This window comes from Enhydra lutris, unplaced genomic scaffold (genome assembly GCF_002288905.1).
Source record: "Enhydra lutris kenyoni isolate GAN:26980312 unplaced genomic scaffold, ASM228890v2 scaffoldscaffold5, whole genome shotgun sequence".
NCBI lineage: Eukaryota > Metazoa > Chordata > Mammalia > Carnivora > Mustelidae > Enhydra > Enhydra lutris.
In genome coordinates this window covers 15380364-15452452 of record NW_019154089.1, presented here as the reverse complement: position 1 = coordinate 15452452, position 72089 = coordinate 15380364, and positions in this window count along the sequence as shown.

The following is a 72089-nucleotide window of genomic DNA, read 5'->3' as shown; positions in this document are numbered from 1 at the left end:
TGGGTGCATAGCTCTGTGAAGACATTTGTGTAGTATCTTTATTATAGTCCTTATCATTGCCCAGTATTTTCTGGCCTGTTGAGGCATATGTATCTGTGTGTCAGTCATCCATTTCCTTCCAGTCTGTGAACTCCATAAAAGCCCAGAACTGCTGTTGGTGGTGGCATGCTCAGTACAAAGCACATAAGTCAGTACATACTCAAGTGCTCAATAAGCACTTGATCAGTTTGATTCATTGATGGATTAGTTGGAAGTTTAAAAGGGTAAGACCAAAGTCATTGGCCAAGATATAAATTGGCAGCCAACTCAAAGGACTGTAGGAGTCAGACGCTTTGATATGCAAACAATGCAACAGCAAAACAATGAAAACCATGGTGCCATTGGGAAAACTGTAGAGTGTGTGCCTAAAGGATTCAAATTTAACTTCAAAGGGTGGCCCTGGCCAACCGAAGCAAGTCTATGAGCAGATTGAGCCCAGAGGCGAACAGTTGACAATCTGTATTCAAGACTTGACCTTGACAATTCATTGAGGGCATGCCTTTCCATCTTAGATAAGACTTTCTCTTCCAAGAGCATGAAAAACATCTAGTTTTTAGTTTAAGAGTTGGAAATGTGAAAGGAACCTTGGAGAAAATCCATGTGTGAATGAGAAGGCTGACCTTTGGGGAGGGTGCTTGTCTTGATAGTCACAGAGAAAGGTGGTGGGACCACCGGGACTTCCGTGCCTGCATAAATGTGCAAAAGCATTTATTGCAATGTTGTTTATACACACATACACATACACACACATACACAAACCCCAAAGTATGGTATTGCTTAAATAAATTGGGAGTAAAAGAATTAGATGCAATAATAGTAAGCAGCAAATTTAAAAATCCCGTTTTTGGAGAATCTCTGATAACAGGTAGAGGTGCACATGATGCTAGAGGACATATAAATTATGATCCCAATTTATAAAACTTACCTGTGTCCCAGCTGAAGCTGAACCCCTGGGATGTGCACATGTCTCTGTGTTAAATGAATCTATTAGCAAGTGTCTAATTGCATGAGTTTATCTCAGTGGAGAAAAAGAGACACCAGAAGGAGATTTGGGGAAGAAATAGGAAGGAGCCGAGGGGAGAACAGCACACTCCCTGAGCCCCGGCCCCTTCCCCCATCCCCAGGCCTGTCCTGGGGTTCCTGGGGCGAAAGGGGGGCTCTTGTGACTGCTGAAGGAGCTCTGTGCCAGGACCCTGTGACCTGGGGATTACCGACAGTGGCAGGCCCAAAGGACAAGCTGGCATGTGGATGGAGGAGATGGGCCTTTCTCTCTTCGGCGATTCTGATGACCAAGTCCAATGTGTGTGTGGGTTTTTTCAAACACAGCCAGCAATTCTGTGACACCAGCTTCGTGTCCTGGAGTTCGACTCAGTTCTGACACTCCACCTGAAGATAACATCCAATCCCACAATGTAGGGACTCTGCCCTGTAAGGTTTCCCCCACCCTACTCCCCACACCTTCAGGTGCCGGTCACAAGTCCAACTTGTCACCTGGGCTTCTGAACAACAGGGCTATGGGTGGTGGGTTCTAACAAGCCCAACTTTCTTGGGTTGGATTAATCTGTTGAGTGGCACACAGAACTCAGGAAAAAGAGTTTACTTGCTAAATGATCAGTTTGTTATGAAAGGGGTACCCACCACTCTTCCCATATCCCAAGTGTTCACCAACCCAGAAACTCTCCAAACCTGTCCTTTCGGGCTGTATGGAGGCCTTCTGACTTAGGCATGATGGATCAAATTGGTCATTGGTGATACATCCAACCTCTTGCCCCTCTCCCCTCCCCTGATGCCAGGGAGGTGGGACTGAGAGTTCCAACTGTCTAATTCCTCTGGCAACCAGTCCTCTCACGTAGGTGGGGTCCTTGAGCCGTCTCCTTAATGTAACACAAAACACCTTTATTTCTCTCACCACCTATAAATTTCCAAGGGTTTTCAGAGCTCTTAGCCAGAAATGACAAAAATCAAACATACATTTCTTATTATAAAGTATCATACACTTCCCTGCACGGCACTGTGGCCCCAGTCTACTGAGGGTTCCTGGCTCTCAGGATGGCCTCAGGTCCCTCAGGGGCATCAGAAGACAGGCTTTTGGTCCAGATGTCACCACTGTCTCAGAGGACACTGACATGGACAGCAGTGAACTGTCCTGGAGGCGTTTCCTAAATAGGGCACAGAGTAATGGGCACAGAAGAGTAGAACAGGAGGGCCCTATGGTGAGCCTATCTGAACTTCCCCCTGGCTGCCTAAGATGCATCAGAGACATCAGCAGATGGGGGCAAAGATAGCTGTAGGTAAGAGGATGTGACCTCATTTGAGTACCTAGGTTGCTGTGGAAACTTGGGGATATATTTGCATTTCTATCACTGATTATAAACATGTCAGAATATGTACAATTTCTTTGGGTTGATGGAATGGTGGAAGATTTTCATTTTCTGTGGGTAGTTTGCATTTTATGATTTTTTTCTAAATGAATAGGTATCTCTTTATAAAATTATTATAAATAAGAAAATCCAAATTATAGTCCTTTAAATATACACAATCAATGAGATCAGGCATTTTCAGCAATGACTTAGGAAACTGACGTCCTAAATTGTGATGGAGAAGTCTGCAAGAGGGCTCAGGTGCATTGAAGTTGGCCAAGTGACATCCCCAGAGCTTTGTCTGATGCAGATGAATTCAACATTTAGCAGTTGAAAACTCCTAAATGTTGTGATATGAACTGGAAGCTCCCACTCCTGCCTGATTATCGCACATCATTTTATGGTTATTATTGCTTTCAATCCTTGAAATAGCTATGTAGGGTATTATTAGCCATACTTTGGAAATGGGGAAACTGAGTCTCAGAGACCCGGAAGGGCTCTTATGATTAGAGTAGCATATCTAATCAACAGCGGGGGGAACTTTCAAACCTGGGTTTTTCTATCATGTCCCTCTTGATTTTTTAAGACAATTTTTGTTGTTCTCCAAACTCTGTCTTCTGAAGTCTGGGATCGTCACTGGCCTCAAGAAGACCTTTTAACTTTGCGAAATTAGATCCAGAATTTTGCATGCATGCACCTTTTCTAAAAAGATGATTCCTAGTTCCCCCACCCCTCCAAAGTTAGGAATTGCTAATCTGTGTTGTCCATAGAGCGCCTGCATCAGACAAAGCACTGGAGATGGGAAATGCTTCTCCAGTAGCAACTCCATGACAATCTAATGGCAAACAAACCAGTGGCACATGGATTGGATTTCCCTTAAATTATGCATGAACCATATAATGCCAACAGTTTAGCATTCGCTTGGGGTTTTCTCAAACCCAAAGCGTTTGAAAAGGGATGTTGGTATTTTTGATGAACCCCAAACAGGGCTTGTTTGGGGGGTTATCTGTTGGGCAAGTGTGTTTGCAGTATGAACCTGGCATGGTGTGCCTTGGGGGCACTGGTTCATGTGGGGTTGAGTGTTGCTGGAGTGGGGGTGTGGTGGGTGCCCAGTGGTGGTGGTGGTGTAGACTAGGGTGAAGGAGGGAATAATCCACATAGCCCTCTGCCATGATATATTCCAAGCTGTTTATTACCAAAAAAGGTTTGCCACTGAAACCATCAGAGCCCAAAGGACACCAGGAGGGGGTGCACCACCGCCTCTCCACCACAGTCGCTGGGCCATGGAACCATATCGGCAAGGAGCGGGGTATCGGTACTTGGATCTGAGAGTGGGGATCATGAAGACATTCTTCTGCAGAAACTCAATAGGAAACAAAGAAACAATAGTATTAATAATCCTTTAGGTTCTCCATGGTCTTTGAGGGAGTGACCTGGTGATTGCATTGATAATGTTCCAAGAAACAATCAGGCACGGGTGAAGAGTCACTGACCTTAACTACCTATCCTGTACCAGGGGCTCCCCTCAGGTAGCCGACATAAGGTGGTGCCCCTCAGGTCTCCCTTCAAGGCAGGACTTGCTGCCCGGGTGTGGGGATCTGATCTGCAGACTGTCTCCTGCTGTCATCTCCTTCAGTGTCTGCTACAGAGAGCATCGTCACCCGAGGCCACCCCCTTCCCTCTGCTTGCAAATGGGGACTGAGCCAGGCAGGGGTGTAAAGATGTGGGGGACACTGTAATGGGCAACCTCATCTCAAACCCTCTGATCTGTTGGCTGAGGTTCTGTTGGACCTGCACTGCTGGGTGCCTGTTGCCGGAGCCCTGGATGGCTGCTCCTCGTCTTTCCACTGGCCTTGTCCTCAGTAACCATCCTGAGCTCCAACACTCCTCACTCAGCCTTTGCTTCTGGAGAACTGGATCTACACCATTCACAGTTCATAACCTCCATGACCATCTTATGAGGTAGGAATTATTATTTGACTTTCTCCCAATATCCTCCAGTCTTGGCTTCAGTGGTGGCATTGCCAACTCTCCAGGCCTCCTGGACTCCTCTCAGTCATTGTCAAAGGACGACAACTGTGGCTCTTGGAATCTATTATTACTTTGCTTCATTTCTGTTCCCACCATTGAAGCTCCTGTTCCCTCTTGTGAACCAGACTGCCTTATCCCTGGTGTCCCAGTCCCTAATCTCTCCTCCTCCATCACCCTGCGTGCCGATCACCCTAAAATACAAGTCTCACCATGTCATTTCTATATTTGGAATGCTTTCCTGTCTCATCTTCAGCCTGGCACCATGGTTTTCCATGTCCTGGCCCTGTTCTCTTCTCTGCCTTCCTCTATCCTCTCTACCAAATACACCAGGATCTCATGTCCCAGTGTCTTTGCACAACATGTTCTCTCCAAATTTACCTCAGACCTCACTTCGCTGGGACATGTCCCTCGTACCCCCACATATACCTGAACCCCTGTTCATGGGTCCAGGTATATGTGTCCCCAGCCCCAAAGTGATCCCTCCTTTGGAACACTGGTCCCACTGTGATAGGGGTCTGTGAACAGGTGGACCTCCCCATCTGGAAGGCGTGAGCCCCTGAGAGTGGGGACAATGTCTTCCACAACATTATATCATTGTACATTGTATTCTGTTACCTAGTTGGGGCTAAAAAAAACTTTCATGAGTGAATGAACGAATAAATGAACGAATGAATGGAGTCTGACCCTTTGGTTGGCTCTATGATGAGGAAACACTCCTAAATATTTCGTCCCCACCAACCCCAACCCTGAGATCTTATCTAAAAGTCTGCCTCTGTCGCAGTGTCAGTCTTCCAGCGTGACTTGATCCTCAGGGACCCGCGGGGAAATCATTAGCAGAAGCCCGAAGTGTTCTTTAGAGAATGAGTTATTTGGTCATCACAAGCACTGGCTGGTGACCCGCAGAGAGTTTGTCTGCAGACACCTTTGTGGGCAGCCATTCGATTTCCTGAGCACGAGGAGGCCTTTATTTCAGATTCCAAACTTTATTGCAACTTCTGAGTGACTGCCTGACCCCATGTGTAACCTTGCGGCTCTTACAATGATTCATCTCTTCAGGAAACCACATCTCCCCTGGGTTGGCCGGGTGATATTGAGGCAGGCATGCCGGCTAGGAGTGGGACCTGAGAGAGGAGAAAACCCCTTCACCGTTTGCTGTCTCCTGAGTGGCCTGAGAGAAAAAGATTGGCCTCAGCAGCTACAGAGCAGAGCAAAATGGTGCCGAGCTGGGCCCTGGCCCCAGCCCAGCAGGCAGCCCAACGCAACAGCTAAGCTCATGGCGGCAGCCCCCATGGCCCCCTTCCGGTCCTCCAGTGGTTCCAAGCCATTTTGGTTCAGATCTTTCCATCTTTTGAACCCAACACTTCACTTCCTCAGCTCTCCCAGAGTAACAGAAGACAGACAGTGTGTGGTGTCCTTTAAAAATTACAAATTCTGAGGTAAAGTACACAGTCGTTTTTAAAACTTGGTATTGAAGGACAACACACATAGCAATAGTTACACAAGTCAGAAGTGTGCGGCTTATGGAATTGTCTGGAAGGCACCTCTGAGGCTGAATTCCCACCTTCACTACCCAAACTTGCCAAGTCACGTACCCTCCCTGAGCTTCGTTTTCCTTAATTCTCACAAGGAGCTAAAAACCAGTCTCTCAGAGAGTCAGGCTTTCATGACAAACAAATCTGAAATCCTACCCACTCCCTCCTCCCCCAGCCCGTGATCACGCTATCCCGTCACCCTGGGGATGCTTTATCGTGCTTCATAGAACATGTCACCGTCTGACGTGTTACTTGTCATTTGCTTAGATTTGCCTATTTCTTCTCTCCCAGTTAGCATGTCAGTGGAGGGAATTAATTTTGCTCACTCACGAGGCCCACAGTTCCAAGAGTGCCTGTGTGTTGGACGTCCTAAATGAATTTTCACAGGGCGAATGTAGGGAAAGGGGTTTTGAGGACTGCTAAAGTGCTGCTTGAAGATCTAGGAAATGCCATTAGGGCGGCTACTACAAAAGAAAAATTAAAACAGGCATAACAGATCCTGGAGTGTTGGTGTAGAAATCGGAACCCCAGTGCCTTTGCTGGTGGGAATGTAAAGTGATGCGGTTCCTCAAAAAAATTAAACAGAGACCTGCCCTATGACCCAGCAATTCTGCTTTGGGACACATATCCTAAAGAATAGAAAGTGTGTCCTTGATCAAGCACGGGTACACCCATGATCATAACGACATTATTTGGAAACTACCCACGCGTCCACTGATGGATTAGTGGAGAAATAAAATGTGGTCTGTACACATATACTCAGCGGTCAAAACAAGGGCATTCTGCCACCTGCTACCACATGGATGAACCTTGAGGACATTGTGCTGAGTGAAATAAACTAAACATAAAAGAACAAATCGTGTATGGGTCCACTGATAACGAGTAGCTACAGTGGTTTCATTCATCCTGACAGATGGTAGAGTGGTGGTTACTGGGACTGAGGGGACGGGGGTGGGGAGATAGTCTTTGATGGGGCCAGAGCTTCCATTGCAGCTGAAAAGGTTCTAGAGATGGACAGAGGTCGTGGTTGCCTGACAGTGAGAATGAACTCAGTGCTACTCAATACTTACAAATAGTTAAAATAGTAAATTTCATGGTATGCTTATTTTGCCACAGTGAAGAATAAAGATCTTTTAAATGTGAGAAATGTGGGGGAGTAACCCATTAGGGACCCCAGCAATTTTGCATCCCCACCCCAGGTCCAACCAATTTCAGAAAATCTTCCCTAAATCTCTTAATATCAAGACTGCACAGTCTTCCGCTTGGCTTTACCCTGTCTTGCATTCATGTCACGTCAGTGAATCTGGGCTTTCTAGTGAGAACTTTAGGGGGAAAGGAAAAGGGAAGAGAACCGCAGATGTGCTGAGTACCCACCTTATGCCAGGTGTGGGCCTGGTAGATTCAACCCATCTTCTCGTTTTATCCTTGCAGCAGCTCTGGTGTGACAGAGGAGGAATCGAAACCCCAGAGGGACATTAAGCAGCCTGCTGGGGATCACATTCCTTATTCATTCCTGCAATCGTGACTGGGCCCCCTATCATGAACTTGACACTTTCCTCGGTGCTGAGGTTCTGGCAATGAATGAAACCTGTCTCTTGACCTTAAGGAGCTTCTTGTCTATCATGTCTTCTATCATGGTTTGTGACTTTGGCACACAAAAACACAAGAAAATTCAGTTAATGAAAAGGGAAGAGAACTGCTGAAGGTAGGCAACTACACAGGTAACCATGGTAACATGTGAGGAGAGGTAGGATGGGGAGGACCATGACGTTAGCAGGCAGCAGACAGGACAGGCTGGGAACTTAAAGGTCTGGACTGCGAGCATGGGAACCAGCTGTCCAGAGAGAAGGCTGGGGAGCCAAGGTGGAGGTAGGGGTGGGACAGACCACATAGGAGCTTACAGGCCAGACTGAGGAGCTTGCATCCTTAGATTCTAAAGGCAATAGGGCCACTGGACAGTTTTAATCCAGAGAATGAGTGGGAAATCTTGCTTTGGCTGTAGCAGGAAAATGTACTAAAAGAGGAGAGAATGTGGGAAGGGGTTTAAATAGGAGTTACTATGGATTGAATTGCATCCCCCCATTTCATATGGAGAAGTCCTAATTCCCAATGTGATGGTGCTGGAGGTAGGACCTTTGGGAAGTCATTAGGTCATGAGGGTGGGGTCCTTATGATGGGGTGAGTGCCCTTTCGAGAAGAGACAGAAGTCCTTGTTCTCTCTCTCTCTCTCTCTCTCTCTCTCTCTGTACAGAGTAAGGACACAAGGAGAAGATGGCCATCTGCAAGACAGGAGGAGGGCCTGCCCCAGGAACCTGACTGGCTGGCACCTTGATCTTGGACTTCCAGCCTCCAGAACTGTGAGAAATAAGTTTAAACTGCGTGGTCTGTGGTATTTTGTTATAGCAGCTTGAGCTGACCAAGATGGGAGCCAAATAGAATCCACATTTATTACCAACATCCTTCATCTGTTTGTGCCATAGTGTAACACTTCCTAGAATTTAGGCTTACTTCCCCACCTTTTCATATCACCAATAACACCCAGCAGGGCCAAGCATTCAGTAAGTGCTTCGTGAATCCTATGGACCAGTCCAGGGGTTCCCTGGGGGGGACTTGAGGGCACAGAGCACAGGCTCTGTGAGCATGTATAAATCATGGCGCTATGTGTGTACCACAAAGTACGAGAGAAAGGCCATCGTCATCTGTCTTTGGGAAAGAATTTCTGTTGGTATGTTTTCCAGTAAGTTTGGCGGCGGCCGGCACAGAATTATCATGTTACAGCTGTAGTTAGGGAGCTGAGGGGAGCAGAGCTGGAAAGGGAGGGTCAAAGCTGCTGTGACTTGACTTGGCAGCTTAGACACCGGGGGTCTGATTAGCATTTTTGCAAAATTCTAACAGATCCTCACATGCCCACCTCACTTCCTGTTCAGGTTTACACGTTCATTTCCCCTAAAGCACTCCATAAAGAATTTGAGCTAGAAGGCCTCCATTTAGAATCTAGTTGTTATCAGCATTAAGATCTGCATTTCAGAAGACCATGAACTGTTTTCTGTTTTGTAGTTCCGAGCTGTAAGAGGGGACTCCAGTGTTGGATTTTGTAATAGTCGCACCATGATTATGTGTACTCCTCCCACCTATAGATTGGTCAAATCGTTCCATCAAAGTCACTGAGAAGTCCTGATGGAGATCACCACCTTGCTGCAAAATGGGAAACTGAGGCTCGTAGAGGAGATGGACAGGCCCGAGTTCCTGGGAGAGTCAACTGTTGACTGGGTATGGGCCCGTGCGATGTGCTAGGGCACCAGGGACACGAATGATAAGTAAAATACTATCTTCTTATTCACTAAGAATCTGATATACTCCCGCTTCTTGTTAGACAAGGCCTGATTTGGATTTAGGTTTTTAACCCTTTGTGTCTTAGGGTAAGAAACCCCCATTAATTGACCACTTATTCTGTGCCAGAGATTATCCTGGGCTTTTTGTAAACATTAGTTTGTTCAAATCTTGCCAAACTAAGAGATAAATATTATCATAGCTGTATTCTATAGATGAGAAATTTGAGGCTCAGAGAGGCACAGTATCTTCCCCCAGGTGGCACAGCCGGCAAAGTGCAAAGCTGGGATTCGAAGCCATATCCACCTGTGTTCAAAGCCCTTGTTCTTCATCCTGATCCTTTGTCTCTGTCCAGAAAATCTTTCCATCCTTCGACTAACCTTCTATAGTGGCTATTTCTTGGCCTTTGGTGGGAGCCCATAAACTCTTCAAGCGTGAGTCCATTCCTGGGGTTCCCAGATCCCAAGAAAGTTCTGCAGGAGGAGTTGGGAACTTCACTTCCTTGACTTCCCTTCCATAAGGGCCCCTAAGAGGAAGTATTGAACTGGAGTATCTGGACAGAGACCATTACACAGCCTGGCACCCATCGGTTAGGACCACCTACCAGGCACTGCACTAAGAGGCTTACAAAAACCAAACCTTAAATCCTCATACCACCACCATGACATCGGTTCTAATGTTCTCCCTGTATTAAAATTGAAAAAAGGCGGTGCAGAAAGGTAAGTTACTTCTCCAAGGTTGCAAACCAGCAGAGACAGGACTGAAGGAACATAGTTCCATCTAAGTCTGGAATCCAGGCTCCTGACAGTTACTTTATTTTATTTATTATTTATTATTATGATTTTATTTTAAAAAAAAGTTTTATTTTATTTTTTTTAAAGATTTTATTTATTTATTTATTTATTTGACACAGAGAGAGAGAGATCACAAGTAGGCAGAGAGGCAGGCAGAGAGAGAGGAGGAAGCAGACTCCCTGCTGAGCAGAGAGCCCCATATGGAGCTTAATCTTAGGACCCTGAGATCATGACCAGAGCAGGAAGGCAGAGGCTTAAACCACTGAGCCACCCAGGCGCCCCTATTTATTATTTTTTAAAGAAGCTCTACGCCCAATGTGGGGCTCGAACTCACAACACTGACATGAAGAGTCGCGTGCTCCAGCGACTGAGCCGGCAAGGCGCCCCTCCTTACAATTACTTTATATGCTCAAGAAATGCCTACCAACTGAAAAGGTGGAAATACTTTTTAAAATTCGTCCTTATGTCTGCTTTCCCACTTGGCCACACTGAGCCAGCCTGTGGCAAGCAGCAGCAGGCCAGGTGCGGGGTACGTATATTGGATGAGCAAGGCAGCTCCTCTGTGGGCTCCCAGGAAGAGGAGGCCATTCTTGGGGCCGACGGGCAGCCTCTGAGGATGCTCGTGCTCCAGGAAGAATGACGCCTGCGGTTAATTCCAGAGACTGTCCAGTTTGCCTCCCTGCTTTGGTTCTTTGATTCGCAATGGTTTAGCTCATTCCTTTGTGCCCTTCCCTTGGGGTTATGTCACCAGGTGAACAAAGGCTCTTTTCAAGGACCCTGAAGAAACCAGATTATGTTATGGGCCCTGCAAATTAAAGGCCTGGAGAGGAGGCCTCTTATTTGGGGATAATCACCATTGGCTCTCTGTTTGACGACTCACTTCAAGATAATTAGGGCTTCACTTTCCGTACTTGAAACAACCTTTTCTGTTTTCTCTTGTCCTCGACCTGCCGGCCCCCGAGCTGACTCTCAGGGACTCCGAGGTGAGGCATGGGACGTCGGAAAATAAATGCTGGGGTCCCTGCCCTTTAGTGAAACCTATCAAGGCAAATGCTATGGACACAGACTTTAAAATTGGACACAAGGGGTCTAGGTAAGCTAGACGTTCAGACCTTCGCTGATTCAAATCTCTGATGGACACGTATGTGAACACATATGCGTTCAGCATCTTTAACACACATCGCTCTAGGGAAAGCAAATTAGGGCCCTGTCTCGTGGAGCTTATGTTGTAGTCGTGAAGACAGAGAAAGGACAGAAGGAGTTTGACTCACATAGAAATAAAAGTCATTTTAATAATAAAAACCATTTTAGCAATAAAAATATGTTCAGAGAGTAAAATCCTAAGAGTTGATCGTTATTATTCCCGTACAATAGTAAGAGTGATAATAGCAAAATCACCACCATAATAAAAGTAATAATCAGATTTTCTTTAAGGAAGCATTAAATGACGATGCCAAATCTTATTCCGTATTAAATTAGAATGTGCTGTGTAGAATCCTGCTGAAAGGAAGTGGCCAATATCCAGGACCTACTACTATATTTGTTAGATATTCGTTCTTCAGTGGCATATGATATGGCTGCAGGAAATGGGAATGGGGTTTTTGTTAACTGAATTTTCTTGTGTTTTTGTGTGCCAAAGTCATAATTAATAATACAGGGATGATTCATTATTTTTCTAGGCCTTCGGGTCATTGTACCATGTATCAATGATTATTCAATTCAAGTCAAATTAGTATTTATTTCTATGAATTTGGGGCTCAAGTGAGAAGCAGGTGAAAAAATTCATTTCTATGGATGAGGAGAATGAGGACATTGGAATGACATATACTCGCTCCAGATGATTTGCAGAGTGAGTTTTTTTTTCTCTTATAATAAATCTTCATCTTGTCTAGACTTCTATTTAATATAATGTTTAGTTCTGTGTCCTTTTAATGAGATCTAATTTGAGTGAATGAATATGTAGTTGCTCAATGTGGAAAAAATCTTTAGAAATTCAATTAGGAATTGAGAAGTTCATAATCATCATGGAGATTTTAATATTCTTCTCAGAAATAGAAAGATCAGGAAAGAAAGAAGAGCCCTATAGAAGGCTGGGCCAACACAGACACACACAACCCTCATCAGATGAATGTACCTAGAATTTTTCAGCCAACAAACAGAGCATGTCTGTATTTCATGCTCACATGGAGTATTTACAAAATATTGAGCAGATATTACGCCTAAAGTACTTCAACAAATACTAAAGAGTCAGTGTCATAGGGATAACCCTCTAACCACAATGCAATAAAACCCAGAAACAAGAGCAAAGAGATACATGTCGACAACACACATTTAGAAACATCAACAACAGACACTTGCAAATAATTTGTTGAAGGAGAAAGTATAATGAACATTACTAACTACCTGTAATGGATAATGAAAATATTATTGTGGAAATAAGTGGACTATAATTAAAGTGGAATTTGGAGGGGAATTACAGCCTCAAAGACACATAGAAGAAAATAGAAAGAGGGGTGCCTGGGTGGCTCAGTCTGTTAAGCACCTGCCTTTGGCTCAGGTCATGATCCCAGGATTCTGGGATCAAGTCCCACGTTGGGCTCCTTTCTCAGACAGGAGCCTACTTCTCCCTCTCCCTCTGCTACTCCCCCTAATAATACTTGCTCCTCTCTCTCTGACAAACAAACAAATAAAATCTTGGGGGAAAAAACGAGAGAAAATAAAAAGAAAAGTTTTTGAGAGAATCTTTCCATTCAAAAGTTAGTAAAACAAAGGCCATTGCTTTATGCCTGGAACAGACTTGGAATATATGTAATTTTAAAATGACTCACTGGTAGGCAGTCCCACATATAATAAGTTTACACAAGGAAAGGAGGGATGAGTCTGAAGGGAAAGTAGAATAGCTCTATGAGAAATCAGACTGTACTAATGTTTAAAACAATGACGACAACGACGACGACGACGACGATGACGATGACAAAACCAAAACAGTTCTCATAGCAGATGGGTGTATCTGTCAGCTATTGCTGTATCACAAATGACTTCAAAATTTAGTAACTGAAAAATAATTACTATCTTTCAGTGTCTGAGGCTCAGGAATCCAGGAATGCCTTAGGGGACTGTTTTGGCTCGGAGTCTGTCATGGGTTGCATGAAGCCATCAGCTAGGGCCATGGCCATTTGAAGACTTAGCTAGAGCTACGGAATCTGGTCCCAAGCTCATGCACACAATTTATTGCAGACAGTTATGTCCTTCAGTGGGGGCTCCTCACTGGCTGTTAGATTCCTTGCCACGTGGGCCTCTCCAAAGATGTGCTTACCACACAGTCCCTTGCTTCCCCCAGAGAAGGTAATTTCAGAGACAGAATGCCAGTCCCCAGATTGGAAGCCATAGCCTTTCGGACCTCAACTCTGAAGTCACAGGCCCTCGCCATTTGCTGTTGGTCACACAGACCAACCCTGGTATGAGGGGAGGTGGAGCTGTGCCAGGCGTGAACACCAGGAGTGGGGATCGTCAGGGGCCATCTTGGAGGCTACCTACCCCAGAGAGAGTCTCAAAACAATGGAATTTCTGCTTGGCTGCTAATCCTCACCATGGTGGAGAATAGGTGAGAAAAATCAATTCCAACTGGACAAAAGCATTAGACTTACCTTGGGGATTCAAATGATCTTGAAATTCAAGGAGGGATGGTGGTCTCTGGGTTGGATTTCTTGGCATTTTGATCAGGACTTAGGTGAATTCTCTTATGTTTTGCTTTCATTATGAACCTTTAAAAATATCTATTTCCCCCCCAAATAATTTTAGCTTACCGAGCCCCTTAACACATTTTGCCAATCCACTTTCCCCATCATTTTAAAGTTGATGTCCCCTTGGAAAGAAATTTGATTTAAATGTTTTTGATTCCTTCGCATGAAAGTGTAGAAACTCAAGTTAGCAAGAACTTTTTGAATGGCCAACAAATCCTCCAATTTCATGTGGAAGTCACAAGGCTTATTTTTCCTCAAAAATATGAAATCATGCTTTTCCAAAGAGTCAATAAAATATTGACCCAATGAGGGTTAAGCTTAATCTCCCACAAATCAAAACATCTTGCTAACTTCAAGCCAAACAATTTTTTGTTGTTGGTTTAAAATATCGAATTGACCCTCCCACCCTCTCCTCCATGTAACTGAACTGTAAAATCTTCTTCTGTCTTGTGGGCATGTAGGCATGGAAAAAAGTAAAGCATTGAATTAAGATAATTCAATTTCTTTAAATGCGTCTCAGAGATATGAGCTCTTGGTCTCCAGTTTCTTCTCACTTCAGTCCAAGCTACCCTGATACCCGTGTTACTTGACTCAGACAGAGGGCCAATCTCATTAACTCTACCTCTCCCACTGGCTTTTTCTTGTAACTTATCACTGCCTTGTGCTTGTCTTCAGGTAGATCCTGTCATGCCATTCAGGACCCTACCTCCAGTGTCAACCTGTTTTCCTAACATCCTCTTTCTCCATCTCACCCGGGCTAATTTAACTACAGTCCTACAAGATCACTTGCCACTTCCTGAATTTGTCCTGTGCTTTCAGACCCAAAGTCTGTGTATAGGCTGTTCCCTCTGCTTACAATGCTTTTCCCTCCCTCACTCCCTGGAAAAATCCCATTCCCTCTTTTTTTTTTTTTAAGATTTTATTTATTTATTTGACAGATAGAGATCTCAAGTAGGCAGAGAGGCAGGCAGAGAGAGAGGAGGAAGCAGGCTCCCTGTTGAGCAGAGAGCCCAATGTGGGGCTCGATCCCAGAACCCTGGGATCATGACTGGAGCCAAAGGCAGAGGCTTTGACCCACTGAGCCACCCAGGTGCCCCAATCCCATTCCCTCTTCAAAGCACACTTCAAAAGCCATCTTTTTTTTTTCCTCCTCCTGGGGAGTGTTCTCTGACATACCTCCTCCCTTAAGACACAGCAACTCCTCTAATTCAATGAGAAATTGTTAAAATCTTCTGGTCTCAAGGGGAAGTACTTCCACTCCTCCATATTCTACAAAATCTTGTGTATACCTTCATTATAACACTTTCCTAATTGCACTGCAAACTGTCTAGACTATTAACTGAGGTAGTGCTCACTGCGTAACAGGGATAGCCCATTCTCAGTGGTTTAACACAATAGAAACTTATTTCTCATTCCTATTCATTCCAGTTGACAGCCAGGGCTGGGAGGGTGATTTGCTCCATGCAGTCACTCATGCAAGGACCCAGCAGATAGAAGCCCTGCCTTCTGCAACCGTTGGCTTCCAGGTTATAGACAGCTAGTCAGCAGACAGAGAAAGAGCTGTGGTAGAGCAGTATGTACATGTTATGGAGAAGGCTTTGAAGTGGCACAAATCTCTTCCATTCACATTCCATGGGCAGAACTTGTTCATGTAGCCTTACCCAGCTGGAAGAGAGAATGAGAGCTACAGTCCGCTGTGCATCCAGAAGGCAAACACAGCAGGTGTTGTGAACAGATAACCATTCTCCTTGGTCATTGTCCCCAGTTAATTCTGAACATCTAGAAAGCAGGGGTTGGGTCTTCCCTATTGTTGCAACTTTAGCATCTGGCACAGTGCTTGGCATGCATTTAGATACTTAATAGGTATTTGTCAAATATGCACATTAATGGATGCAACTGTCATTGCTGAAATTACCAAAAAATTTCCTTTCTCCTCCACTCTACCTCTGTGGAGAGAGAAATAGTCTTAGGCTCTATCTGTGCAGGTCAAACAAAATGGAGAATTGAATCAATTTCCTAGATCATCTGGTAGAAAAGTCCTTCTGCCTTTTCCAAGGAAGCTTAGGCACAGAAGCTTCAGTTACCCCATTGCTTGTGGACAGGGAATGCCATGTTGCTTTGCCAAAGACAAAGGCTGAAAAAAAAATTTTGCTCATTAAGGAAAAGGCATGTTTGTCATTAAGACTCTGCCCAAACAAATGAAAAAAGACTGGAGATTGAAGCTATGATTTGAATTATCATATTGATTATTTAAGGGAAAGGTGGGCAAATCTCTTGGATTTTCTGATGGCAGCTACTTCTGGAGCTTGGTTTTCTTACATAAAAGTAGGAATGGGAGGTAAAATGGGCAGGAGGTGAGAATAAAATGAGATTGCTTCACTCAATAGCTACTGATTTAAATGCTAATCTCATCTAAAAAATACCTTCACAGCAACATCTAAATTGGTGTTTGACCAGTTGGTGTTTGACTGTGACATACTCAAGTGGACACATAAAGTTAACCATCATCGATCCCCTATCTTTATGCCCAAACACTCAGCTCAGTGACTCCTCTGTCCGGACACTTTCCCACTTGCCAACTGGGCTTGGAGTCTCCTTTGATTTCCCCCAACAAAGCACATGCCATCAAGTATTTTTGTTGTCTATTTATTCATCTGCTCCTTCCACTAGACTGTGAGCTCCTCAACAGCAAGAATTTCCAATAAATGCCAATTAAAAAGAAAGCAAAATAAGAATGTCCTGGAAATACATGCAGCACCAGGTATAAAACTTTGGGATTAAAAAGAAAAAAGAAAGTCCTCCCAAAGTCAGAAGATGAAACTAATTGTATTTTCAAAAGAACCCATCACACAGCCTCTTCTTCCAATGAACCATTGTCACACTTGACAATGAAGGGTAGAGTCTATATTCCCTCCCCTTGAACCTACGTAGGCTTTTGTGACTCTCTCAAAATATGGGATATGAATGACATGGCTTTCAAGGCTAGGCATAAAAATGTGGTGCATGTCTGCCTTGATCTCCTGTGATGCTCTGTCTTGGAAACCAGCTGCCTTCATGCAAGGAACTTAGGTGGCCACATGAGCCAGCACCAACCAACCAGAAGAGTGACTAATGAAGTCTTCAGGTGATCCTAGCTCCCAGTATCCAAGTCACTGTTGTCTTTGTGTTGCCCCTATACGCTGCCCCCAACCTCGACATCAGGAGGAGCAGAAAAGAACAGAACCCACTGAGCACTACCCCAAATGCAGATTATGAGCACATAAATGACCCTTGCTGTCACATATTATTACATTTGGGGTAGTATGTTACCCAACAATAGATAAGTGGAACAGAAGGGTCAAAGGGCAAAACTGTAAGGAAGGCAGGAATACGGGAGGGGGAGGGGGAGATTCAACAGATAGATGGCTGGTCTTGGAAAAGAAATCTCCAGATCCAGGTAGGCTGGACCTCACCTTTCTTGGTAGCCTGGTTCATTGGATTGCTGCATTCACTGAAACTTTTGTGTCTTTCTTTTATGCCATTAAATTCTGTTTATTTGCTTTGTAAAAATATGTTTTCATGCTACCTTGAATAGAATCTTGTTTTAATCTAATGGTCCATTAGATTTTAAATAACTACATGGGTGATTATTTCTTTTACCAGAATAGCCAAATCTTTCCTTGAGGCTCAACAAACAATAGACAGATAGACACATAAGACAGACCGACAGACAGACTTACGTAGAGGTAGAAAGATCGACACTTCTAAAGGTATTTCACAATATTTGGGGGGGATAAAGTTTAAAGTTGAGGACAGCTTGATGAGCAACACTTTCTATATGGCAAGCACTACAGGGAGGGCTTACGTCCTCCCCAACATCTTTGCAACTGTACACAACTAAAGCTCCTTTTACAGATGAGAAAACTGAGGGTCCCATCACCTAGGGGTTAAGCTGGGTGACCGCAGGCAGTGGGATTCCAGAACCATCCTCTTTAACCGCTGTCCTCTCTACCTCCATCAGAGGTGCTGTCTGAACACAACTAGGGGCAGACAAGATGTTCAACCAATGCCCCCATCCCTTTCTTTTATAATAACAGCAATCCAGCTCTGACGCACCACGCCGCAGCAAGCCTGCATGTGTTTTTCTTCCTTTTTCTACCCACAGCAGAGTTTACACACAGTAGGTACAGTAAGAGTGTGTCAATCAAGGGTTCTAGTGGCAGGCCCCTGTGAATTCGAGGACTCCAAGCAAACGTGGAGGCGGGGAGGCCAGTAGGTAGGGAGCCCAGAGCATCCGAGAAGGACTTTCTTCATTGATGGTTTTTTGAGAGACGGCACATCTTAGACGCATTACAAAATAGCATGAAAACAAATGGCACCTTCACCAGTCCTCACTTGGGGGAGGAGGGGATATGAGGGAAGACCCTTCCCCTTTAAACAGAAAGAGGAATGGCTGAATGAACGTGAGTGGTGGGTCTGAGAAGGGTGCCCCTTCCAGCAGGCCCAAAGGCATTTTCCGTCAAGCTCTGGGACAGACAAGGGCCGGCGCTAATGTCAATCCTCCGCCGGCCCCCGGCCCCCTGGTAAAGGCGATATGAGACGGAGGCCTTCAGAGGGCCACGCTGAAGCGTATTGCGTGTTCCGGCAACTGTTACAAAGCCGGCCAAAGCCACGTCAGGTCCAATTAGCGTCAACGAGGAACATCTGTATTTCGGCACCCGCGTTGCTGAATGCAAACATTTCGTAATTACAGCCTCTCGCACACACGGTGTGTTATGAGATGTGGTGTCCCAGTGTGAGTCACAGGCACATTTTTCGGAGTCGTCAGCAGTCTTGGTCCGGCTGCGATGCCGCTTACTGACTGCCCGTAAGAGCGTTTCTCTAAAATATTGAATTAAGCACAGTCCGTTTTTTTCCCCTTATCTGTGAAATCTTGTGGTCAGGGCTTGACTGTTTTTATAAAATGAAATATATAAAATGTATAAAATGCAAAAAAGTTGAGGTTAGAGTGCTGTGTTCTCTCTCTCTCTCTCTCTCTCTCTCTCTCTCATTTTTCTTTCTTTCTTTTATTTTTATTTTTTTCCTTTTCTTTTTTTGAGAAAGGAAGGCATCTGGTTTTTTTCCCCCCGCTTTTCCCTTCGGTGTTTGAAGCTGAAATGTAAAGGTTCAGTTGTCAAGTGCAGTCTGAAAGGCTCCAATTCCAACTGGTTTTTCACCTCATCGAGAAGCAAGTCTGGTTATAAGGACCCAACTGCTCTGGGATATTTTTTGCATGCACGGTTTTTCCCCCGGGGTGGGGGAGGGGGCGACTGACATCGGCTTTGCTGTCATGGGAAATCCAATAGCTTTGGGTTCAGAGTTGACGGTATTTTAGAATTCTTATGGCACAATTCAGTGAGGCCTCACAGAAATAGAAGCAGTGGACTGGGGCCACGAGGGCTTTATGACTCTGTTGATAAACTGGCAATGGTCTGGGCAGACATTTTGTCCATAAGGCACCATGCCCAAGGAATTTGAAGCTCTCCACGCTGCCACTTTGTGGTGACACCTTGACCTATTTTGGGTCCTTGTCTCCTGACCCCATTTCCTGCTACAGGCCTAATTTAGTTAGCAAGGACCCCAGTGGCTGCTCCCCCAGACTAATCCCCCCCACCACGTGTAATTTCCCTCGATCTTTAAGAATCCACCCTGAGCACAGCTAAGAGCTCCTTTCCCGTGTCTACCCTTGTCTATCCTTGTCTACCCTTGCAGGGAACAGGACAGGGCTGACATCAGAACAGAGTAGCTGGCTGCTGGGACAGCTAAACTTGGAGGCCAGCCAGGAATTAATTACTTTATTTATTTATTTATTTATTTATTGTTTTTATTGTGCCAAGGACGTTGCAGATGGCAGATCTTGTCAACTCCTATTTTAACCAAGTAAATTAATATATAGAACAATTTCATTGAACCAGTCCTCCCATGTCTTTTAGCTGGTTGTATGTGACAGAAAGCCAAGTCAAATGAATTAAACAAAATGGGATTTTGTGGGCTCATAGAATCCAAGGAGTGATTGGAAGATCAAGTTTCAGTAAGGACAGGGGCAGCTGGTCTTGGGACATAGAGCCTGCCAGGAAAGACTCCCTTTCTCACTCCTTCCCATCCCTGCTTCTCTCTGTGGGTCAGCCTCCTTCTCACTTCCTATAAAATTGGCTTTCCTATTTTTTTGGAACTTCCAGGCCAACCAAGATAGTGTAGACCAATTGTTTCCTGCTCCCTCCTGCTAAATATGACTCTACACCTGGGAAATGGCCCAAAAGACAACACTAATGACAAATTCTTTCTCAGCTGGGCCATGGTGCCTGAATATTCGGTCAGCCATTATTCTAGATGTTTCTGTGAAGTTGTTTTTTGGATGAGATTTCCTTTTAAATCGGTGGACTTTGAGTAAAGCAGATTGCTCACCATTATGTGTGGGCCTCATGCAATCAGTTAAAGACCTTAACAGAACAAAGATTGACCTCTCCTGCTCGAGAAAGATTTCTGCCAGCAGATGGCCTTTGACAAGCAACTGCGTCTCTTCCCTGAGTCTTCAGCCTGCCTGGCTACTGCATCAGTCTTTGGACTTGCTAAACTTCAACAATCACAAGAGCCGATCCCTTAACGAAATCAAACTCTCTCTCTCATGGATACATATTCTGGAGGGGCCAAAACTCAGAGGCAGGCATGTCTGGTCAAGAATTAAACAACGGTCCTTTCCACTAAATGTCTTTCTCCCCTTCTCCCCGGGATGAAACCCAAACCACATCTACAGTGGGTCAGATCTCTACGAGTGTCTCTGCTGAACGTGGGTCCCCAGGGGAGCCCTGGAAGCCAAATTTCAGGAAGGAATGTTGGACCCCATGAGAGGATTCTCATTGAGGTGGAGGGGTCTGGTGTGAGAAACAAGACTACACACAGGGCCTGGGGGGCAGAAGTTCTTCATTTCCTTGGCTGGCAAGTGGTAACCAGTAACTGACCTGGTCCCACACAGGGACCCGGGGTGAGTGTGGGAATAAGAAGGGTCATCATAAACTCCGCGGCACTTGAGACTCCAAGAAGTGACCGTGCAGAGGATCACAGACCCTGTGAGGGTCTGAAGAATCAGTGGCTGGAGGGGGTGATGAGAATCACCACCCCAGCAGGGCAGAGGCCTGTGCAGACTGGCAGAGAGCAGATGAAGCCGCCCTTTTCATAGCAGTGGTCCGTGGAAAAGAGAAGTGGCATGAATCTGCCAGGGTAAGCATTTCCCTTTGGAGACCTGTATCAGGCACTTGCTGAAAATGAAGGGGGCTCCTTTCCCAGGCTTTGCCTACTTTCGGTTCTTAGGATGTAAGTATTGAGGTAGAAGTTTCAAAACATGGAGAGACTCAGGAAATGGTCAGCTAGTCACTTTAATATCCTTTTTTTAGGTTCAACTTGGCCTTGCATAACACGCAGCTATTTTCCCCACAAGTTTTAGGTGGGGCGACCAAATCTTTTGTCCTCCAAGCCTATAATTCAGAGAGCAGAGAAGGCAATATTAATTATTACACTGGGACAGCAGGTGTAAAATGAGACTGTGCTGGGCAAATGGGATATTTGGGCAGTCTAATTTTATTCCTCTGCTTTTGCGATTTCTCCTTTTTTATATTTCTGGACTAATTGAGCCCCATCTTTTGCGGTGGAGGGGGAGAGTTGAACAGGAAGGACTGGGAGTGAAGACACCGCATCTTTGGGTCTTTACTGCATTTTAGGCAGGTTTAGCAAACACTGTCTCTCTACACGGTAGCAGCTGTGATGGCACTGATGAGCCTGATGAGTTGTGACATCCCAGCCTGGAAGACCGCTCTGTTTCCCTTTCTGTCAAATCCAATCCAAGAGTCCTAGGTTTTACCTTCTAGCCCAGGGTTCTTAAAATGTAGTGTTGGAGTCATCTGGGGAGCTTACCGCAAGCCTGTTTCCAGGCACCTCCCACAGACAGAGTCTGGTGGTGGGCCTGGGGAATCCCTGAGCACATTAGCAAGGAAATGACATATCTTTCCAAGTCATATTTTATCGATTGATTGATTGATTGGACTTATTTATTTATTTGAGAGAAAGAGAGCGAGCAAGTAGGGGGAGGAACAGAGGGAGAGAGAGAATCTCAAGGAGACTCCCTGCTGAGCTCGGTGCCCCACGTGGAACTCTATCCCAGGACCCATGTGATCATAACCTGTGCCGAAATCACAAGTCGGATACTTAACCGACTGAGCCACCCAGGCACCCCACTGAGACGTATTTTAGATCTATTCCACTGTAAGTCATTCAAGGGCAGGGGCTGATGATGTCTTCCCCACCTCTGACCCCCAAGACCCCTGGCACGTGGCAGGTCCTCAGTAGACGTTTGTTTGGTGACTGCATGGTCATCTGGTCAACCAGTATGGGCTATTGGCTGGGGACAGTGAGACTGGCGACAGAATTGAGGAGCCTATAGTCCAGTGAGGACGTGGTCCAAACTGGGACTACAGCAGAGGGGCGAGGACAGAAGATTCTGTTGTCTGACTCCCAAGAGAAAAAATAGAGTCAGTGGTCAGTGCTGCACAAGGTCAATGGCCTTACTCATAGCCAATGGATTTCAACCAGAGCTTCCCAGTGCCAGTGCCCTGAAGGTGGGGAACCTACATCCAGACTCTACATTTAAATCAGAGGTACCTGATGTCTCTGGAGCTGGTCTAGGGCTCCCACCTCAGGCAAATGATAGGGATATTGAGTGAAAAGCTGGGCCTGGTGCTGGGACGCAGGAAGATACAAGAGGGGAGACATAAGAAGAGGTAGGAGGAGAGTGTAACCATGGGAGACAGGCTCCAAAAGATAGTTCATCTTTAGGGGTTGTACCTGTAATGCAAAGAACGTACATTTTAGAATTAAAATCAGCTCAGAAACCCAGCTACCAGCTCTGTCGGTCTGTGGCCATTCACAAAATGTCGAAATAATGTTCTCAAAGACATTTTAGTTAAAGGTAAATGATACATATAACATTGCCTGATGTACAGTAGGTGACAAATTAGTTTCTTGTTTTGATTTTGAAGTATTTCAAGCATATATTACAGTATAGGCAATAGATCATAAACTCCCATTAACCACCACCTAGCATTGTCAAGGCCAATGATTTACCTTATTTGCTTCCAATGTTCTTTTAGAGAAAACCATTTCAGTCATGATTGACCCTCCCTGCGTACCCCTCCTAATTGGATCCCCACCTTGGTCAAAGGTGGTCATGCTGCTTATCATTTCTGGATTACTTCTAAATTATTACTATTATGAGAATTGTCAAGATGAACATTATCCCCCAAACCTCTTGGGAAGCATGTGCTGCAAATGAGAGGTTTTATTGCTCCACATCGACCATGGATTTCGCCAGACTTGATAATCTGTGCCGGTCTGATGGGTGTCACTTGTTGTTGTAAGGAAAGAGAAATTAGTAACAAGATCTGTACCTATGGATTTTCCCAGACTCTTCTAATTCAAATATAACAGCTTACTGTCTCTATAAGTAACAGCCACACTGGTTTGAAATCAAGAGCTATGGCTATAGTAAATGGAGAGCTGGCAAACCCATGGGTAGCCCAGGCCAGAGCGGACATGGAGGGAATGGCATCATCTCTTCCAAACTTGACCCTGTTTTTCAATACACTCTTAAGAATCCCTATCATGCTGATTCTTGCAGCCTGGGTGTTTGTTTTTCCTGAGACTGATCACTGGGGAAAAAGATAAATTTTTTTAAAAATTCAAAGACATTACGCAATTTACAAATAGGGGCTTGAGAGAGATGATTAAGACATCATGGTTTGTCCTTGAAGACCCCCAGGCCTGGAGGAGGGGATGCAGGCAGGGTGAGGGGTTCAGGGTTCAGGGGAGAGCAGAGGAGGGGAGATTAGTGAGGTGCTGCTTCAGCTGGTGATGAACCTCTCAGAGCAGGGCACAGTGTCTTGTGTAAAACTCTAGTCTGGGATGAGGCAGGGGCCACCCAGGTGACAGGATGGACGTGGAGAATGTGGAACCAGGTGGGCAGACCCCACTGAAAGGTGACTGTCCCAGATCAGGGACGGGTAGGAAGTGGGGCCAGAATCTACATTTGGTGGTCGTGGTCCTAGCATGGGAATTAAGGTTTAAACTTTCCCTCTTTGAAGATGTGAACTCATTCCATTTTTAAAGTGCACGCAAACAAAGAATCATGGAACACTACATCAAAAACTAATAGAGTACTGTATGGTGACAAACAGAACATAATAAAAAATAAATAAATACATAAAAATAAAAAATAAAGTAAACCCATCTATATGCTGCCTCGGTCCGCCAGAATTCCCTAACGACTGCGGTCTGCTGAATGTGTCCCTGGGCCAGGACACTGCTAAATTCCTCCTATATTATCTCACTGCCCCTCTGGACCTTATTCTGAAGAATGGACCTGTGTTGCCCCTGTTTACAGGCAAAGGACAGGGAGCTGGACTGAGTCACAGAGCTGCCAAGCGGCAGGGCAGACGAAGGCCAGTTCTGTTTGTCTCTACGGTCTGGGCAACTTGGGTTTTCCCTATAACTGCCTGAATGAGAGAAGAGAGGTCTTCTCATACGTGTCACATAAACTGGATCTTGTTGAAGGGCTGGGAGTTCGCCAAATGGAGAGAGGTGGGGTCAAGGGGAGTATTTGAGGCAGAAAGGGCACATTTGGGGGCTCGGAAGTTCTGTACATCTCGAGGCAATACAAGCACAGGGTAGAGATGGTGCTGAGTCAGTGTCTGAGGAATTAGAATGAGTGGCGGCAGTGGCACCGCCTTTGAGATGGTCCCTAAACGGAGCGCGGTGCAGTGGGGCAGGGAGAAGCACCCCGCGAGGGTCCTGTTGGGGGCGCACATGAGATGCTCCCCGGGGATCCCTGACACAACTCAAGGGTGTGGAGGGAAGAGGGCTGCCAGCTGCAGGCACAAACCAGCTATATTTGAGTTAGCGTGACCGCATTTGTACACATAGTTTGATGGGGGAACTTGGGGAACTATTTTGCCTTTATATCGCCAATCATAAATATATCAAAATACAGAGCCTGTCACATGGCCAGTGCTCAGAAACTATCCTTGCAAGAAAGACATGACTGTTGATGAGATGCAGGCCAGGAGTTCCAGAAATGGGGACTGCAAGAGAGTTCCCATTTGGAGCAGCTCTTTGCTGGGTGTTGTCTCACTTCCTGAAGCTTCTGTCTTGCGTTTCAAGGATGACTAGTTCTGTCATGGAAAGTTTGGAATCGGTTTAATCAGGACTTCCAATGTCAGGATTGACTGATTTTCACCGTATGTGAAGATTATCATTGCCTAGCGCTGTCATGTGCTGGATTTCTGGGCTCAGGGGATTGTACCCTCTGATGTAAATATCAGCATCGAACTCCGAGAACACAGGCTGTATCGCTCCCACAGCTTCTCGGCCTCTGGCGGGATGTGCTGCTATAAACAGAGAAGGAAGGCCCCTCCTGAGTCTGGAGATCCAACCATCATCAAGAAGAAGAAAAAAGTCCCAGGAGGTCCCCTGCAAGTCCACAGTTTATTGCTTATGTCATGAAGAAGGCAGAATCAAAGCCCTTTTCTTCCAGACCTGTCACAACCTCCCAGCTTCAGGAGGGCCAGGCTCCAGAGGAGCAATGGCTTGGAGACATCCCAGCCATGAGCTCAGACAGGAAACCAACTTCTCATGGAATCAGTCCAACGTGAGCTCGGCCTACTTGGCATTGCAGCCCCCGTGCTTTATCAGTGAAAGCCTCACCACAGGTACAAAACGTTCCAGGCTCAGGGACTTTGAAAACTTGTGACTGATTTTTGCTCTGCTCAGAGACCATTAAGTTACACATTATTCCTTCCTTTTGTGCAAGTTCTCCTCAGCCTGATCCCTGTGGAGATCTGGGGTGATCCAGGTGCAGAGTAAACAACAGGTGTTAAAACAAAAATGTGTTGAATGATAGCAAGGGAGACGGTGGTTGAGAGAAGAAGGATGATGACCTAGGAATTCCCCACGTGGGTGTGCACCCAAAAGGCTTGAAAGCAGGGACTCAGACAGATATTTGCACACCTGTATGCATAGCAGCATTATTCACAATAGTCAAAAGGCAGAAGCAGCCCAAGAGTCCATCCAAGAATGAATGGATCAGTGAAATGTACTATATACACAATGGAATATTATGCAGTCATTAAAAGGAAGGAAACTCTGATTCATGCTGCAACACAGAAGAACCTTGAGGACGGGATGCTGAGTGAAATTAGCCAGAAACAAAAGGACACATACTAGATGATTCTACTTCCGTGTGGTTCCTAGAGTAGCCAAGTTCCGAGACAGCAAGTAGAATGGAAATTACCAGGCACTAGGGAAGTGGATGAAGAAGGAGTTAGCATTTCATGATTATGGAGATTCGGTGTGGGAGGATGAGAAAGTTCTGGAGGTGGACAGTGGGGATGGTCGCACAGCAGTGTGAATGCATTGAACATCACTGAACTGGACACTTAAAAATGCAAACATGGTAAATTTTATGTTATGTATATTTTGTCAGGATAAAAAAGAGAGAGAGAAGGGTAGTTGAGGAATGAAGGCGAGCCTATAACACAACAGGATTCATGCCCTGCTGCCCCATGCTGTCACCTGCGTATTTGAATCATCTTGATGCCAAGGCTATACCCAAGACCAATTACATCAGCATCTGGGATTTCTCAATCACCTGGATGACTCCAAAGGGTAGCCAGGTTGAGAACCACTGTTCCAGAACCTTGCTACCCAAAGTATAGTCAGCTGAGAAGCACTGGCATGAAATTCCCACTGACTGAGTCCCTTAGCTCTTTAACTCATTTGAAGCAGACAGCAGGCTTACCAGGAGGGTAAATGTACATCCTGGGTCCCCACCCCAAGATGGTCTCATTTACAGCTGCCTCAGTAGCAATATTGAGTCCCTTTTCACCCTCAAAGATGTCCCAAATTAAATGATCAATTATCTGAGTACCTGCCTAGAAGGTAGACACTATCACCCTGCACACTAGGTAGGATGAAGATAAACCTGAAGAGATTTGGAAACTTAGCCACGGTCACCCGGCTATTAAGAAGTAAAAATGGGACTTGATCTGGGTTTCTCAATTACTGAAGCCCGGGTTCTCTTCCCTGTGACCATCTACTTACCCAGGAGTTAGATCTGAAAATCTATTCTCAGAGGCATCAGAATTATATCTTTTTCTTAGAGAATTTAAATGTGGAATATCTCTCTTGTTTCTTTTAAAGATAGGGAAATGGGGGAGATTGGGAATAAAATGCTCATTTGTGTTGTGTTTATTGAGTACCTATTATGTGCCGGGTGCTTCTCTAAGCATACTGTAGTGCTCATGCTCATCAAGTATGAAACCAACGCCGAGCAGAGTCACTCATCCACTATGAGCAGGGCTGTGGGGAAAACAGGGCACTCTGACTGAGAAAAATGGGTAAAGGTGAGGGCAGTGGTCAGGGAAAATTCTTGGGGGAGGTGACATTTAACACAGGACCTGAAGGAAAAGAAAGAGGCCAGTTAGGCAATCTCTCCTTATCAGCAGCTTGTTTTGCCTTAACAGTAGAATTCATTTTCTGGTTGCTAAGCCCATTTCTTTGAAAATGTGGCTCATGTTTCATAGATAATCCTTGTAGGAAGCCCAACTCTGAATGTATATGGAGATTCAGTTCGAGAAGTCCAGGCCGGAGAGATTAGAAACAAGTGTCCCCTGCTTGGGTCTTGAGCTCGGCTGGCAACTGCTGTACCTGAAGGAGAGAATTTCTATGTCAAATGAGAGGCATTACTTTTTAAATTTTGTACTGAAGTATAAACTACATGCATAAAAATGTTTCTTAATGAATTGTTACAAAGTGGACACTCATGTACCACCATCCAGACCAAGAAAGAGAATGTTACTAGCACCCTAGACACCCCCACACCCATCCACATCACAAACACCTCCCTTTTCCCTCAGATAACCTCTGACTTCTGACACCATACATTTGTCATGCAACTGGCATATTTTTAAATCTTTGTATCTTACACCTGACTGCCATGTAGTAAAGCTGGCTACTTATGTTTTCACTGACGACACACAAATCACTTCTTCCCCCAAATACCACAAACCAGGCCATCATCTTCCTTCTTTTATTTTGACCGATCTGATTGAAGAAAATAACCTCTCATAAATCTTTTGGTTTGCATTCATCTAATGATGAATGAGATGTAATAGTGCATAGTATGTTTATGGGTCCTTTGAATTTCTTTTGAGAATCGCCTGTTCATGTTCTTTGCCCAACTTTCCTTGGGAGTGTCTTAATCATTTCAAAGTATCCTGTCTGTAGCAAGCATACTAATCCTTTGTTGACTTACACATGGCAAATATTCTTCCCAGTGTGTCATGTGCTTTTTAAATAACTTTATATGATGCTTTGGCTGTTCTTCTGCTCCCATCTACTCTTACTCCTCTGGTCAACTCATCAGGTCTCACGGGTTTCAATACTGTTTATAATAGCTATGGATGGAATTGTGTCCCTCCCCCAAAAAACTTACATGTTGAAGCCCTAACCCCCAATGTGACCATATTGGGAGATAGGGGGCTCTAGGAGGTAATTAAGATTAAATAAGGTCATGAAGTTAGGGCCCTATTCCAATAGGACTGTGACCCTATAAGAAGAGGAAGATCTCTCCCCTCCCCCCACCTCTCTCTCTGCCACTTGAGGACACAGCAAGAAAGTGGTCCTCTACTAACCAGGACGACAGTCTCACCAGAAACAAATCATGCTGATACTCTGATCTCAGACTTCCAGCCTCCAGAACAAAAAAATATCTGTAAAGCCACACAGTCTGTGATATTTTATTATGGCTGAGCTACTAGACACTGAGCCTACCCCAATCCCTGTTTCCAGGCCAGAGCCTTCTCATGAACTTTACACTCTTCCATCTAGCTGCCTTTGGACTCCTACACTGTGTCTAAGGCACACTCCAAATTCAACCTGTCCAAAACAGGATCCTGATCTTCACCCTACACACTTGCCCCACTTACAGCCTTATCCATTTTCCTAGGGGCTCCAGATGCTCAGGCCAACATAGCCAGAAGGTATCCTTGGCATGATCTCCCCCCACTCACTCCCCATCCAATCTCTCAGGAAATCCCACTGACTCTGCCTTTACACTGTATCTGGACTCTAACCGTGTTCACTGGGTTCACCTAACACACGCTGCCCTCATGGCTTGTCTGAATGACTGAAGTAGCTTCCTGACTGATGTCCTTGCCTCTGTTCTTGGCCTCCTACAGTCTCTTCTCAACATAACAGCTCAGTGATCTAGTTCAAACACAGCAGATCCTGTCCCTTCTCTACTCAAACCACTCCAATGCCTCCTGTCCCTCTTGGAGTAGTCAATGACTTTGCCATGCTCTCTCCTGCCCCCATTGACTTCCTGGCCTCATCTCCAAGTGCTCTGTCCTTAGCTAGCTCATCTCCAGCCACAAGTTCCCATTTGCTACTCCTTGAATGGTCCAGATAAGTTCCTACCTTTGGGCCATCGTACCGCCACTCCTGCCCAGAACATTCTTCTCAGGGACAGGCACACTGCCTTCCCTACCTCTTTCCAGATTGTCACTGTTGTTGCCTTCTCAATGAAACCTACACTGATCAGATTATTTGTAACTGCAACCCACCCTCTGCACCCCCAGTCTCCTAAAAGAAAATAAAGAAAAAGTGCTGTATGCATATTTACCTTATCACTTTCTAGAAACTCTATAGTTCATCACCTTCAAAAAACTGTAAAGTTTACTTATGTATTAATTTATTATTCTCTCTTATCTGTCTCCCACACTGGTAGGGCCATGATCTCTCTTGGTTTTATTCACCACTGTTCCCCAAATGCCTTTAATAGCACTTGGACATTAGAGACATTCTTTACTGATTGAATACATAAATAAATAACTTTAAACTTAGAAGCTAAATCCTTCTTCAGTGGCCATGCCCCGAAGGCCCTCTCAACTCATAAGTACAGGAGCTCCGGGAGGTAGCAGCATTCCCTGATCCCCCATATATCCTTCCAGATTGTGGCTGTATTTTCCACACTTAGAATTTTAATCTATTTGGAATTTATCTATTGTATAGTATGAGGTAGGGAAATGGTTTTTTTTAAATCCACAATTTGTCTGTTTTCCAATATCTTTTCTTTTTTTAAGATATTAGATTAATTGTTTTATCCTTGATTTGTATTATACTTAATTAGGTTTCTGGGCCTTTTATTACATTTCACTGATCTGATTATTTACTGCTACACTCATTAATGAATTATTTTAATTATAAAATTATAAATCATAAAATTATAAAACTTTCTCTTTTGGCTTTTCAAATAACTGGTTCTCAGATTTCCAGTTCTACTGAGTATTTTTTCCTTTTGTATCTAATTGATTTGTGCTTTTGTTTTGAGCAATGCCTACTTTTTTAAGGTTTACTTTATTATTTTCTTTTTAAGTTTTTGTTTTGTTTTATTTGGTTTTGGTTTAGGTTTTTGTTTTGTTTTGGTTTGGTTTGTTTTTTTGGTTTTTTGTTGTTGTTGTTGTTGTTGTTGTTGTTTTTTGGTGGGATGTTCCACTCATTTATTTTCATTCATTCAAGAATCCAAGGCTATGTCTTTTCTCCAAGTACAAGTTTGACCACATCTCTTCAGGTTTGATAAATTTCCATTGTTTTGTCTAAATAGCCCATAATTACAGTTTAGATTTTCTCCATTTTTCAGGAGTTGTTTAGATTAATGTTTTTAATTTCCCATAAATATGCTTCCATTGTTATTTTAGGATTATTACTTTTGTTTCAAATCTGTATTATTGTGGTCAAAGGATAGTTCTATAAATTTTCTAATTTGAAAGAGGGCTTTTTTTTTGAGATTTTTCTTTAGAGAGTGATTGTTCTCCCAAAGAAACTTGAGAAGAATGCATAATCTTTGTAAGTACTAAGTTTAATATATATCCATTAAATTGAACTAAATAATCATTTTGTCCATTTTTTTCCCCGTTTTCTTTTGCTGCTTCTTGACTTTCAAAGAGAAGAAAGATTGCTTAATGATCTCTTCTCCCCTGGTGTTCAAATGGATTTCTCCTTGCCTTTCTGACCTTTTCTCTTTATGTATTTTGAGTCTATGTTTTTGGCAATATTGTTGATGACACGTGAATACATGTCAGTATATTTTTGTTTCTGAGCTTCCAGCCGTGCATTTTGGCAAAATGTTCATGTTCTTATTGACCAGAAAGGTTTTTTTCTATGCAAAACATAACTCCCTGCTATGTGAGTTAGAAATGTCCCAACTTTTTGTTAAAACAAAAAACAAAAAACAAAAACGCTATTGATGTGTTTAATTGATAGGTACTTTTAATCTTTCTTTGATCCAATATGCTTTTGCTTGTGTTTTTAAAATAGTGTAGTGAGGGGATTTTAGGTGAGGGGCAAATGTCCTGGTGTCCTCTCATTGCTCAACCTTGAACTTCTCTGCGTGCTCCATTAAGTGTCTCTTAACCCAGTCCCTATTTTCATGCTCATGTCCCCTGTTACCGCCCTCTTGTGATACTTCAGGATGTTCCAAGGCCAGCTCTTTCCTTAGGAAAGAGGGAACTCCTTTTATCTCGAAGAGCCAAAGACCTAAAAATAAAAGTAATTAAGGACCTCATTTGACACCCTTGATCAGTGTGTAGCTAAAGTGGTGTACACTTTTCTTCTCTCCCTGTTCTGAAGGTTTTTGTCCTGGGTCTTAAAATTTACCCTCTTCTCTACACACAATACCTCCGTGTGTATAGAAGATTTTAATGAAGGTTTTGAGAATACAGAACAGTAATTTCATCTAAGCATTTACCATGTCTTAAAAGTGAATACCTCTGTTCTTAAAAATTTCACCTCCATTTCTGACTCCCCCCCTTTTATTTTATTCCTCTCTTCACTTCCAAATTTCCGTTTATGTCTAATGCAAAGCAGTCTGGATGTGTGTGTGTCTGTGTGTGTGCGCGTGCACGTGTGTGTGCGCGTGCACGTGTGCGTGCGCCCTGTCTTTTGCATATAATTAAACGTATTGTTCTTAAAAGCAGGTTACTTCTTAGGAAAAATTCTGATGTCAACTGTTAATATTTTTTTTTTCATCCCACAACAATTATAAAAGTAAAACTATAAGGGTGTCTGTGATCATGTTAAAAAGAAAAAAAAACCCTATTCCCTGTAATAAAAGGTTGAAAAAAATGCAATGTTAGAAATGGATGTGTTGGGGCTGTATTGCCTTGGGCACATCATTTGATCTCTTTGGATCTCTGTCTTGTAACCTGACAGGCGCCACCCTGTGTCACTGGAGGCTGGGAGGAATCTAAGAAAAGTACAAGCCATGTGACCTTGTCAAGTGATTGAACCAATACCTACCTCACCAGTTAGGCAGCTAATCAGTGGTTGATTTGAAAATCCACATGCTGGCATCACCTGAAACAGAGACAAAATTGCCTCCAACTTTTACGTCAGAATTGTGTCCACAAGGAGCTCTCAGGTCTTACTGACCCTTTATTTCCTTCCACATTCATTGAGTACCTACCCTCTGTCACTCTGTAAATGGGTTGCCCATTTAAGGTTGTCTCCCCAGCATCCAGTTTCCTTCTTTCTTTCTAGAACCCCAGTTATGTCCAGGTATCTGCACAACCCCAGACAGCCGCGTCAGTCAGGGAATGCTGACTGCACCTCTGTCATCTGGGTTGGGGCTGACAGATCCAAGAATGATTCTACTTCACTTCCTGGCGACTGGAGAAAGAAAGGTTATGAGACAAGCTACGAGGCACAGTCTGGTAAGGCACTGCTGGGAAAGGTTCTTGATTCTGAAGAGAAAGCCCTTTGAAGGAAGCAGTCCTTTGTCTTCCTGTGAATGTTGTCACATCTGGATATGAGACTTAGTGCTGTAGCCATTCCACTCTCGGTCTGAGGTTGAAGACGATGATGAGGATGGCGGAACAGAGAAACAGGAAGAACGGGGGACTTGGTGATAGCATCACGCCACTGAATCAGTCAGCCCTGAGGCTTGTCCTTTGTTTGCCAGGGCTTCTCTTTTTGAAAAATATGGGTTAAGGAAGCTTAGGGACGAGATCATTGTTACTTGCCTCTGACGTCATTCTAACTGAAAAGCCTGGATACTTTCTTTAATTATGTCATAACCCTTTCCTCCAGGGGTTCACAGTCTAGTTTGTGGGTACTAGATTTGATGCATTTCCACTAAATTGAACTGATAATCATTTCATCCATTTTCTGCATCCATTTCCTGTGATAGAAGCAGATGTCTAAAAGGATTATTACAAAAAAAAAAAAAAAAAAGGAGCTATTCCTGGGAAAGGGATGGATGTACAGAGTCCTAAAAGAACAGAGGAGCAATTACTTTTCCCAGGGGGTCATTGCAGGCTACAGAGTTAATGCTGGGATGAGTTCTGAAGGCTGAATAAGAATTTACAAGAAGAAGAATGGTTTAAAAAAAAAATTGGAAAATCGCTCCTGATAGAAAACTCGCATGTACAAAGGCATGAGATGCTTCAGTCTGTCAATCACAGACAGTTGCTGTTTTTCATGGAGTAGCGTTCTCTCACTGAGAGAAGAGAGGTTCTCTCACTCACTTAGTCATTCACTGGACACGTATCTTGGAGCACCCGCCACGCACCAGGCATCGTTGAAGGTGTTGGTGTTAGCGCGTTGAGCAAAACTGACAGAAACCCGCCCGTGGAGATGACAGACACTCCTATCTTCCCTCTTTCAGTCCAGTCCAGCACGACCATTTGTGATTTGGCATGGGGGGAGGGGCAGTCGTCCCTTGCTGCACAGGCTGACCCTCCATAAAATGATCAAGGGGCCAGTGTTGGTCTGAAGCATCTCCACGTTCCTGCTTCCAACCCTTTCCTTTCCTTCGCTGACGGTGCCCCTTTCCCAGGGCCCACCTTGCCCCTTCACACTCATTCTTACTGGTGACTCATTGGTTCTACTCGGTCCATTCGTTGGGATTTTCATTTTCCCCAAGTTCAAGTTATAAGCTCCATTCATGAAGTTCTATTTGTCTGTTGTCAGGAGTCAGCCAGTAAATCGGGGTCACATTCTTTGGAAAACTGGGGACATTGTTAATAAGGGGGGGCAAAGCCACATTCACTAAGCTAAAGTCTTCAATGACCTCATGAGGTCAACAGATCACAGCAAAATAAGCTCAGAGAACTTGACTGTGAGTCTTTGGCCCACGTGTAGACTGAACCTTAATCTTCACAAGAAACTCCTGTGGTCAGGGGGCCTGGAGCAAAGGACTCTGAGGACAGGTTGCCTATCAAATCCTCTCTCACTTATGATCCAGAGCAAACCTCAAAACCCCTCTGAGTTTCAAATCCTTCGTCTTTAATGTGGAATTCATAACACCCCTTTGCATTTCTGTATGTGTTGATACACAGATTAAAATAATTTGTGTGCCCGAGACAATGAATGCTGAATTAATGGTCATTGCAATTTATTTATTATAATAGTAGTCATGGTTGTACCCTGTATGTGGAAACTCCTAATTTGGAACCGAGAGGATCTGGAGTAAATCCACGAATTGGTTAAGCATGCTACAACACACGTCCTCCAGTTAGCCGAGTCTTCTTTCATCTTAAAACGTCCTTTGCCAACAGGAAAAACAGAAAGAAGAAGAAAAAAGTTTTTCATTATTGGAAGAGAAGGCACCCTCCACCAAACAAAACCGAACTACCCATTCATTAAGTCCATTTTGTTATTAAAGGCCAATAGGATTAAAGCGCTAATTACAGCGTCCTAGGCTTGGCATTATCCATTGTTACCCGGACTGAGTCACGCCAGGTCCCCGGCTTTTTAAGAACCAGCATGGTACAGCATTTGGTTCACCTGGGTAAGTTTTAATTTCCCTGGCGTAATTAAGCACGGTTATTAGCATTCGCAAACTTATACCAGACAAGCAATTCGGGTTTAAGATAGAAACAGGCCGATAGGCTGCTCTTCCGGATCTCCTCTGACTGCTCGCCACCCCCTACCCCCGTCCCCCACCCCGGGTCTGGGCTCTGCCCAGCCTCCCCAGTCAGGCGGAATGTATACAGCATATATTAAGCAAAGTTTGGACACTTAATGAGGTAATTGCAGGCTAAATATATTCCTGGAGAATCAGAGATATAAAGTTTCCCACCATTCTTTTTCCCCTGGTAGCCTTTTTCCTTTTTTTTTTTTAAGGTCTTATTAATTTGCAAACCGGCTAATTATGACTCCTCCGGGCTAAATAACTGTGCAGTTGGCCCTATAATAGATGAGTAGTTGGAGCTGAGAGAGCAGGTCCTGTTTTTTCTTTGCCTATTACACACATTGTTTTAGGTAATTAACATCCACTTTGTAGTGGCAGCTCTGACGCCTCCCTGTCTGAACAGTGTCTTGGCTGACAGCCTTTGAAACAGCCCTGGTGAACTTCTTGCAAAATCATATGATATTATTATATAATTCTCCCCGATGAAAGCTCAAAGAGAATTTGCACACATCGCTACGTGTGAGCTTTGGGATCTAGAGGCGCTCACAACGAAGCGCCTTTTGGAGGAAGGGTTTTTCTTCCAGCCAGGGACACCACCGAAGTGGGAGCGAAGGAAAGAATGAGCCTGAATTCGGCCACTGGGGCCGCCAGATACAGAATCAGTCAAGCTGATATCCCTGGGCTTCCGTGAGCCTTCAAGGAGTTTTTAACTATCCCTGGCGAATAGTACATTCACCTTCTACCAAGTTAACAAGTTCTTCTCTAAAGTTAATGAAAATTAACAAAGAGGCTTTCAAAAGAATCCTTGGTTGTGGTTTTTTGTTTTTTGTTTTTTGTTTTTTTTCTTTTTGTCTCCAAGCACCCTGTGGAATCATAATTTAGAGTTCTGGAGGACGTGGGTCAAAGGAAGACCTCAGAGATCACCAAGTGCCTTTGAACAAGGCATGTTCCTGGTCTTACATGTGTGCTTCTTCCCCTCTCCCCGGCTCGCTGTTTCCTCGTATTCTGGCTGTTTTCTTCGGCTCTGCTGGAGGCACGCAGAGTATTCATTTTCACAGTCTTTTCCAAAATCAGTCAACAGTCGGGGTGGGATGGAAAGTGTTCCTAAAATATTTTACAGTTCTTTGCTTTCAGGAGCTGCTGAACCCCAGAAGAAACAGCGAGGGGGCAGTTCTCAACCCTTTATCACCTACTTCGCTCTGTTTTGTTTGTTTAAAACAACTACAACAGCAAGAACAACAAAAAAATACGGCCAGCATTGTGTAACTGGTAGGGCGCCACAGCCAGTATTTCCCTGTACTTGTGACATCTAGAAGCCTTCACCAATGAACAAATCCATTTGTTATCTTTCCTCCAAAGTTGGAGAAAGTGGAGGAAACTGATGAGTCCAGAGCGACCCTGGATGGCTCCATTATTTTCTCTCTTTTTTTTTTTTAAGCTTTATGTGGAAATGATTCTTCAACCCCCCCCACCCCCACCCCAAGCAGCATCTTCCCAGAAATCAATCTCATAGCTCAGGGTGAAGTTGGGCTGCCCTGCTGGTCTGTGGGCTGGAGCTCGCTGGCTCCTCAGGGAGATATATCACTGTGAAGAAGTGTGGGGAGTAGACAAGTGCTGTCTCTCTGTCTCGGTTTGGAAAGACCAAAGGACCCAGGGTTGAAAACACAGCAGATCAAAGGCCCTGCAGGTCTGAACAGGGGCTGGGGGAAGGGAGGCCAAGGCAAGGAGGATTCCAGGGGAGGTGGAAGCTGGTTTCAAAGGGATACACTGAATATTTGCCACACACTGGCCACATCCACACCACTATCTCATTTAATCCCTGCAGCGGAATCCCATGAGGAGAATATTAATAACATTCAGAGAAACTTAGACCCAGAGCACTTTTGGTGACTTACTTGAAGTTATACAACAGATGGGTGGCAGATACCGGGTTCAAACCCACATCTGTCGACTCTAGGCCCCGTGCTTTCTCCACAGACCTCGCAGGACCACCTTCTCCTTTCAGGAAGCCAAGAATGGGAAACCAGTTTGGTGTGGGGTGAGGGGAGTTGGGGAGGGGGGAGAAAAAGGAAAAGGCAGATTCAGCAACTGTCCCCTGATGGCTGACCAAAGGTCGCCCAGCGTGCTTGGTCCCTCAGACTCCACTTAGTCTACAAACCCAAGACAGCCAAGTGGGGGCCTTCTTACAGTGTAGCTCTCATTCTCCTGCATTCCAATACACCAGAGGTCACAAATTGGCAGCCTGCAGGCCAAAACTGGCCTAAGGCTGTGTTTTGTTTGGCTCTTAAGAGTTGGATCACACAATATATTTTAAAAACTAGATCTGTTGCCAACACTTAAAAATCAGGGGTTGTATCTTCCGCTTCAAGCTGTCACGGACCCAGGTCCTCTCAGCCCCAGCCTCCCCCATGAGGAGAGGTGGGCTCACAGAACTGCCCGTGGGAGGCCACTGAAGAGCCAGCAACCCAGGCCACCAGGCTTGACAGTCTGCATTCCCAGAAAGAAGGAAAAGGTAGCTGAGGTGCTTCAGAAGGTAGCCAAGGCGCTCCCATCTGCCGCCAGTTCCCATGCTGTGTCGTCCGGGAGGCTGCGGGGCCAGGGGACAGCGGCAAGTGGGAGGCATAGAAGCTGAGCCGAGCTGCCAGGAGGCCACAGGCCAGGAAGAAAGGTAATATTTGGGGCTGACAAGGTGGCCAGGTCTTCAGGAGACAAAGGAAGCACAGAGAAGTGAGCCTAATGTATGGCAGTGCCCTTCCCTGCAAGGGGGGATCTGAGCAGAGTCTCACGGCTGGGGGGAGATTTAAAAAAATGGAACTCAAGACCCATCAGGGAGGAGAGGACTTGGTGAGGGCCCAGGACTCTCACGTGGGATCCCTGAAGGGTGCTCTCCCAGGAGGAAGGGCAAACAAAAACAGACCGAGCCTCCCAAGGACTCACGAAAGCTCAGTTCCTGAATGGGAAGATGTGATCCGCCCCCACTCAGCCTTCCAGAAGCAATAGGAATCCTCTCCAGAGGGAGATAATATCATCCAGAAATGCAAAAGTGTTTCATCTGTGTCCCAAGGGCATTGGTGCTTACAATACGCAGAGAGGGTTCTTATGAGTGAAAGATGAAGGAGGCAGAGATCCAGGACCAGGCAGAGACCACAGATGCGACGGTCTCTGGAATGCGCAGGGCCCAGGAGAAAAGGAGATAAAGGGCGATGGTCTTCTCCAATGTCTTCCCCCCTGGGCAGATGTTTGTTCTGCAGAATCCCTGTGAAGTTTCTACGAGGTGGCCATATGGTGGAGCGTCGTCTTCTCTGAGCGTCTCATGGGAAGGGGCACCCCACCCCGAGCATAGCAGGTGCTCAGGGAATCTGTTGGACTGAGTTGTATCAGGTGGCAGAGGGCTGAGGCTGCTGCCCACAGGTAGGGAACTCGCGACTAGTGGGGTCCTGGAGTCCTGACTCGCTCCTACTCAAGAGAGTTGACTGCAAGCATCTCTTCCCAGCCAGCATTTAGTGACCTCATGTAGGTATCTTGAAATCGGCTCGGCGGGGGAGTACATGCACCATGGAAATCGGCTATGCTGTAAATCGAGGCTTTTCCCCTCCTGCCTGCAGCCCGTTGTCATTTACCAGCACACCACGGCTCACAGCCGTTTTAGGTTAAGATGGTTTTAAAAGCAGAGAGAGCAGAGTTGCTCACTTACACACACGTGCATGTGTGCCTGTAGCTTCTTTATCCATGACTGATTGAAACTTCCTCAGGAGCTTCGCTTTGCTGAACATCAATGGGCACAAGAGGAGGAAGAGAGAAGTAAATCTTGTTTAATCCAGTAAACTCACTCTGATCCATTAACGTACTTTTTTTTTTAACTCTTTCTTTGGGGTAAAATGTTCAGATATTCACAATTTTTTTTTTCTGCCTTCTTTTGCACAACAGGTTCAGCTCCAGAGAAGACAGCCTGAGGGATAGAAAATCAGGTACATAATTTTAATGGGTAGTGCTCTCAAAGTCAGTGCTCTCAGAGAGGGAAGGAGAAGGACAGAATAGGGGACTTGAACTGAGAAGCAGTCACCACAAAGACCTCAGCTGCTCCCACAGGGACCCCACAGATCAGACAGGTCACATGCATCTGTATGGGGTTTTAAATGGTTTTTCACAGCATTTTTAGTATCTTTCCATAAAAAGCAGGCTTTCCAGTTTCTATGGAAAAATAGGAAGACAGGCCATGATAGCCTGGAGTCAGAGCCTGGCTGGGTTTATGGGTTCAGTTACTATGGGCTGTACCTGGACAACTTCATAATGATTAAGAAATATGGCTTTGTAAGGCAGATGTGCTAACCACTACACCATGGAACCAGAAATATGGCTTTGGAATCAAATAGCTCCACACAGAAATCCACGTCTGCAACTTTGTAGCTGTGTGACCTTATGCAAGTTACTTAACCTCTCTGAACTCGGTTTCCATGTCTATAAAGTGAGGATTAAAAATACCTACCCCACAGGGTTGCTGTGAGGATTAAATGAGATCACGTTTTGAAAGTTCTTGGCACAAAGTGAATATGTAATAAAGGGTGCCTAGTTATGCTTCGCTGACTCGAATCGTCTCTGAATCCTCTCTGGATTTTTCTTTATTCCTGGAAAATATAAGAAGGAGCTGGCACTCGAGCTATTACAGCCTGATGAAGGCTTCTGCATTTTACAGAAGCAAACTGAGAAGCCTTTAATTTTATGGATTCCTCACTACAGATGTGGATCAGTTTTATAAATTCAGTCAGCCTTCTGGGAATGTTGTCAACCACCTATGTAAGCAAGATGAAAACAAAAAGGAGAAATACTGCCTTAGGAGGGGAAAAAAAAAAAAAAAAGGAAAATTCGACAAACCCCCATGAGATACAATTCCCTAAAAACGAAAGATTTCCATTGGTTGGATTCATGTGTCCTCCATATTTTAGCTAAAGCAATTTTCTTGGAGTACATATCCTTTGACAATCGTGTTGCCAAGTCAGTACCATGCTGTGTGAAGAAAACAGCAGGAGAAACCCACTAGCTGGTACTAGAACCTTGTCATGAATAAGTTTCCGGTGACTATTAGGTAGGCAAGTATCCTTCTACATTCTTAGGCCTATTTCGTCTAAACAAAAAGCTGAAAACCATGGGTTTCAACATTCTTTCTGCCCCCACACCATTCCTAGACCGATGGGAGTCCCTTCAACAGCAACTCTCTTAAGGTGCCATGATACACTTGCAGCGAGGAAGGAGGGAGGCCCCTCTTCGAAGTTTGCATCAGCATGAGAGTGGTGATGTGTGCACAGTTTGGACGCCTTTCCTCTTCCTCCAGCTGGGCTTTGGACGCGCAACTAACAAGGGGCTGTTGCTAGCAGGTAACTTGTCCTGTTGTGCATTTCTGCCGTTAGACGCCTTCTTCTGAGTCTCCCCCTTCTTTGAGCTCACCTGTCATTCATTCGTTCACCAAGTTCTTTTTTTTTTTTTTAAGATTTTTATTTATTTATTTGACAGACAGAGATCACAAGTAGGCAGAGAGGCAGGCAGAGAGAGAGAGGAGGAAGCAGGCTCCCTGCTGAGCAGAGAGCCCGATGCGAGTCTCGATCCCAGCACTCTGGGACATGACCTGAGCCGAAGGCAGAGGCTTTAACCCACTGAGCCACCCAGGCGCCCCTCGTTCACCAAGTTCTATCGAGCATTTATTATGTACCGCGCACTGATCATAGTAAATAACAGAAAGCCCCAGCCATTGAAGAGCAGAGCCCAGTCTTACGGGAAAGACAGACATGCAGATAAAGAACTGTACACTCCAACATGATACTTAACTGAAAGTCGGTTTTTGCATATTCAATGCCTTGAATGGGGAGGAAGATGGGGCGAACTCTGCCTGGGGAATTAGAAAGAGCTCCTAGACAAGCCGGCATCTGGGTTGGGTCGTTGGTGGTTGGAGAGGAGCTCATGGAGTTGGGGAGGAGATTGTGAATTAAGAGACAGTAGGAGAAGCATGGAACAAGGCAGAGCATTTGGGGCAGCATAGATGGTTTGGCTGGACTTCAACAGAGAAACCTGTGAGGGAGAGTAGGGGACCCAGGCCTGGCAAGGCAGGCTAAGGGACAATTTGCACAGACCTTGAAAGCCACGCTAAGGCAGACGGACCATTCCTCCAAGCGGAGAGGAGCCACTGATGTTTCCAGTTGGGGAGTGCCACAGTCCACTTCCCTACTAGAGGTACGACCCCTGACATTTGTCACTTCCTTTGTGTCAGAGCTGCATAAAGCAAACTTCTGAAGTCAGCAAACCTGGTGGAAAGGGCAAAATTGGAAAAAAAAATGCTGCAAACTCAGAACAACTTTTCTCAAGCAGGTACGGTTAAATTTTCTGGTCCAAAAATGGACAGAGGCAACTGTACATATTTCAAAATGGCAGCAACTCTAAGAGCCTCCTTTATAATTTACTTGGTATGTCTTTACATCTAAATATGATGTGTGTCACGAATTCTGGGGACTCAATTCAACCAAAATGGTGACATTTTATGCAAGGATACTTAGAAAGCTGTTTGAGAAATCTTCCACTTTCAAGCTCAGTGTCACTTCAGACCATCCCAAACTGACCAGACCAATATAAACATACACAAGAAAGTGTCAAGCAAAGCACATGGGTCACAGTGGGTCCTCTCTCCATTCTCCCTCAAAGTGGTTCTCAGACTCCCACATACAATCAGACTTACCTGGAAGGCTTGAGAAAACACAGAATGATGGGCTCTATCCCCGAAGTTCATGACTTGTCAATAGTGGGGGGTGGGGTGGGAAACATCAAGAATTTGAATTTCTAGAAAGTTCTAGAAAGTGCCCAGCTGATGCTAATGCTGTTAACCAGGAAACTACAGTTTGAGAACATCTGAATAATACTCTAGAGATGCTGTTCAGGTTCGAGGGTCTTTCTTGCAGAGTAAGCCCAAAGAGGCAACAGTTGGCCGTCAAGTCACGTGGCGGACTATCCTAAAGGTTAACTGTTTATGATCTTGCTGGCAGGGTCTGCTGAGCATTGCATGGGGTTGGTTCTGTTGGAGTGGCTGAAGCTGGAAGACCCTTCCTATTTTCTTGTGACGCCTTAATTACCATTCCATCCCGGATCGGGGTGGGAGGTCAGGCAATGCTACTTCCCTCCAGTGATCATAGTTACGAGACCTGACTAGCAAATTCAAGAAGAGGAGTCTGACCAGTGTCGGGAGTTTGGTGCCCAATCCTGGACCTTGAAGCAAAAGCAGAACCAGCTTGACTGCTGTCAAACAGCTGATCCAAGTGCAGGAATGACCCTGGGGGCAGTACTGGGGTCCTGGAAATGTCCCCCTGCTTCCTTTCTCTTCTCTTAAAGGGACCTGGCATCCCACTTTCCCCACCCCTGCCAGGCACAGGGCGGACCAGAGACTCTGGGACTCAGGCTTCTCCACAAAGCAGAGCCAGGTTTGGCTGTAGTGAAGAAAGAGCTAAAAGAAAGCTGGGGCTTCCCCTGGACCGTTCAGGAGAAGAGTCACACCCAGGCCGGATTCACCATCAGGGTTGTGGCTGCTGGATTATCAGCTCATGGACGGTGTGTCTCGGCGCCCCCGCACTGTTTTGTGTGAGACAGGCATGGGATCTCTACCCCCAGCTTGCGGCCGTCCATCTGGGAGGAAGAAAAGTGGGGCTGGACACCAGAGGGCGCTGTGGCACCAGCTCAGTCCCGGAAGGCTCTGTCTGCCAAGGATTCCAGGCCCCAGAGCAACCCGAGTTCCGCGTGCCCAACTCCCACATCCAACAAACTCCCGGTGGGAAGCGATCCAGAAGTGGGAACTTCATCTTTTTAACCAGTCCGGGTTACCACTGATGATTCAACAGCTTTTCTGGAGGAAAAGAAATAAAAATGATTTACTGCTATTTTAAAGGCACCCATAGAAGTTAATGGGTCCCTTGAAAACAAGAAAATGAGGTGGTAATCGCTGGGGAAAATCCCACGGGGACCTATACAGATGGCCGTTTGTAGGTTTCGCTGCTGCAGGAAAACACGGAGGAGTCAGGATAATTCCTAGAGCCCAGGAAATAGTCACAGACACTATCCGATCGGATTTCAACCTGGGCATCAACAAAGGAGTCTGCCTCTCCGCCCCCCGCCCCCCCAAGGAGGGGAAGCTCAAGTGATCATTGTGACGGCCCATTGAGCCCTTACTTTTACTATTAGCTGAGTGAGCTAAAATTTTTTTTACATGGACTATCTCATTTCATCTTCACAGAAACCTTTGAAGATGAAGACAATCTCACTGGTAGAGAAATTCTGGCTCAGAAAAGCTGAGGGGCATAAGACCAGCCGGCGAGCAGCTCTGCGGGGTCCCAGCCCAGGTTATCATGGAAGTGACAAGGCACATGCCGGTGGCCCCTGTGCACGAAGCTTCCGGCATCAGGTCTCACTCCCAGGCCTTGTTGTCCCACCTCTCACTGTGCCCAGCAGCAGGGGCCCAAGGCACCAGCTGTGGCTGTGACCCCCTAAAGACAGCGGGGATCACGAATCGGCAGAGATGGTCAACTGAGAACTTACTGGGGGACTCCAGGGGACATGAGTGGGGATGACGTACGAGCAGATGAAATATTTCTGTGCAGAAACCAAATTAGACAAGTTATCCAGGACAGTCTAATTTCAAATACTTTGCAGTATCTGGGGTCCGATGATGTCTAAGTACTGGGTCAAATGACGTGCCCTGATTTTCAGGCTGCAAATTATGAAACTGGATGTTTTAGGAAGAATTGAGACTCTGGAAAGAGGAGTCTCGAGTATAATCCAGGTTTGGCAGTGACCACACTTTATGAGATAATGAATGAAAAGGCCATTGAAATCAGAAAGCTGTGTACAAAAGAAAGAGACGATTATATGTGATCCTGTTCAGAAGCACCTTCTCTCTCTCTCTCTCTCGAGAACACCTCCTCCCTTCCCAGGGACAGGCATCGTGCACACTGTAAACAAGCCCGAGTTAGAAGTGGTTTCAAATCTCTACCCTGCTGCTTCCTAGCTGTGCAGCCTTGACAAGTGGTTTTATCTCTCCGAGCCTCAGTTTCTCCAGCTCTTAAGTGGGAATAATAATCATAGCTCATAGAGCAGATAATCTGATAGACTGCACATATGGAAGCTGTGAGTCAGGCACTGTGCCCACTGCTTTCGCTGTTTGAGCTCATTCCATCTTCCCCATGACTCCTATCATCCTCCAATGTATCACAGAGGAGGGAGAGAGCTGAAGGGGTCCAACAGCTTGCCCAGGATGCACTACCCCGAGGAACAGAGACAGAGCTCCAACTCAGGCCTATCAGACCCTGAGGCTTAGAATTTAGTCACCTACTGATTGGTCATAGACGGAGCAAGGGATTCAATCTGAGCAGGAACGTGGTAAATTAGAGTTTGCACATGTAGAAATGAGACTTGTGACAATTAAAATGATGTCTTAGGTCATAATCTAATGGCACAGATGAATTTTTTTAAAGAGAAAAGGAGGGAGAGGGAAAGAGGTTTCTGGTGGTCTTCTTTTTCTTTATCTTTGTGGAGGACTTCGTATTTCCCAAAATACTTTACATACGCAATCTCTTTTCATCCTGATGCAAATTCAGAGAAATGCACAAGGTGGATTTCCTCATCTTCATTTCACTGAAGATTAAATGGGCTCTAGTGGCTACGTGGCTGGCCGAGACTCCGCTGGTGACAAGGGTGCAGGGAAAATTTCACAGGGTTGCCCTAGGATTGAAAGAGACAGGTCATGAACAAATATCTGATGCTTCAGCTGGCACACAGCAGGTGCTCGATAAATGCCTACAGGATCTGAAAGAGCTTGAAAAGGCTTCTTGGACCCTTCTCATTCACTCTTGCTCCAAGCACGGATCAGCCAGCTTGTGGCAGGAGGGCAGATCCCAACTACGGTGCAGAGAGAAAGTTTTGGACAACATGAACCATTGGGTGAAAAACTTGGGGCAGTTACGAGTGTCATTGGGGCAGGTAGACAGGGCTGCCAGTCCCTTCAGAGAAGTGTAGAGCTGGGAATGATCTAGAGATCATCTGGTCCAGTGTTTCCCACACGCAGTCATTGCCAGCCACTCGGAGATGAACACTGTATCTGAATGCCACCTGCACTGCTGTCTACTTACGGTTCGCTCTAAATCAACTCACTTTCTAATTCTGATGTATGCCTTTCAATATATATTCAGGAGATCGCGGATTTGATTTGCCAGCTATAGATTTTTCTAATGCAGGCATCTGTTCTAGTTTATGTACTTCTAATAAATAACCAGAACTAGTGACTAGAAAATTAAAATGTTTGCCAAATTGCTATATTGTATTGTACATCTGAAACTAACGGAAAATTGTGCATCAACTACACTCCAGTTTAAACATTTTTTTTTTTTTTTTTTTTTTGTCAGAGAGAGTGAACACAGGCAGACAGAGTGGCAGGCAGAGGCAGAAGGAGCCCAATGTGGGACTCGATCCCAGGGCACTGGGATCATGACCTGAGCCGAAGGCAGCCACTTAACCAACTGAGCCACTCAGGCATTCCTACACTCCAGTTTAAAAAAGAAATTCAAATGTGTCCATGCTCCAGCCTTCCGGAAACTCTGTCGAATGACTTCTTAGTCTAACAGAGAAAACTCAGCACCAAAGAACACGTAGCACAGATACTCAGTGGCACAAGGAGTCTCACATTCAAGTTTTGTCCTTTAGAAACAAGGGTTCCTGGCCACTACGTGTTCCCTTTTGGACCTTACAATCTGCAACATTACCTAGCCAGCATGGTGAGGGACCAAACTGTCCGCAAGTGGGAGACACACATGCTGTCCAGGCTTCCCAGTAGTTACCCCCTGTAGGAGAAGTCTGAGCAACATGGATTTGTCCTTCGTACTTACTGGGCCATCTTCTCACTGAGTGTCAGTTACTTACACAATTTCAGTTGCCACATGAAGAAAAAGGTAGAGCTGGGATGCGTGGGTGGCTCGTTCGGTGGAGCATCCGACTCTTGGTTTTGGCTCAGGTCATGATCTCGGGGTCATGAGATCAAGTTCTGGGTCAGGCTCCACACTCAGCATGGAGTCCGCTTGAGATTCTCTCTCTCTCTCTGCCCCTCCCCTCATGCACACATGCACTCTCTCTCTAAAATGAATAAATAAATCTGAAAAAAAAAATAAGAGCTATTTTAATTTTTTTTGTAAGATGTATGTGTCGTAAATCTAGAATGACATTCGTTAGCCCTTCAATTAAGGGGCAAATTCACATTTGCTATTCACCAAATGCTTACTCTCTGATAGTAATACCTGTCAGTCCGGTGAGTGAATGCTTTGGTCTGGGGACCAGGTTAGGGATTCATCCAAATTATTTAATCCCCACAATCCTAGAAGGAAGATAGTATTGTCTGTGTCTTCTGGCAGCAGTAGAAGTGGGCTGTGAGCTCAAGGATGACTCTCCTACCCCAAGTCCTTGCCACAGACAGAACGATGGCCACAATGGGTCTGGTAACAGTATTGACACCCGCACGTTGCTCTCTCTCCTGAGCCTGGCCTCGAGGCTGGTGGGATGATGTTGGTTGCCATTATTCAAGCTGATGTGCAAAGGGGTTCCCCGATTTGCCAATAAAATCATACACCTGAGGCCGAGGACCCAGGCATTTCTGTTACTGGTTCTTTCCAATGGCTGAGAACATTGCCTCCACTTGGTTGGACACGTTTCATCTAAAGAGGGAGGCAGAGGTAGCAGTAGCCAAGCATGCCCAGCACAGGCCGTGCCTGCCCGGGCCAGCTGACCTCGTTGAAGGAAATGCCTGTCTGCCACCCTCCTGCAAAGGGCGACATCAGAGAAGCCTGTCTTCTGATTGTTAACTGCTCATCCTGCCTGTCAGGTGGAAGTCAAAACATAGTTAAAGTTTAGTGGACTTAATCTATTTAATAATAAAAATAATAATGGCCCAATTAATAGCAATCCTATGCACTTTTATGGATGCTTTCATCTGAGAATCAAAGTGGTTTGGAAAAGAAGCCATCATTAGGCTGATTTTACAGATGAGGAAAATCAACATAAAGAAGTTAAATGACTTGCCCAAGGTCAGGGCCTGAGTCAGCACTGGAGCCTCGGGGAGAATGCCAGCCTGGTCAGGGCCCTTGCCTCCCTCCCTTCCTCCCCTTTTCTCTCTGTGCCTGGCACTTTGGTATTATCCTTCATCTGAGAATCTTAAATTAATCTCCCAACAATTATCACCATTCATCAGTGGCCAACCAAAAAAAAAGAACAAAAAACCCTTTACCTTGCTTGCCAAGCAGTGGAGCATCCATCCTGGGCTGATTCTCCTGGGCCGGGAGGGAGGAGTCAGTGCCAGCACCCTCCGGACCGGGCTCAGAGAGGGGCTGGGGCTGTACACAGCCAGGAGACCAGAGTGAAAAAAAAAAGCAGCAGACGCAGTATTTACTTATTTATTTATTCGTTTATTTGTTTATTTTACAATTTTATTTATTTGAGAGAGAGAGAGTGAGCGAGCATAAGCAGGGGGAACGGCAGAGGGAGAAGGGAAGCTGCTCAGCAGGGAGCCTGATGCCGGACTAGATCCCAGGCCTCTGGGATCATGACTTGAGCCAAAGGCAGACGCCTCACCGACTGAGCCCCCCAGGCGCCCCAACAAGCCAGCATTTAAAACTATTTCCCACATAATAATTCTGAAAGTCATTTTGGTGACACTGGCTTTGAGTTTGTTTCTCTGCTGGTTTATTCCAACTCACATACATCCAGACATTTTGGCATGGGAAAAAACAAACAAACAAACATAGATTTTGGAGTTAGATACACCTGCATTTGAATTTCATCATTTATTAGCTGTGGGCCCCTGGGCATATTGCTTGACCTCTCTGAGCCTCCATGTCTTCATCCACAAAATCAGTTTGGCCGTCACTTAGGTGTCTTGTCTTCCTACAAAATCAACCACACGTGCTGTCTCTCTCTGTCTCTCTCTCTCTTTCTTTAATGGGAAACACTGTAAAATGCTATTTTGCATATCTAATCATTAATATACTACGCATTGTTGTATACATTCAATATATAATATGTATCTCCCAAACCAGATATATCAAAATTGTTGGGTGATTTTTTTTTCCTTTTCTTTTTTTTAGTTTTTAAAAGATTCTCAAGAATAACATTCAATTTTTACCTTACAGTGCTTAGGATCTATAATGTCCTCCTGCCATAACAGCCGTCTGTGACCGCTGGGAGGTCCGAAAGAATGTTTGTGAGCTGTTGGACACTTCATCACTGGAAACCATTTTTCTTAGGCACAGTCTAACAAAAGTGAAACAGTTAAAAAATAAAATAAAATAAAGCCACTTGACTGGCTCAGAGCATTAAGTGTCTGACTGTTGGCCTCAGCTCAGGTCTTGATCTTGGGGTCATGGGTTCGGGCCTTGCACTGGGCTCTGTGCTGGGCATGGAGCCTACTTCAAAAATATAAATTGAATAAATAAATAAATAAATACAGTAAAATGAAATAAGAGAAAATCTCTTGCCTGTAAGTAGGCGGAAAAGGAGCTGAAAGAAGAAAAAAAAGAGGCAGCGAAAGGCATGGAAGAGCCTCCCTGAGCCTCTGTGGCCAGTCAAGACAGTGCAGGGCTGCCCAGGAGGCCCAGCTCAGCCCCACCGATACCCTGGAAGACAGTGGGGGGCATCTCAGCCTACACCTTGGAAAGTAAGTCAGAATCATGACAGGACTTGTCCAAGTTCACAGAGCCAGTAAACAGCCTATGGGCTTTGAGCTGCAGCCCATTGTCTGACCCCCAAGACTGGGTTCTCTAAGGGAGCACTTGGAGGCCTTCTTCATTTTTCACAGATTGGATGGTGAAGAGCATTTCCTGTTACAGCCCTCAGGTCCCAGCAGGAAACAGCTGACATACTCACTGGGGCCCCTGAGGATCAATCAGAATCAAAGGTGTGGCAAGGTCAAGTCCAATACTGGGGTAGCTATGTCCTGACACCAAAAGGATGAGGGGAGGCAGCGGTTCCTGAAACCCGGATAGAAAGTTATGCAGAAGGGGCCCCCTGCAACAAAATGGGGTGGGGAAGAATGGAGAATAAATGGAGAAAAAATACTACCCCCCCTTCTCTCCTTCCTTCAATCTCCAGCTGGTTTCCGCATGATGAAATTATAGGGCAAGAGAACGGGCCAGGGAGCCTGTCTTCCAGGTCAGGCTGCTGGTGCAAAGAGCAGAAGAGAGAAGAACAGATAGTGATATGGGACAAAGCAATGGAAGGACAAGACCTCCCTCAATCGGGAAAAATCCCAACAGTAAGACTGCTTCCCCTCCCAGAGTCAGGTGGTCAAGTCCTTACTGGTCAGCCCTAAACTTTGCTGAGAGTCCTGGAAAGATCCTGTCAGTGAGCAGGAAAGCATCGCTTGGATCTGGCTAGAGAGGGACAGCCAGTCCATTTTAGAAAGACAAAGGTGAAGACAAGGAGACTAAGCCTTTGGCACAAACATACCAAAGGCATCGCCAAGAAGAGACGATGGTGCATGAGTTGCTCCTTCTGGCCTGTAGCTGGCATCCCCATTCATTCTTTCATTCATTCCTTCATTCATTTAACAATTATCTGATTATCTGGAGAGTAGCTACTACATTCCAGACATCCAATTCAACCTCAAGCCAGCCAAGGACAATAACATTTAATCACCCTCTTATGGTTTAATTATAAATAGTTGTAATCACTGACATTTATTTAGTGCTCATTGTCAGCTAGGGCTGTGCAAAGACCTTGTGTCTTGCCTGCATCATCCCATTTCATGCCCACGATAGCTCTTGGAAAGGGTAGAATCTTTTTTGCGAACAGGAACTCAATAACCAGAGAGGTTAAGTAACTTATCCACAGTCGCCCAGCTGGTAAGGGATGGAACTGAGCTCAGAACCCAGATCTTTCTAATTCCAGAAGCCAATGTTTCCCACCCCCACTGCTTATCAGAGGCTCAAACTGGAGGCCAGCTGAAGGCTGAAGACATTATTTTAATTTAAAATAAGCCAACATTCAAAAACTGAAAGATTTCATTTTTAAAAATTCACATTTTCTTACTTTCCTTGTAAAAGTCTGGATTATTTGGCCACATGGAGCCTGCATTTCTTCCTGGCACAGCCGCCTGCCTGTGAAGCTTTACTCATAAACACACACTCCCTCCCCAAATCCCTCACCCCACCCTTGCCTGCTTCCGCAGCTGGCTGGGTTGGTGGTCCTGGCTGGTCTGCCTCTTTATTCCCTGGCGAAATGTAATACTGTGATACGGGATGACTGACCCCCTGGGTGGGGACTGGAGCCCCTCTCTGCAGAGGGTGCCTTTTCCTTTCCACTTGGCCAACTCTTACAGGAAACCTGCGAACAAAGGGGTCAGGGCAGTAAGCAACCAAGATTGTACCTTGCCTCTGCTCCCCCTGGCCTGCCATAGCCGTGGAGCACAAAAGGCAGCCCCATCATGCCGGGAAAGTGCCCAACCAAGGAGGACTGTCTCCAAACGCAGCCCATGGCAACCCCATTGAAGGCAGATAAAGCACTTTCAACAATGTCACCTTTTATCTTCGCTTTGTGGGCCAAAGGAATAAAACAGTTGCCAAACACAAATTAATGTATAATTATTTTCCTTGCCTGAATCATTTGCTTTCATGTGTCAGAGCATGCTGAGCAAATAGCACCACACCTTGGACTTTAATTGTGGTAATCAGGGCTCCGAGCCACAAGAAAGCCGTTTCTAATGCCTCCTTTAGCGCTGACTTTCAAGTTGGAGCAACTGATTTCCCCACCGCACACCAGCCCCCCACCGGTCTCTTCTTTTTAAGGAAAAAAGACACATATTGGGGGAGGTCTCAAGGTGACTGTGACCACTGTCATGTCCACTTAGCCAGGGGAAAGTGCCCACATTTCCAAATATGAACACAGCCGCCTTCTACAGGTGACCATCTCGCTAATGACTTCTTTTCTCGTATTCATTTGGTGACTCACTATTTGCACAGTTAATGTAAGCTCACCTGTCTTTGTATTAGTGCTATGATGGGATACATGTTACATTGTTTTTCTGCTACGATGGGCTTGAAGTTTGAGTCACGTGAAAACAGGAAGGGCACGAGAGAAGTGGGGGTTTACCATGGGCCTCTGTCACAAGGGGTTTTGGTGGCGCATTCTGAAGCCCTGGGTCTCGTGTTGTCAATTATGTTGAGCTGTTCTTTCTTCTTCCTTACTCAGTAGCCAGAAGACGACACTACTAGATACACGAAGGATGGCTTGGACAACAGAAACCAGCTCTTTCTTCTGTCATCGGAAAATCACCTCCCCCTTGTCATTGGGGATGGCTGCTTTCAAAGACATCTGTGGAGAATCGGGACGCAACCAAGGGTCTTCTTTACCTCTAGTTCCTCAGCCACAGAATGACAATGTCCCTGAATAAGAGTCCCATCGGTTTTTCCCGAGACTCATCTGAGGTCCTTGTAGGGGAGGGAAGACATTGGCGTTGGTGACTTTGCTTTCCTCTGAGTAATAAAATGAGTTTGGATGCTGTTTTGAACGTGAGCCAGAAAAGTCTCTGAGTTTGGAAATATTTTATCCTTTCCCCTTTGGTGATCTTTATCACAATGGGAGTCAGTATTCACGCAGGTGGCCTATAATAGGTACTCAGCAATATATGGTAAGTAGAGGAGTACTAATATGCATTCATGAGTACCTTCAAAGCATTTTTTCCTGAGGGCGACTGGTTGGGGGGATAGCGTTCGTCCTTTATTCATTCAGTCACACATGCGCGCCTTCGTTTGTTCAACAGTTAGGGAGTTTCTATCCCAAGAACTGAAGAAAAGAGAAAGACTCAACCCCTGATCTCAAGAGGAACAAGGGGGATGTAGACACAAGTGGAGAGTTCCAGAGCACTGGGGCAAGGGCTCCTATGGAGAGAAAGGCAGCTGACTCTGACAGCCCCGAGGGGGGCACCCATCCGTGGAAGGCTGAGGAGTTTAACAACGGATCCTTGGAGGGCAATTCTATTTCCATTGACATTAACAGTTAGGATGAAAACCAAACAATACAGATCATGCTGGAACCCTACATGTTGTCCATGATGTGAGCACTTCCTTTGCTAAGTTGGTTGCTAGTTTTCAAATACCGGAGGGATGTTTCTTCAATGCCGTGGGGGGCGGGGGGGTACTGCTATGAACAATGTCAGGCTACAGCCATGATGTGCTTGTAAGTTTAAGCTGCATTATTGGTACATTCTCCATCACTTTCTTTTTCTTTTTTAAAACATTTTATTTTTTTTATTTGACGGGGCAGGGTTGCGGAGCACAAGCAGGGAGAGTAGGAATGGGAGAAGCAGTCTCCCCGCTGAGCAGGTAGCCTGATGCAGGACCCGATCCCAGGACCCTGGGATCGTGACCTAAGCCGAAGGCAGACCCTTAATGACTGAGCTACCCAGGCGCCCTCTCCATCACTTTCTTAAGTCTAGACAATCAACACAACAATAAACCGAGCCTCGATTGGTAGTGCTTGCTGATGTCCTTGGTGTAAATGCATCAGCCATGCTGCTTTCAAAGCTACCAACACGACATCATGGAGAGATGGGCGGTAAGACACCATTATGTAGACTTTCCACCACACAGATGCGATGGGTGTAAATAATCTTAAGAACAGAGATAATAGTAAAATGTAATAAAATAATTAGGAAGTGATGAGTTTTGACTATTTATGACCTTTGTTTTTAATATAATTTATTTAATTATAAGTGTTTATAATTTAATCCTTAATAATTGCTGTGTTTAACAACCGGCTTGCAAAATTCCCAACAATTTAATAATTGTCTCTCACAGGCCCGTAAGGGCAGGCTCCAGCACATTCCTGTGCCTAATCCAACCAGAGAGGTCAAGAAGAGCTTCTCAGAGAAGGAGATCCTGAGCTCAGGAGAAACACCGTGATGTAGAAAAGACATCCAGCTCCAGCTCCAACTTCTGCAACTTTGTTGTTAGTTGTTTTGCCATTAAAGGCCTCAGTCTCCTGTGCTTTGAAATCAGTGCTAATCACTGAGTTGTTTTGTAGACAAAGTACCTGGCCTGTAGGAGGGGCGCTCACATGCTAACTTCCTGAAAGGCAGATTGGAACCCAGGGCTGGTGGGGAAGCGTGGGGTGCATTCCAGACAAGGAAAGCTAATGCACAAAGTGAGAGAGACCAGCCCAGCCAGGTGCTTGTGGGAACAGCCAAGTGATGGGCAGACATAGCCTTCGTGAAAATACAAATATGGCTGGGGGAGAATATGCAGGGCCTTGAATGCCGTGCTCAGAAAAGTCACCTTGATCACAGAGGTTGGAACCTAAGTGCTGGAGCACGAGAAGGGTATCTGGGTTTGTTTCCTCATCTCTAAAATATAGCTCACTCAGCCATACCATCATTTGGGGTGATTGTGGAAACTAAGAAGACTTTGGGTTATAAAGTGGTCAGCACAGAGCCTGGCAAACAATAGAGATTAGTTTGTTATCATTGTTTCTATATGCCCAGAGCCCTGCTCAGCGGAAGGAAGGACAGGAGATAATGTTACATCAGGCAAAAGTACTCCCCCACCCCATTCTGTCCCCACACCTGTACCCTTGGTGCTCAGGCAGAGCTGGTCTAGCACAGGTCTGGCCAGAAGTGGCTTTCCCCACTCCAGATCCAGAGCGCCTGGGAAGTCGGCACCCAGGGGCACGCTCTCTGAGTCCCTTTGAAAAAGCCATCACACCAGATGGTGTCCTCAACAGCCCATGGAAGCCTCTGTCCAGTCCCCCACTGGCTTCTGAGATGTACCTGATGTCCCTCGCTCCCTCAGCTGCCCAGAGACCCATGCCTAAGATGGCCCTTTCTTCTGGCCCCGGTTAGATGGGGGTTTCTGTCTCAGTCAACACAAACCAAGGCCAACAGAAATTCAAGGTGATTCTCTGGATAATTTCAGGCCCTCAGTGCTGTTGCTGAGGAAACAATCAAAGACATTTGCTTATTTGTTCTGCATGAAATAACCAGTTTGCCTGTTTATAGAAAGCTATTGAGAGTCCTGCCGTCTATCTGGCCCCAACAGACCTAGCCAGGAACTTGCTGTTGCTTTCTTAAGTCAATACCTACTGTGCGCCAGGGGCTTTCACGGGCTTAGCGCAGACTACCACCCACAGTCGTGAGAGATTTCTGGAGATAAGCCTGGTCTGCAGAAGGGAAATTTTGTGTTTACAAAGCATCTGCACGTTCGTAGTTGTCTCATCCAAGCCTTAGGTCAACTCCGAGGGGCGGGCGTTATTAGCCATTTCAGAGATAAGGAAAATGAGCCGCAGAGAAGTTAAGTGAATAATACCATGATTACTTTTGAGCGTCTAGGGCCATGACGGAGTTCTGCATGCATGAACCCATTCCTGAGCGGCTCCAACTGGGCGAGTAGGTGCCATTATCACCTTCTTTTTACAGATGGAGACTCTGAAGCTTGGATTTAGCTGCTAAGTGGGGGAACAAGGATTCCAGCCCTGACATCTTTCCAGACTCCAGGCTCTTAACCACGACCCGCAAAGGGCCCAGGGACCGGGAGGTGGGGTCCGCGTTTGTCTCCAGGGGGCTGTGTTCTCCCCACTTCTCCTGCTGCCCCAGGAGATCTTCACCCTCTGAAGGTGGAACGACGTGACCTGGGGCTAACACCAGCGCTGTGTGGGTTCGAGTCCATCTACTGTTTCTGGGTCCACTTGAGCCAGTTCTCCTTCATTTCTAGAGTTTGGTCCAGAGAATGAGAGTGAAAATAAAATCCATCTGTCATCCTCCCTCAGGCTCCATCTCTGGGCCAGGGAGATGCAACCCGAGGGGTGAGCACGGGATTGCCCAGTGTGCAGGGAGGGCTGGGGACAAAGGTGCAGGGTCCCCATGGCACCAGATGCCTTGGCTCTACGTCTGTGCTGCTGGCCAGGCTGAGTGTCCGGCTCCTCACGGCGCTGTTGTCTTGGCTACTCCCCCCACCACCAACCCCACCGCAACTGCCGTTCTATGCCTGGACCACACATTTCATCACATGCATCTCCCCGCAAACAACGTCTCAGGTTGTTGTTGCTGCTGTTGTTTTTTTCCCTCTTCCTCCCTTTCCGGCCATATCCACACCAATTTAAGAGACTTATTCAGCCTCCTGAAAGTTCCCAAACTCAGAAAATGAGAGGACACGGGGCTGGAAAGAGCATGATGCACGGGAGACCGAATATATACTGTGAGCTGAATGCTACTGAGAGAGAGGCTTCCCCATTCTTTTCTGCTTGCCTCAGTAGAATCCATTATTTTATAATAAAAATATGGCCAAACATGTCTGGTGGACTCCTCATCTTTGTGAAGGGTGGGGGACACAGAGCCTGGGGTCATTTGGAAGCCCAGCTCCGTTACCTGTGGCTAGGTGACCCTGGGCAAGTAGCTTAATCCCACGGAGCTCTCGTAGCTTCTTATGTGAAATGGGAGAACACAGACCGGAGCCAGTTAAATCTTCCCTGAGCCTCTCAGAGCTCTGCGGTGGCAACTATTATCATGCTCAATTTATAGCTGAGAAAACTGAGGAACCGAGAGGCTAAGCCCTAGAACAAGAAAAAGCAGAGGCAGGAATCACCCACAGGCCCTCTACCTCAAAATGCTCATTTTAGACCCCTTCCCTTCTCATGGCTGAATCTGGATGGGGCAACTTTTCAATATCATCCCTTTGCCTCTGACGGTCTTAGAGGTGGGAGTTCTGAAAAGGATTAGCTCGTCCCCAGGAACCGTGCAGAAGAATCACTCCACTGGCAGGTCTCTCCCCTGCCCGATTGTATAAACAACACTTCCATTGTCGAACATTTTCAAAATGTTAAGCCCAAATTAATAAATTGTAAACAGTCCATGATCCCACCCACTCCAAGGTAACAACTCCTAATTCTTTATGAGCTTTACTCCAGACCTCTTTCTAAGTATGCAAGTATATACTTTTAAATATCTAACAAAAACTACATGACATCTCATGACATCTCATATAGACAGGATTATATTATAGGATATGTATTATAAGATATATAACCTTTTATTTTGATTTTTGGTCCAGGAGTGGAAATCGCTTTATGAATTTAAATGATTTTACACACATACATTGTGGAAACCATGCAGGCAACACAGAAAATAATAAGGAATTGAGGGAAAACCACCCCGACCCACCAGCCCGAAGTGATCGCTGTTTACTTGGCGATGCACATCCTTCTCAGCTTTTCTCTAGGGTAATGTATATACACTACATTTTTTTATACAAGTGTGACCATACTTGCAGTTTCTTGGTTATTTTTTTTCTGTAATAATATATTGTGGGCACTACCCCATGTCAATAAATACAGCCCTGTATGTTATGGTTTTCAGTGGCCACACAATATTTCATTTTTTGCATGTGTCATAATTTGTTTAACCATTCTCCATTGTTGGTCGTCCAGATTTTTTCTGAAATTTTTCTTTTTACAAACAGTACTACGATAAACAGCCATACAGCTGAGTTTTTTGAGCATTCTTAGTTATTTCCTTAAACGAAATTCTAAGAATTAACACAACTGCCTTTAAAGGCACGTATCCTTTAGGTGGTCACAGACTTAAGGAAACACACTGCTCCCAGGACATTCAAACACAAAGATTTGCAGAAAGAACACGTGAATCGTGGGAATGGCGAGCCTACTTCATCCAACCCCAAGTGAGGACTCGACAGGGTGAATTCAAACCCTTGGTATTTGTTCCTGCCCCTCTGAAGAGGGAATCCTATTTCTCGGTTGGACTTAGTTCCTTCCTTTTTCTAAGGTTCATATCATGAGGGTTTATACCTGTAGCTCAGATGCCAGACAGGCTTCCTCCAGATCTTGGGATCCAAACGGATCAAACCCTCAGCACCATGTCTTTCTGAACCGTCTACACTCCCAGGGCTTATGTCCTCCCCCTACCTCACTCTGAGCACATCTTGACCAGTTTCCATGGTGAAGCACTCACCTCAAGCATTTCCTCTCTTCCTGCAGGATTTCCAGGGGGATTCTGACAAGGACAAGAGTTCACTAATGGTTGGCAGTCATCCCTACTTCTCCAGGGTCCCTCTTCCTCAAACTCCCGCTCCCTATGAGGAGGTCTCTCTCTCTCTGACTCATACCAGGCACCACACCCAGCAAGCTCTGTTCTCTCTCCTCCTTAGTGTCCACCCAGGGACTTCGCATTCGTTACTCAAACATCCCCCAGAGTCTCACTTCTGACCTAAACAAGATATCAAGGTATTTCTTCCAAATGAATGCAGTGCTCTCTCAAAAGAAAATTTTTGTTGAATGAACTTTTCAACATCTGCCTTACATATCTCCATTTTATATAATAAACCTATGGAACTGTCTCAACTTAAAATAGTTTGTTCAGGGGTGCCTGGGTGTCTTAGTGGGTTAAACATCCAACTCTTGGTTTTGGCTCAGGTCGTGATTTCAGGGTCATGAGATCGAGTCCTGTATTCGGCTTGTGCTCAGCACGGAGTCTGCTTGAGGCTCTCTGTCCCTCTCCCTCTGCCCCTCCTGCTTCTACTTTCTCTCTCTATGTAAAATAAATAAATTAATCTTTAAAAAAATTATTATAATAAAATAAAATAACTTATTCAGTTGTGCTCATCAACCTAATATATGGCTTTAAACATCTCAACAGGAATTCGTTATTCATCCTGACTCTCCCAATCAAAGTGAGTACAGCTATCATTTGTGTGCTTATATTTGGGTTCTGAAATTATATTTAGTACACATCACACAAATAAAATAAAATTTGTAGAATTTCAGCTCTTTTCTTAACAATCTGCCTTGCATTAAGATTACTTGTTTACATTCCTACTTCCACTTTCTTCTTTCATTGGGTTGTAAATTTCTTTAAGGCAAGGACATAATTACTCCATTTCAGACCCTTCGAATTTATCTCCCCAGGCCTGAGTACGGGGCCTAAAAGAAAGTTGTCCTGCAGTAAATGCCTGCAATTGTAATTGGCTGTGACGTCCTTGGGTCCTTACGGTGTTCACAGAACTCCTCAGGAGACCCTCTGAACCATAACACTGTCATTAACAAATACGAAGTTACACCGACTATGCCAACAGTGAGCTGAGCAAATGTTTCTGTTTTTGTTTTCCCATCTCAGGAGTTGTTTCCCTTCTGGTACAACAGGGAATAAGTAGAAATCACACTCTGAAGACCAATAAGTTTCGGTATTCCAAATGAGGTTTTCTTCTAGATGGTTCACATTGGACTTTGCCTTTGAAGAGTTGGGGGGCCTCCAGTTTCTATCTGTCAAGTTACTAGGTCCCCTGCATCCTATGCCCAGAATATACTTCTTTGATGCATCAAAGATGAGAAAATTTCGGGGAAGAGTCAAGATGGCGGAGAAGTAGCAGGCTGAGACTACTTCAGGTAGTGGGAGATCAGCTAGATAGCTTATCTAAAGATTGCAAACACCTACAAATCCAACGGGAGATCGAAGAGAAGAAGAACAGCAACTCTAGAAACAGAAAATCAACCACTTTCTGAAAGGTAGGACTGGCGGAGAAGTGAATCCAAAGCGACGGGAAGATAGACCGCGGGGGGAGGGGCCGGCTCCCGGCAAGCGGTGCAGCAACGGAGCACAAAATCGGGACTTTTAAAAGTCTGTTCCGCTGAGGGACATCGCTCCAGAGGCTTAACCGGGGTGAAGCCCACGCGGGGTCAGCGTGGCCTCAGGTCCCGCAGGGTCACAGAAGGATCGGGGATGTCTGAGTGTCGCAGAGCTTACAGGTATTAGAACGGGGAAGCCAGCTACAGAGACAGAGCTGAGGAGTGAGCTCTAAGCTCGGGGTTACCCTGAACCGGTCTCAGGCTCAGTCAGCTCGGAGCACGGCCAGAGGCAGGGTGAGGGGAGTAATTGGGCGCTGTTCTCTGAGGGCGCACTGAGGAGTGGGGCCCCGGGCTCTCGGCTCCTCTGGGCCGGAGACCGGGAGGCCGCCATCTTCATTCCCGCCCTCCGGAACTCTATGGAAAGCGCTCAGGGAACAAAAGCTCCCGAAAGCAAACCGGAGCGGATTACTCAGGCCGGCCCCGGGTAAGGGCGGTGCAACTCCGCCTGGGGCAAAGACACTTGAGAATCACTACACCAGGCCCCTCCCCCAGAAGATCAACAAGAAACCCAGCCAGGACCAAGTTCACCTACCAAGGAGTGCAGTTTCAATACCAAGGAGAGCAGCGGAATTCCAGAGGAGGAGAAAGCAAAGCACGGAACTCATGGCTTTCTCCCCATGATTCTTTAGCCTTGCAGTTAATTTAATTTTTTTTCTTTTTCAATTTTTTTTCTTCTTCTGCTAGATTTTTTTAACTTTTACCCTTTTCTTTTTTAATGTTTTCTAACTAGTTTATCTAATATATATATATTTTTTCCTTTGTATATTTTTTCTTCATTGGTTTTCTTTTTTTAATTGTTTTTTTTTCTTTTTTCTTTTTTTCTTTCTGAACCTCTTTTTATCCCCTTTCTCCCCCCTCACGATTTGGGATCTCTTCTGATTTGGCTAAAGCATATTTTCCTGGGGTTGTTGCCAACCTTTTAGTATTTTACTTGCTCCTTCATATACTCTTATCTGGAAAAAATGACAAGGCAGAAAAATTCACCACAAAAAAAAGAACAAGAGGCAGTACCAAAGGCTAGGGACCTAATCAATACAGACATTGGTAATATGTCAGATCTAGAGTTCAGAATGATGATTCTCAGGGTTCTAGCCGGGCTCGAAAAAGGCATGGAAGATATTAGAGAAACCCTCTCGGGAGATATAAAAGCCCTTTCTGGAGAAATAAAAGAACTAAAATCTAACCAAGTTGAAATCAAAAAAGCTATTAATGAGGTGCAATAAAAAATGGAGGCTCTCACTGCTAGGATAAATGAGGCAGAAGAAAGAATTAGCGATATAGAAGACCAAATGACAGAGAATAAAGAAGCTGAGCAAAAGAGGGACAAACAGCTACTGGACCATGAGGGGAGAAGTCAAGAGATAAGTGACACCATAAGATGAAACAACATTAGAATAATTGGGATTCCAGAAGAAGAGGAAACAGAGAGGGGAGCAGAAGGTATATTGGAGAGAATTATTGGAGAGAATTTCCCCAATATGGCAAAGGGAACAAGCATCAAAATCCAGGAGATTCAGAGAACCCCCCTCAAAATCAATAAGAATAGGTCCACACCCCGTCACCTAATAGTAAAATTTACAAGTCTTAGTGACAAAGAGAAGATCCTGAAAGCAGCCCGGGAAAAGAAGTCTGTAACATACAATGGTAAAAATATTAGATTGGCAGCAGACTTATCCACAGAGACCTGGCAGGCCAGAAAGAGCTGGCATGATATATTCAGAGTACTAAACGAGAAAAACATGCAGCCAAGAATACTATATCCAGCTAGGCTATCATTGAAAATAGAAGGAGAGATTAAAAGCTTCCAAGACAAACAAAAACTGAAAGAATTTGCAAATACCAAACCAGCTCTATAGGAAATATTGAAAGGGGTCCTCTAAGCAAAGAGAGACCCTAAAAGTAGTAGATCGGAAAGAAACAGAGACAATATACAATAACAGTCACCTTACAGGCAATACAATGGCACTAAATCCATATCTCTCAATACTTACCCTGAATGTTAATGGGCTAAATGCCCCAATCAAAAGACACAGGGTATCGGAATGGATAAAAAAACAAAACCCATCTATATGTTGCCTACAAGAAATTCATCTTAAACCCAAAGACACCTCCAGATTTAAAGTGAGGGGGTGGAAAAGAATTTACCATGCTAATGGACATCAGAAGAAAGCAGGAGTGGCAATCCTTATATCAGATCAATTAGATTTTAAGCCAAAGACTATAATAAGAGATGAGGAAGGACACTATATCATACTCAAAGGAACTGTCCAACAAGAAGATCTAACAATTTTAAATATCTATGCCCCTAACGTGGGAGCAGCCAACTATATAAACCAATTAATAACAAAATCAAAGAAACACATCAACAATAATACAATAATAGTGGGGGACTTTAACACTCCCCTCACTGAAATGGACAGATCATCCAAGCAAAAGATCAACAAGGAAATAAAGGCCTTAAATGACACACTGGACCAGATGGACATCACAGATATATTCAGAACATTTCATCCCAAAGCAACAGAATACACATTCTTCTCTAGTGCACATGGAACATTCTCCAGAATAGATCACATTCTCGGTCCTAAATCAGGTCTCAACCGTTATCAAAAGATTGGAATCATTCCCTGCATATTTTCAGACCACAATGCTCTGAAGCTAGAACTCAATCACAAGAGGAAATTTGGAAAGAACCCAAATACATGGAGACTAAACAGCATCCTTCTAAAGAATGAATGGGTCAACCAGGAAATTAAAGAAGAATTGAAAAAATTCATGGAAACAAATGATAATGAAAACATAACGGTTCAAAATCTGTGGGACACAACAAAGGCAGTCCTGAGAGGAAAATATATAGCGGTACAAGCCTTTCTCAAGAAACAAGAAAGGTCTCAGGTACACAACCTAACCCTACACCTAAAAGAGCTGGAGAAAGAACAAGAAAGAAAGCCTAAACCCAGCAGGAGAAGAGAAATCATAAAGATCAGAGCAGAAATCAATGAAATAGTAACCAAAAAAAAACAATAGAACAAATCAACAAAACTAGGAGCTGGTTCTTTGAAAGAATTAATAAGATCAATAAACCCCTGGCCAGACTTATCAAAAAAGAAAAGAGAAAGGACCCAAATAAATAAAATCATGAATGAAAGAGGAGAGATCACAACGAACACCAAAGAAATACAGACAATTATAAGAACATACTATGAGCAACTCTATGCCAACAAATTTGACAATCTGGAAGAAATGGATGCATTCCTAGAGACATATAAACTACCACAACTGAACCAGGAAGAAATAGAAAGCCTGAACAGACCCATAACCAGTAAGGAGATTGAAACAGTCATCAAAAATCTCCAAACAAACAAAAGCCCAGGGCCAGACGGCTTCCTGGGGGAATTCTACCAAACATTTAAAGAAGAACTAATTCCTATTCTCCTGAAACTGTTCCAAAAAATAGAAATGGAAGGAAAACTTCCAAACTCATTTTATGAGGCCAGCATCACCTTGATCCCAAAACCAGACAAGGATCCCATCAAAAAAGAGAACTACAGACCAATATCCTTGATGAACACAGATGCAAAAATTCTCGCCAAAATACTAGCCAATAGGATTCAAGAGTACATTAAAAGGATTATTCACCACGACCAAGTGGGATTTATTCCAGGGCTGCAAGGTTGGTTCAACATCCGCAAATCAATCAGTGTGATACAACACATTAATAAAAGAAAGAACAAGAACCATATGATACTCTCCATAGATGCTGAAAAAGCATTTGACAAAGTCCAGCATCCCTTCCTGATCAAAACTCTTCAAAGTACAGGGATAGAGGGCACATACCTCAATATTATCAAAGCCATCTATGAAAAACCCACCGCAAATATCATTCTCAATGGAGGAAAACTGAAAGCTTTTCCACTAAGGTCAGGAACACGGCAGGGATGTCCGTTATCACCACTGCTATTCAACATAGTACTAGAAGTCCTAGCCTCAGCAATCAGACAACAAAAGGAAATTAAAGGCATCCAAATCGGCAAAGAAGAAGTCAAACTATCACTCTTTGCAGATGATATGATACTATATGTGGAAAACCCAAAAGACTCCACTCCAAAACTGCTAGAACTTGTACAGGAATTCAGTAAAGTGTCAGGATATAAAATCAATGCACAGAAATCAGTTGCATTTCTCTACACCAACAACAAGACAGAAGAAAGAGAAATTAAGGAGTCTATCCCATTTACAATTGCACCCAAAACTATAATATACCTCGGAATAAACCTAACCAAAGAGACTAAGAATCTATACACAGAAAACTATAAAGTACTCATGAAAGAAATTAAGGAAGACACAAAGAAATGGAAAAATGTTCCATGCTCCTGAATTGGAAGAATAAATATTGTGAAAATGTCTATGCTACCTAAAGCAATCTACACATATAATGCAATTCCTATCAAAGTACCATCCATTTTTTTCAAAGAAATGGAACAAATAATCCTAAAATTTTTGTGGAACCAGAAAAGACCTCGAATAGCCAAAGCAATATTGAAAAAGAAAGCCAAAGTTGGTGGCATCACAATTCCGGACTTCAAGCTCTATTACAAAGCTGTCATCATCAAGACAGCATGGTACTGGCACAAAAACAGACACATAGATCAATGGAACAGAATAGAGAGCCCAGAAATAGACCCTCAACTCTGTGGTCGACTCATCTTCGACAAAGCAGGAAAGAATGTCCAATGGAAAAAAGACAGCCTCTTCAATAAATGGTGTTGGGAAAATTGGACAGTCACATGCAGAAAAATGAAATTGGATCATTTCCTTACACCACACACGAAAATAGACTCAAAATGGATGAAGGATCTCAATGTGAGAAAGGAATCCATCAAAATCCTTGAGGAGAACACAGGCAGCAACCTCTTCGACCTCAGCCGCAGCAACATCTTCCTAGGAACATCGCCAAAGGCAAGGGAAGCAAGGGCAAAAATGAACTATTGGGATTTCATCAAGATCAAAAGCTTTTGCACAGCAAAGGAAACAGTTAACAAAACCAAAAGACAACTGACAGAATGGGAGAAGATATTTGCAAATGACATATCAGATAAAGGGCTAGTGTCCAAAATCTATAAAGAACTTAGCAAACTCAACACCCAAAGAACAAATAATCCAATCAAGAAATGGGCAGAGGACATGAACAGACATTTCTGCAAAGAAGACATCCAGATGGCCAACAGACACATGAAAAAGTGCTCCACATCACTCGGCATCAGGGAAATACAAATCAAAACCACAATGAGATATCACCTCACACCAGTCAGAATGGCTAAAATTAACAAGTCAGGAAATGACAGATGCTGGCGAGGATGCGGAGAAAGGGGAACCCTCCTACACTGTTGGTGGGAATGCAAGCTGGTGCAACCACTCTGGAAAACAACATGGAGGTTCCTCAAAATGTTGAAAATAGAACTACCCTATGACCCAGCAATTGCACTGCTGGATATTTACCCTAAAGATACAAATGTAGTGATCCGAAGGGGCACGTGCACCCGAATGTTTATAGCAGCAATGTCTACAATAGCCAAACTATGGAAAGAACCTAGATGTCCATCAACAGACGAATGGATAAAGAAGATGTGGTATATATACACAATGGAATACTATGCAGCCATCAAAAGAAATGAAATCTTGCCATTTGCGACGACGTGGATGGAACTAGAGGGTATCATGCTTAGCGAAATAAGTCAATCGGAGAAAGACAACTATCGTATGATCTCCCTGATATGAGGGAGAGGAGATGCAACATGGGGGGTTAAGGGGGTAGGAGAAGAGTAAATGAAACAAGATGGGATTGGGAGGGAGACAAACCATAAGTGACTCTTAATCTCACAAAACAAACTGAGGGTTGATGGGGGGAGGGGGGTTGGGAGAGGGGAGGTGGGATTAGGGACATTGGGGAGGGTATGTGCTATGGTGAGTGCTGTGAAGTGTGTAAACCTGGCGATTCACAGACCTGTACCCCTGGGGATAAAAAGATATTATATGTTTATAAAAAATAAAATTTTAAAATAAAATTTAAAAAAAAGAAAAAAATGAATATGTACATTAAGAATAATAAAATAGTAAATGGTATTGAAAAAAGAAAAAAAAAAAGATGAGAAAATTTCTAACACAGAAGTTCTGTCATCCCTGGATCTGTAATTTGGAAAGCACAACCAGGTGTTTCACGTGGATTATCCCACTGATTGCCGACAATGATTGCGTGAGGTCAGGAGAAGGATGCCCATTTCAAAAATCTGGAAATAGAAGCTCAAGAAGTCAAAGTGACTTGGAGCCTTCGGACTCACCACTAGTATAAGACAAGGCCAGTACATACTTGTTAATGTGAACTTGTAATCACTCTCTAAATGATGCTATGCATATGCCTTGTCTCTCCCAACCAAAATTTTTATCTCTTCCAGGGATATGACCATGTACTCAAATTTTGTATCTCTCTTAAAACCTAGAACAAGGTTGAATTCGCTGTCAAGTTCATAAAGCACAATTTGTAGTTTATCTCCTTGCTTGAAAGCTATGTTTCTCATTTCTTTCTAAAGAAAACCCAACCCAAATTCTTTGGCTTGATACCAAAGACCTCTACAACAGGTCCCAATCTCATTCTCTCTCTCTCTCTCTTTTTTTTTTTTTAACTTTTTTTCCAATCTCTCTTTTGAACACGTTTTCCTCAGGATTTCCTTAAACAAAATTTGTGTTCCAGTCAAACTGATGTGTTAAGGATTCCTCAAGCCTGTCTCATACCTTCCCACCCCGGTGCCTTTGCACACACTAGTCCCTCAGCTTAATTCATCCTTTCTTCTCTTACTCCTTGTCTCTGCTCCTCTTCACCTCCTAACCTCCTCATTTGGGAAATAAAAATATAACCAGATTCTGAATTTAGAAGGTGCATTTCTGGGCGCGGAACAAAAGCGCATATGGCAGTACCATTGATTAGTGAGAAAGTAAACATAAAATAATATTCTACCCTTTGTCACATTTTCTGTGCATATCACAGTCTGACCACTGATGCATCAACCATACATTACACATTTCTCCTACTAATATCTTGTTATTATAGTCTTAATAATTATTTTGCCAAAATTTACTACCTGGAAACATTATAAAAAGGACCATTTTGGAGACTATGTTTGGAAAGAATATGTGCTTCATTCTCTCCGTTTGCCTTCCCAGACATGTGTCTGCTTGGGTATTGTCACTTCCAGGTGGTTCTCTCTATCTTCCCAGCACTGAGTCAGGGCCCTCTTGGAGTTCTTCTATCCCTTGGTCTTCCCTCTCACACTATGTACTAGCCTGAATTATAATTGTACTTTGGTATTCTATCTTTGCAACTAGACTATGAACTCTTAAAGCGCAGAGGTTGTGAACATTCACCTCCATGCCCCCAAGAACCAGCCAAGGCTTGACCCAAGTGCATATTATGAAAAATATGAAAGATATTATGAAATCAGCATTAGTCAGACTGACCATTAGCATCAGACTCTCCCATTGCTTAAGCGGTCACCTCCCCTTTCCTAGATGGGCAACAGCTCCCTGTGAGAGCTGCTTGGCAGTTTCATCTGGGTCAAAGGCCATGGCTCAGGGCTCCGTGAAGGATGCTCCCACCTGGCCAGAACAGATGACATACATGCAAATAGCATGTGTAATGTACACACAGGCTCCCCCGGTGAAACTTGATCACGCCGTCCGGCGGCTGCCCTGTCTCGTGTTTCGTATCACGTCTTGAGAAGAGGTGTCTTGATTTGCCAGAGGCCTTGTTTGCTTGAGTCGCGCCCCTCTCTGGGGTGGGCCTGAAGTGGGACAGCCAGAAAGGAGCTCTTTTCACCCAAATAGGCTGTCGAATTACTGATGACTTCAGATGCCAAGAGGCTTTGATCAAGATTTCTGCACCAGGCCCTGTATAACCACCAACACTTCAACCAGCCTGCTTTTGATTATTATGTGAGCTCAACAGGGGCTGCTCTGGATTTTTTTTTTTTTTTTTGAATCATTTAGCTGGTAATGGTTTGCACAAAAAGAGATGGCTCATTTAGCTCTGCTTCTTGTCCAGTTTTCTTAATGGGAAGCAAGTCTGCGCCATGGGAGTGGGTTTTGATATATTTCATGTTCTCTGGGTGCCACTGCAGTGGACCGTGCTGTCCCCACCTGTTTTGAATCTCTTAGGAAACTTGTAAGGGGTTTTGATTGTCAACGTTTGATTGGGTGCTAGGGTTGGAGTTGACGAGGTAGGAGCAAAACAAGACCAAGTCAGTTCCCAACAGCCAGCCTCTAACAAGCTGGTATTTGTTAGAAGATATTTTTGTATGACAAATGCTGGAAATTGTAATGGCCTTTAATAAAGTGTAATCAACAATCCATCAAGTGCAGAGCTAGCTGCTTCACAGTGTAGACCACTGTGATTCTCTACAAAGGAACACTTCTCCCTCCACCAATAATAAATAATAGCGACAAAATCCTGGGAGCCTTTAGAATGAGTTAATGAATGGCTCCAGGTGTCCCTCCCACCCCAGCCCCAAAGAAAGAGAGCTCAGGAACTTTTAGAATTAATGTTGATTTTTTTCAGATGGCATGCCAAGATTATAGACGATTCTGGCCAAGAACAACCATTGAGATTTAGGGCAAATCATTTATTGTTATCAGGGCCCTTGTCTCAGCAGTGGTAAGTTAAAAGAGAAGAAATTATGAGAAGGGGTTTGGGTAACCCCCAGTTCTGTGACTCTGAGTCCCTCTTCCTGTTGGAGCCTGCAGTGATTAGTTAGAAAGGGCTCTGGCCATGGGGTTGGGCAGACTGGATTCGGTGCTTGGTCTGCTGATCCCTGGAGATGGGAGAGTAGTGGGTGAAATGGTGGCTGGCCATGAGATGGGTCTACATCCTAACCCTGGAACCCACAGAAGGTACAACCCCAAGAGTGAACAGGGGCATAAACTATGGGTTTTGAGTGGTTATGACACATGAGTATAGGTTCATCCTCTGCCACAAAGGTACTGCACTGTGGGGCATTGATCATGAAGGAAGCTACGGGTGTATAAAGGAGGGGGAAACAGGAACTCTCTGAACCTTCCTCTCAATTTTGCTGGGAACTGAAAACTGCTCTAAAAAGATAAAGTCTTTGAAAAAATAAATTAAAATAAAATAAGCAAATAAAACCAGAGACTCTATTTACTCTCCAGAACTCTCTGTGAGCCCCTCTCTGGGGGCAGATGGCATCATTTCTCCCTGTAGACCAACTTTCTGAAACAAGTGATGGCTTGGAGTTTCTGACAGCTTCAGACTAATATCCTGTTAACAGTATTCCTCTTGATGGTCATTCAAAATTTCCCAGGAATCGTCAACAATACAAAAAAGCAAACGAGCAGGTGGTTCATTGCAGCATTATTGAGGGTTAACCATGAGGCCCCTAAGTATCCGACTAGAGGTGACCGGCTAAGTAGACACTGTGTGTGTACACGGTGCACGACTTACGCAGAAAACCTCTGTGATCTGGTACGTACCGACCTGTGGGATATATCACTCAGTGAAAACATGCATATGCTTTTTTTTTTTTTTTAAAGAGACACAACAAGAAGGACCAGGAACTAAAACAAAACAAAACAAACAAAACAAAACACCCTGCTTAACTACAAGAAGCGAGTATAAAGAGTAAAGTGAAGGGATAGGAAAGGAAATCTGAGTGAACCATTTAAGAAACCATGTCCATGTTCTTTTAGTCCCCAAAACAAAATGAAATCAAAAAAGATGAAATAGTACCTTAACATTGAACACTAACAGAAACAATGAACCTAACTGTATATGACATTGCTAGCTACTCAGGGAAAAAAAGAAAAGAAAAAGAAAAAAGTCAAGTATTGTGGAAATGGCAGATTCTGGGAGTGGGGTTTTATTATCCAAAGATCCCAGAAGGCAAACACATTGAAAAAAAAAAAAAGTCATTTGAGATTCAAAAGGGAATGACAGTATTGATAAGGCTGCACAATTTGGTATGCTTTCCTGACTGAGCGTCAAGATACTGGTTTCTGAAGTTTGGGGTTTAAAAAAGGAAGGAAGGAAGGAAGAAATCTTCCTGGAGGGATTCTGGCTGGTCCTTGGGTCAGGGTCCCATGTGCGTTGGGGACAGGTAAGTAGAAGATGGATGGGTGGTGACTGGACGTGATGGGCTGCGCTTACCCCGAAGAGAGGAGAGAACAGGGCACATCAGGTGGTCGATGCCCACCTCCCTGCATCGGGCAATGTTTACAGATGTAAAATACAGATATTACTTTCATCAACTCACCGTCATGCTTCCCAGTTTATTAAATTATGGGGTGGGAATGTTCAGAGCTGGAAAAATTCACAGTTTTACAGTACTTGTCATCTTTTAAAATGGAGCACCTAAGTGGACAATGCTGTAGATTCTGGCTCCCCGTGCCCAAACCCTCCTGCAGAAACTTGTTTCTAGTACACAGATTGGAGAGGAGAGGCAGGAGGAAGACTGCTTTGCCCAGCAGAGATTTCAAGGCCGGGCCTAGGTAATTTACACCCACATCCTGGCTTTGCTTCCGGCTCTCAGCGCCCCAGTCTGCTGCTCTGTAACATAAGGGTTGGAAATACCTTTGCCTTTTCTGAGACTCCACCACACCCCTAAGGATCTTCAAAAGTATTGATGGGGGTCCCAGGGGTGTATTTCAAGGGCAGCTGTCCTCATGCCACGATATCAAGAGCCTCCATTCCGTGCTGGTTTTTAACTCAGGGTAGTCAATCTAGTGATTCCATTCTTACCATGAAGTATACAAATCTGTGCTTCATAAAACTAGGATATTAATTATTCCGTGATAAACTCAAGGATTTAAAAAAGAAGAAGAAGAAGAGGAAGTAAGGGGAAAAGGGAGATGTGTGGGGGGAGGGGAATGACAGCTCAGTGAAGTGCAGAGGTTTTCCTGGAGTAACTCAGCAGACAAAGAGGCACCAAGCCTGGGCCATCTGCCTCCCAGCTTGTGGTCATCACGGCCCCCACCCAGACCTGAACCAAGTCCCCTCCCATTAGCTCTACTAAGCGTTGCATTCAAGACCCTCAGACCCCGCTCCTCCTTCTGCCCCTCCTCCCCACCAACTTCCCTTGTCCAGTGCTGGGTCAGTACACTCTGACCCAAGTCACCAGCCAGGAAGCTTACAAATGGTCAGCACTGGGGGCAGCTGACTAAGGCATAAGGCATTGGCAGGTAATTGACCTCGAGGGTTTTCCTAATTATGCGTGAGGTGGGGCACAGAACGCAGACTCTAGAAACCACGGAGGACTGAGGGCCTGATCTAACTTGAGTGGGCACACACAGACCCACCTCTCTTGGAAGGAGCCGGAGAAGAGCTAGAAGCTTGCAGCATACCCTTCCTTGGCATTCCCTATTCTCCTGCCAGGCATCGGTCCTTCTCTCTAAAGTGTTCTCGGGGCACCTCAGTTTGTCTCTATTGAAGTACTGATTACACTCTACTACAATCCTTTTACTTCTCTGTCCCCACCAGCCTGAGCCTCCAGCACAGGAGACGAAGCTGATAGAAAATATTGACCCACCGAATGAGTGGTCAAATGAATGGAGAAATAGACCTGTTTCTTCTTGTCCTCCTTTGCCTGGATGCTTAGTGACAGGGTGTGAGACGTGAGTGAGTCCTGCCTCCTGACCAAACCGACTGCTATCGTCACTTGGCAGGACCCAACTCTGAAATGTTTTCCTCACCCTCAGAGAATGGCTGTGTCATTAGGAGTCCTGTGACTTTCTTCACAAGATAAGTAAAGTAGCCCCAGAATCTTTTGGGTTTCCATGAGCCTGACTTAAGGTCATTCTAGATTCTTTATAAAAGACCTTGTGTTGTACAGAATTGTGAATCACTGCGTTGTACACCTACAATTAATATAACATTGTGTGTCAACTCTACTTCCAAAAAAAGAATAGCAGGGAAAAGGTGCCATTCAAGGTAGTAATAAAATATAAAGCTTAAAAAAAAAAAGACTTTGCAGATCGTGTAGAAGAGGTGGGAAATGGTCTTTGCCACTGGATTGACTGCTCTATGAAGGCTAAAGGCATCTGCCTTTTTGCTGCTGTCACTCCGGGGCTTACCCCAAAGCCTGGCACACAGAATGTCCTATAAATAATTGTTTTGTATAAGCTCAGGATTTGCAGAATTGGTTTGGCTTAATGGCAGGGGCAGGAGCGTCAAAGGGCTCTAAGAGACCATAAGCTTTCCACGATCCCTAACTCTGCTTCAGCTGGAGAATTTCTATTTTTATCTGCATAACATATCAGGCATCTGAATGAGTCTTTTGGAAAAAAAGAATTCCCCTGCCAAGTAAGTGTGACAATCAATCATAAGAGTGGCTCTGCTTCCTTTTCCTTCTGGCCCTGCCAGTCAGCAAACTAACACCTGGTCCCATTAGCAGAGGTGGAGGAACCCCCGAGGATAGGTCCATGGTCATTTGTTACTTGTGTTCCCTTGTGATGCGCCTTTCTGATTCTCAAGGAATCCCCCACAAATGACAAAAACTTAATGTATTTGATTTTCAATCTTCTCTAGAGCATCTATACTTGGAACCCGTGTGACTGGGGGAGTAGAGAAATCTCGGAAGAGGTTCTTGTTTGGCTCCAGGTGATGGGGTCCATTCCAGTCACAAGGCTGTCGCTGCCCCAGGCAGTCAACAATGCTTTGCAATCCGTGGCCGGTCCCACGGAACCATTACTTTCTTGAGTCCCTTCTTGAGGTTGTTCGGGAAATAGAAAAATCTCCCTCCATAGTTCTTTATTGGATAGAAAAAAAGATTGTTATCTTCCTAACACTGACATCAGAATTCTTCCAAGGGATGGAACTGCGTTTGGAGGGAACACCTCCTGGGTGGGGGTGGGACGAAGTTGGCACCTCGAAAGCCAGAATAAAGTATAAAGAGGTGTGTGTGTGTGTTGGGGTCAGAAACAATGGGAATTATTCTATGTAAGACAAGGAGTTGCTTTAAAAGGAAGAGAGTGCAGGGAGAAGAATGAAGCGGGGAGGAACAGTCCAAGTCAGTAATATTGAGAACGCCGGGGACTCAGTGAGGTGACAGGTCACAGAAACACCCTCAGGGACTTGAGTGGCCAAAGGACGTTTTAGGAGCAATGAAATCTACCGTTGCGTTTGAAGTTTTTGCACTTTCATGAATATGAGCATTTTCTCCCCGCTCCATAAACAAGCAAAATTTTTCATAAATTTTCCTGGGGTACCATTCCAGCACAGATTTCCTGTTTGTTCAAGATTCTTGTTTTCTTTGAGGAATTAAAAAATTGGGGTTGGGAAGGACATGGCACAGAATGGAGACAGCACCCAAAGTGACAAAAACTCTGGGAAATGAATACTCTGGAGAAGGAGATGACTGTGTAAGCCCCTTGAGATAGAGCTCTGAACATCTACAGGCCCTGGGAGGAGAGGAATTAGGCTAAGATTTACCAGATTTTCAGGGAGCAGGGGGACCTGGGTGACCACCATTGCCTGTCCTCAA